This window comes from Patiria miniata, unplaced genomic scaffold (assembly GCF_015706575.1).
Source record: "Patiria miniata isolate m_02_andy unplaced genomic scaffold, ASM1570657v1 HiC_scaffold_5, whole genome shotgun sequence".
In the NCBI taxonomy this organism is placed as follows: Eukaryota; Metazoa; Echinodermata; class Asteroidea; order Valvatida; family Asterinidae; genus Patiria; species Patiria miniata.
In genome coordinates this window covers 39,866,653-39,938,741 of record NW_024037072.1, presented here as the reverse complement: position 1 = coordinate 39,938,741, position 72,089 = coordinate 39,866,653, and the positions used below count along the sequence as shown (strand labels likewise).

The 72,089-nt window shown below is 41.4% G+C and overlaps 4 protein-coding genes across 5 annotated transcripts; 2 read left to right on the top strand and 2 right to left on the bottom strand.

Annotated features, from left to right (window-relative positions):
- Positions 1-15,367: 15,367 nt before the first annotated feature.
- On the top strand, positions 15,368-17,918 carry LOC119742135. 2 transcript variants are annotated; one of them, XM_038218166.1, is made up of 3 exons: positions 15,368-15,619; positions 15,851-15,937; positions 16,375-17,918. In XM_038218166.1, exons 1-3 carry the CDS (start codon positions 15,404-15,406, stop codon positions 16,519-16,521), a joined length of 450 nt encoding a protein of 149 aa, XP_038074094.1. In that variant the 5' UTR covers positions 15,368-15,403; the 3' UTR covers positions 16,522-17,918. The 2 variants fall into 2 exon arrangements, with proteins under 2 accessions (XP_038074094.1, XP_038074095.1); XM_038218167.1 differs by having other exon boundaries at positions 15,368-15,726.
- Positions 17,919-26,890: 8,972 nt separating this feature from the next.
- On the bottom strand, positions 26,891-27,831 carry LOC119741866 (C-C chemokine receptor type 5-like). The gene has a single exon (XM_038217788.1). It carries the CDS (start codon positions 27,788-27,790, stop codon positions 26,906-26,908), a length of 885 nt encoding a protein of 294 aa, XP_038073716.1. The 5' UTR covers positions 27,791-27,831; the 3' UTR covers positions 26,891-26,905.
- A 14,799-nt stretch (positions 27,832-42,630) lies between these two features.
- Positions 42,631-43,953, top strand: LOC119740262 (G-protein coupled receptor 12-like). Its single transcript, XM_038215518.1, has one exon. It carries the CDS (start codon positions 42,646-42,648, stop codon positions 43,540-43,542), a length of 897 nt encoding a protein of 298 aa, XP_038071446.1. The 5' UTR covers positions 42,631-42,645; the 3' UTR covers positions 43,543-43,953.
- A 5,780-nt stretch (positions 43,954-49,733) lies between these two features.
- LOC119741742 (beta-1 adrenergic receptor-like) lies at positions 49,734-50,695 on the bottom strand. The gene has a single exon (XM_038217624.1). It carries the CDS (start codon positions 50,673-50,675, stop codon positions 49,791-49,793), a length of 885 nt encoding a protein of 294 aa, XP_038073552.1. The 5' UTR covers positions 50,676-50,695; the 3' UTR covers positions 49,734-49,790.
- Between the last annotated feature and the right edge of the window lie 21,394 nt (positions 50,696-72,089).

Genomic DNA, 72,089 nt, shown 5'->3' with positions numbered 1-72,089 from the left:
ACTTTTAGGATGACGTCATGTGACACGTGATGACGTCATGATGACGTCATGATTCGGCATACATCTTCAGATGGTTGTGTAAGTGTGTGCCAGGTTTGAAGTCGATCGGACCGTATTTTATATAATTTTTGCAAAATTTGAAGAAAATATTACAATTTGAAAAATTCATAAAAAATCAGATGATGACGTCATGATGACGTCACTTTAGATTTGGAATGCTGTTATCCATACCTACCTACCCACCAAGTTTCATAACGATCGGACATACCCTTATATGTGAATCAAAAAATCACGTTTTTGATGACGTCATGATGACGTCACACATTTTATGAAATTTTGTGCATCTCTCTATGACCTAACAAACCTGTTACAAAAGGAATTTCGAATTTACCACATTCCGTTCATAAGATATGAGTAACAGGTCCAAAAATTGAATAATTTATATAAAATCACAAAATGACGTCATCATGACGTCACTGCAATTTTCGTCTATAACACGTCCCGGAATACTTGCATACCAAGTTTGAACCAAATCGGACTTCCGGTTCTGTAGATATAGGGGCTTAAAGTATGCTCTTTTAGGATGACGTCACGTGACACGTGATGACGTCATGATGACGTCATGATTCGGCATACATCTTCAGATGGTGGTCTAAGTGTGTGCCAGGTTTGAAGTCGATCGGATTTGAAAAAAGTCCAAAAGTGCCTTGTAGAACGAAAACACGTGTTATCCTATGGGAAAAAAAGTGGAAGAAAAAAAAAAGAGAAAAAAAAAATAACAAAAACAAGAGCTGTTTCGGTGTGTACACCGAAACAGCTAAAAAAAAAATAACTAGAAATGTGTTTGTGGACAAACACTGAGCTGTTTCGACCGTTTTATTAATGACTGCCGTAAAGGAGTTTCATCCAGGTCGAATGAACATGTACATGCGTATTCTATACAAAAAGTGTCTATCCTACGTCCATGACTATGCATGAACATAAAATCTGTCAAAGTTAGCCGGAAATCGGCTAAAACGGTCACTGTGGACAGGATAGACCTCAGCAACACGTGCGCTGCGCGCGGGCTGACTGACATACGATATGTACAACGTACGTGCATGTACATGTACATTGTGGACTGTGCATGTTTTAAAGCAGAGTTATTGTCAACCTGAAGTTTTAAGCGTGCGCAGGGCATGTCCGAGTTTGCTTATTGCCTTGAAGCTTTGAAATATTTTAGACCTACCTTTAAATAGACAATTAAAGTAAAAACTAATATAAAAACTGCCATGGTTGATTTTTCAGGAATTTTTTAAGGAAAAAGGGTCTTTTCATTATAACTTCCGGTCTGTTGACGTCATACACCTTAAACTTTGCACACGTCTTAAGTGGGTCAAGGTCATCATATACACCAATATTTAGGCGATTCCGACAAACTTCGCCACAGACATCTATTCAAAATACATTTTTGAAAATATTCAACCTGTCGCTAGAGGGCGCTCGAAGATTGCATGACGTCATCGGTAGATGATTTGAAGAATACTATCAGCCAAGAGACTAACACCGTTGAAAGCAAGATCATATCTATTACCACTTTTAAATAATAAGCCACTTCCGGTTTGGGCCTTTTTCGACCGGAAGAAAGGGTCACGTGATTTTACGCACACTAAATGAAATAAAGACCTCAACCTACTCTACCACTTGCCGGCAACAGAATGCTGCGGACGCGTACGGTTGATTTCTTATGCATTTTTAAATATTAAAAGTGTCACAATTTAATTGCCCATAAATAAACAACGGATGACGTCATCATGACGTCATCGTTACACAATGTTGTTTGAATTAGGGTCATTACTTGCACAAAGATTGGTGTAAATGAATTACTGGCAAAGTGTCGAAAATGCCCTCTGAAAATTGACATTTTTTTTTAAATTTCTGTGTACAAAGTCTATGGGAACAATTAAATATTCAAAAATCTATAATAAATCACGTGATGACGTCAGCATGACGAAAAGTTTCGGCGCACATCTTCAGATGGTGGTCTAAGTGTGTGCCAGGTTTGAAGTCGATCGGATTTGAAAAAAGTCCAAAAGTGCGTTGTAGAACGAAAACACGTGTTATCCTATGGAAAAAAAAGTGGAAGAAAAAAAAAAAGAGAAAAAAAACTAGAGGTCTATGTCTGTTTGCAACAGAACATAGGGCTTTTCCGCATTATGATTTTTTTTAATCAATAATATAACCTGAATATGCATGAACATAAAATCTGTCAAAGTTAGCCGAAAATCGGCTAAAACGGTCACTGTGGACAGGATTTGACCTCGGCAATACGATGTATGTGCGTGTGCACAAGGTCTTTGCTTGGACAAAGAGTGATCTAAATAAATTACTGGCAAAGAGTCGAAAACGCACTTTGAAAATCGACAAATATTTTTTAATTTGTTGATGACGTCATCGTGACGTCACTTCGAACTTTGCATACTAGTATGATTAACTACCTACCCACCAAGTTTCATGACAATTGGACCTTTCCTTATATGAGTTTTGCAAAATCGCATTTTGATGACGTCATGATGACGTCACACATTTTTTTTCAAGTTTTGTGCAAATAGCTATTACATAACAGACCAAATGCAAAAAAGAATTTTGCATTTTGCATGTTGCGTTCGGGAGATATGGCTAAAAGGTCCAAACAAATAAATATTCATATAAAATCTCAGGATGACGTCATCATGACGTCACCTCATTTTTAATCTATAACACATCCTGATATAGCCACATACCAAGTTTCAACCCAATCGGACTTACATTTCTGTAGATATAAGACTTCACAATATGTACGTAAATTTTCAAAAATCAATAAAGAATTAGGTGATGACGTCATCGTGAGTCATAGTCTTGGCATAATTTTTGTATGAGGGTCTTTCTTGGCTGTAACTTTGATGATGATTCCAGATCGCCAAAATACGAAAATGGTGGCTTGAAAACGTGTACAAAGTCAATAGGTTAAAAATCCCACAGCAGAAAAACTGCACCTTTAAATGCGTGATTTTCCTTTAAACTGAAACATTTTTATAAAATATTACTTGCTATTCTAACTCTTGGGAATATTTTCAATCAAATGAAAGGCGTAAAAAAATACGATTTCTTTTTCCTTCTCATAGTAATTCTCAGCCGAAGTTCAGAACTACTCAGTAAGATATATCAGTGTTGTATAGGGAAAGACTTGTGGAGAAAGCTGTGTACAAAGTCTATGAGAAAAATTAATTATTCATAAATCCATAATAAATCACTTGATGACGTCACCATGACGTCACTCTTCGGGACACGTCTTGGCTATAGGGACTATGCTTATGGCAACTTTCAATGATATCTGAAAAAGATTAATGCCAAGAGTGCTATAATACGTCCCTGTCTTTGCGCATGCATGAACATAAAATCTGTCAAAGTTAGCCGAAAATCGGCTAAAACGGTCACTGTGGACAGGATTTGACCTCAGCAACACGTGCGCTGCAGGCTGACTGACATACGATGTACGTGCCTATGTACAACGTACGTGCATGTACATGTACATGTACATTGTGGACGTCCTGTCCTGTGCATGTTTTCAAGCAGAGGTATTGTCAACGTGAAGTTTTAAGCGTGCGCAGGGTACGTTCGAGTTTGCTTATCGCCTCGAAACTTTGAAATGTTTTAGACCTACCCTTCAATCGACAATTAAAGTAAAAACAAATATAAAAACTGCCATGGTTGATTTTTCAGGAATTTTCAAATAAAAAAGGGTATTTTTATTGTAACTTCCGGTCTGATGACGTCATTTGCCTAAAACTTCGCACACGTCTTAAGTGGGTCAAGGTCATCATATACACCAATATTTAGGCGATTACGACAAACTTCGCCACAGACATCTATTCAAAATACATTTTTGCTAATTTTCAACCTGTCGCTAGAGGGCGCTCGAAGATTGCATGACGTCATCGGTAGATGATTTGAAGAATACTATTGGCCAAGAGACTAACACCGTTAAAAGCAAGTTTATATCTATTACCACTTTCAAATGATAAGCCACTTCCGGTTTGGGCCTTTTTCGACCGGAAGCAAGGGTCACGTGATTTCACGCACACTGAATGAAATAAAGACCTCAACCTATTCTACCACTTGCCGGCAACAAAATGCTGCGGACGTGTACGGTTGATTTCTTATGCATTTTTGAATATTAAAAGTGTCACAATTTAATTGCCTATCAATACACACCTGATGACGTCATCATGACGTCATCATTTCACAATGTTGTTTAAATTAGGGTCTTTGCTTAGACAAAGATTGGTGTAAATGAATTACTGGCAAAGAGTCAAAAATGCCCTTTGCAAATCGACAATTTTTTTTTTATTTCTGTGTACAAAGTCTATGGGAAAAATTAAATATTCAAAAATCTATAATAAATTAGTCGATGACGTCAGCATGACGTCAATCTTCGGGACACATCTTTGCTATAGGGACTATGCTTATGCTAACTTTGAATGATGTATGACAAAGATTAATGCCAAAAGTGGCGTTGAGAAAAAACGTGCACAAAGTCTATGGGATTTAGGCGACAAAAAGAAGAAGCCAAAAAAAAAAAAAAAATGAGAACAAAAACAAAGGCTTTTCCGCAACTTTGCGGAAAAGCCAAAAATAACAAAAACAAGAGCTGTTTCGGTGTGTACACCGAAACAGCTAACAAAAACAAGAGCTGTTTCGGTGTGTACACCGAAACAGCTAAAAAGAAAAAAGAAAAAAAAAAATCTTAACGAAAACAAGAGCTGTTTCGGTGTGTCACCGAAACAGCTAAAAAGAAAAAACTAGAAATGTGTTTGTGGACAAACACTGAGCTGTTTCGACAGTTTTATTAATGACTGCCGTAAAGGAGTTTCATCCAGGTCGAATGAACATGTACATGCGTTTTCTGTACAAAAAGTATCTATCCTACGCCCTGACTATGCATGAACATAAAATCTGTCAAAGTTAGCCGGAAATCAGCTAAAACGGTCACTGTGGACAGGATTTGACCTCAGCAACACTCGCCCTGCGCGCGGGCTGACTGACATACGATATGTACAACGTACGTGCATGTACATGTACATTGTGGACTGTGCATGTTTTAAAGCAGAGTTATTGTCAACCTGAAGTTTTAAGCGTGCGCAGGGCATGTCCGAGTTTGTTTATTGCCTCGAAGCTTTGAAATATTTTAGACCTACCCTTAAATAGACAATTAAAGTAAAAACTAATATAAAAACTGCCATGGTTGATTTTTCAGGAATTTTTTAAGGAAAAAAGGGTCTTTTCATTATAACTTCCAATCTGATGACGTCATACACCTTAAACTTCGCACACGTCTTAAGTGGGTCAAGGTCATCATATACACCAATATTTAGGCGATTCCGACAAACTTCGCCACAGACATCTATTCAAAATACATTTTTGAAAATTTTCAACCTGTCGCTAGAGGGCGCTCGAAGATTGCATGACGTCATCGGTAAATGATTTGAAGAATACTATCAGCCAAGAGACTAACACAGTTAAAAGCAAGTTCATATCTATTACCACTTTTAAATAATAAGCCACTTCCGGTTTTGGCCTTTTTCGACCGGAAGCAAGGGTCACATGATTTTACGCACACTAGATGAAATAAAGATCTCAACCTACTCTACCACTTGCCGGCAACAGAATGCTGCAGACGCGTACGGTTGATTTCTTGTGCATTTATAAATATTAAAATTGTCACAATTTAATTGCCTATAAATAAACACCGGATGACGTCATCATGACGTCATCATTACACAATGTTGTTTGAATTAGAGTCTTTGCTTGGACAAAGATTGGTGTAAATGAATTACTGGCAAAGTGTCGAAAATGCCCTCTGAAAATTGACTTTTTTTTTTAAATTTCTGTGTACAAAGTCTATGGGAAAAATTAAATATTCAAAATTCTATAATAAATCACGTGATGACGTCAGCATGACGAAAAGTTTCGGCACACATCTTCAGATGGTGGTCTAAGTGTGTGCCAGGTTTGAAGTCGATCGGATTTGAAAAAAAGCCAAAGGTGACTTGTAGAACGAAAACACGTGTTATCCTATGAGAAAAAAGTCTGAAAAATAAAAGAGAAAAAAAAAAATAGAAACAAGAGCTGTTTCGGTGTGTACACCGAAACAGCTAAAAAAAAAAAAAAAAAAAAAACTAGAAATGTGTTTGTGGACAAACACTGAGCTGTTTCGACCGTTTTATTAATGACTGCCGTAAAGGAGTTTCATCCAGGTCGAATGAACATGTACATGCGTATTCTATACAAAAAGTGTCTATCCTACGTCCCTGACTATGCATGAACATGAAATCTGTCAAAGTTAGCCGGAAATCGGCTAAAACGGTCACTGGGACAGGATAGACCTCAGCAACACGTGCGCTGCGCGCGGGCTGACTGACATACGATATGTACAACGTACGTGCATGTACATGTACATGTACATTGTGGACTGTGCATGTTTTAAAGCAGAGTTATTGTCAACCTGAAGTTTTAAGCGTGCGCAGGGCATGTCCGAGTTTGCTTATTGCCTTGAAGCTTTGAAATATTTTAGACCTACCCATAAATAGACAATTAAAGTAAAAACTAATGTAAAAACTGCCATGGTTGATTTTTCAGGAATTTTTTAAGGAAAAAGGGTCTTTTCATTATAACTTCCGGTCTGATGACGTCATACACCTTAAACTTTGCACACGTCTTAAGTGGGTCAAGGTCATCATATACACCAATATTTAGGCGATTCCGACAAACTTCGCCACAGACATCTATTCAAAATACATTTTTGAAAATATTCAACCTGTCGCTAGAGGGCGCTCGAAGATTGCATGACGTCATCGGTAGATGATTTGAAGAATACTATCAGCAAAGAGACTAACACCGTTAAAAGCAAGATCATATCTATTACCACTTTTAAATAATAAGCCACTTCCGGTTTGGGCCTTTTTCGACCGGAAGCAAGGGTCACGTGATTTTACGCACACTGAATGAAATAAAGACCTCAACCTACTCTACCACTTGCCGGCAACAGAATGCTGCGGACGCGTACGGTTGATTTCTTATGCATTTTTAAATATTAAAAGTGTCACAATTTAATTGCCCATAAATAAACACCGGATGACGTCATCATGACGTCATCGTTACACAATGTTGTTTGAATTAGGGTCATTGCTTGCACAAAGATTGGTGTAGATGAATTACTGGCAAAGTGTCGAAAATGCCCTCTGAAAATTGACATTTTTTTCTAAATTTCTGTGTACAAAGTCTATGGGAACAATTAAATATTCAAAAATCTATAATAAATCACGTGATGACGTCAGCATGACGAAAAGTTTCAGTGCACATCTTCAGATGGTGGTCTAAGTGTGTGCCGGGTTTGAAGTCGATCGGATTTGAAAAAAGTCCAAAAGTGCGTTGTAGAACGAAAACACGTGTTATCCTATGGGAAAAAAAGTGGAAGAAAAAAAAACTAGAAATGTGTTTGTGGACAAACACTGAGCTGTTTCGACCGTTTTATTAATGACTGCCGTAAAGGAGTTTCATCCAGGTCGAATGAACATGTACATGCGTATTCTATACAAAAAGTGTCTATCCTACGTCCCTGACTATGCATGAACATGAAATCTGTCAAAGTTAGCCGGAAATCGGCTAAAACGGTCACTGGGACAGGATAGACCTCAGCAACACGTGCGCTGCGCGCGGGCTGACTGACATACGATATGTACAACGTACGTGCATGTACATGTACATGTACATTGTGGACTGTGCATGTTTTAAAGCAGAGTTATTGTCAACCTGAAGTTTTAAGCGTGCGCAGGGCATGTCCGAGTTTGCTTATTGCCTTGAAGCTTTGAAATATTTTAGACCTACCCATAAATAGACAATTAAAGTAAAAACTAATGTAAAAACTGCCATGGTTGATTTTTCAGGAATTTTTTAAGGAAAAGGGTCTTTTCATTATAACTTCCGGTCTGATGACGTCATACACCTTAAACTTTGCACACGTCTTAAGTGGGTCAAGGTCATCATATACACCAATATTTAGGCGATTCCGACAAACTTCGCCACAGACATCTATTCAAAATACATTTTTGAAAATATTCAACCTGTCGCTAGAGGGCGCTCGAAGATTGCATGACGTCATCGGTAGATGATTTGAAGAATACTATCAGCAAAGAGACTAACACCGTTAAAAGCAAGATCATATCTATTACCACTTTTAAATAATAAGCCACTTCCGGTTTGGGCCTTTTTCGACCGGAAGCAAGGGTCACGTGATTTTACGCACACTGAATGAAATAAAGACCTCAACCTACTCTACCACTTGCCGGCAACAGAATGCTGCGGACGCGTACGGTTGATTTCTTATGCATTTTTAAATATTAAAAGTGTCACAATTTAATTGCCCATAAATAAACACCGGATGACGTCATCATGACGTCATCGTTACACAATGTTGTTTGAATTAGGGTCATTGCTTGCACAAAGATTGGTGTAGATGAATTACTGGCAAAGTGTCGAAAATGCCCTCTGAAAATTGACATTTTTTTCTAAATTTCTGTGTACAAAGTCTATGGGAACAATTAAATATTCAAAAATCTATAATAAATCACGTGATGACGTCAGCATGACGAAAAGTTTCAGTGCACATCTTCAGATGGTGGTCTAAGTGTGTGCCGGGTTTGAAGTCGATCGGATTTGAAAAAAGTCCAAAAGTGCGTTGTAGAACGAAAACACGTGTTATCCTATGGGAAAAAAAGTGGAAGAAAAAAAAACTAGAAATGTGTTTGTGGACAAACACTGAGCTGTTTCGACCGTTTTATTAATGACTGCCGTAAAGGAGTTTCATCCAGGTCGAATGAACATGTACATGCGTATTCTATACAAAAAGTGTCTATCCTACGTCCCTGACTATGCATGAACATGAAATCTGTCAAAGTTAGCCGGAAATCGGCTAAAACGGTCACTGGGACAGGATAGACCTCAGCAACACGTGCGCTGCGCGCGGGCTGACTGACATACGATATGTACAACGTACGTGCATGTACATGTACATGTACATTGTGGACTGTGCATGTTTTAAAGCAGAGTTATTGTCAACCTGAAGTTTTAAGCGTGCGCAGGGCATGTCCGAGTTTGCTTATTGCCTTGAAGCTTTGAAATATTTTAGACCTACCCATAAATAGACAATTAAAGTAAAAACTAATGTAAAAACTGCCATGGTTGATTTTTCAGGAATTTTTTAAGGAAAAAGGGTCTTTTCATTATAACTTCCGGTCTGATGACGTCATACACCTTAAACTTTGCACACGTCTTAAGTGGGTCAAGGTCATCATATACACCAATATTTAGGCGATTCCGACAAACTTCGCCACAGACATCTATTCAAAATACATTTTTGAAAATATTCAACCTGTCGCTAGAGGGCGCTCGAAGATTGCATGACGTCATCGGTAGATGATTTGAAGAATACTATCAGCAAAGAGACTAACACCGTTAAAAGCAAGATCATATCTATTACCACTTTTAAATAATAAGCCACTTCCGGTTTGGGCCTTTTTCGACCGGAAGCAAGGGTCACGTGATTTTACGCACACTGAATGAAATAAAGACCTCAACCTACTCTACCACTTGCCGGCAACAGAATGCTGCGGACGCGTACGGTTGATTTCTTATGCATTTTTAAATATTAAAAGTGTCACAATTTAATTGCCCATAAATAAACACCGGATGACGTCATCATGACGTCATCGTTACACAATGTTGTTTGAATTAGGGTCATTGCTTGCACAAAGATTGGTGTAGATGAATTACTGGCAAAGTGTCGAAAATGCCCTCTGAAAATTGACATTTTTTTCTAAATTTCTGTGTACAAAGTCTATGGGAAAAATTAAATATTCAAAAATCTATAATAAATCACGTGATGACGTCAGCATGACGAAAAGTTTCAGTGCACATCTTCAGATGGTGGTCTAAGTGTGTGCCGGGTTTGAAGTCGATCGGATTTGAAAAAAGTCCAAAAGTGCGTTGTAGAACGAAAACACGTGTTATCCTATGGGAAAAAAAGTGGAAGAAAAAAAAAAAAAGAAAAAAAAAAATAACAAAAACAAGAGCTGTTTCGGTGTGTACACCGAAACAGCTAAAAAAAGAAAAAAAAAAACTAGAAATGTGTTTGTGGACAAACACTGAGCTGTTTCGACCGTTTTATTAATGACTGCCGTAAAGGAGTTTCATCCAGGTCGAATGAACATGTACATGCGTATTCTATACAAAAAGTGTCTATCCTACGTCCATGACTATGCATGAACATAAAATCTGTCAAAGTTAGCCGGAAATCGGCTAAAACGGTCACTGGGACAGGATAGACCTCAGCAACACGTGCGCTGCGCGCGGGCTGACTGACATACGATATGTACAACGTACGTGCATGTACATGTACATTGTGGACTGTGCATGTTTTAAAGCAGAGTTATTGTCAACCTGAAGTTTTAAGCGTGCGCAGGGCATGTCCGAGTTTGCTTATTGCCTTGAAGCTTTGAAATATTTTAGACCTACCTTTAAATAGACAATTAAAGTAAAAACTAATATAAAAACTGCCATGGTTGATTTTTCAGGAATTTTTTAAGGAAAAAGGGTCTTTTCATTATAACTTCCGGTCTGTTGACGTCATACACCTTAAACTTTGCACACGTCTTAAGTGGGTCAAGGTCATCATATACACCAATATTTAGGCGATTCCGACAAACTTCGCCACAGACATCTATTCAAAATACATTTTTGAAAATATTCAACCTGTCGCTAGAGGGCGCTCGAAGATTGCATGACGTCATCGGTAGATGATTTGAAGAATACTATCAGCCAAGAGACTAACACCGTTGAAAGCAAGATCATATCTATTACCACTTTTAAATAATAAGCCACTTCCGGTTTGGGCCTTTTTCGACCGGAAGAAAGGGTCACGTGATTTTACGCACACTAAATGAAATAAAGACCTCAACCTACTCTACCACTTGCCGGCAACAGAATGCTGCGGACGCGTACGGTTGATTTCTTATGCATTTTTAAATATTAAAAGTGTCACAATTTAATTGCCCATAAATAAACAACGGATGACGTCATCATGACGTCATCGTTACACAATGTTGTTTGAATTAGGGTCATTACTTGCACAAAGATTGGTGTAAATGAATTACTGGCAAAGTGTCGAAAATGCCCTCTGAAAATTGACATTTTTTTTTAAATTTCTGTGTACAAAGTCTATGGGAACAATTAAATATTCAAAAATCTATAATAAATCACGTGATGACGTCAGCATGACGAAAAGTTTCGGCGCACATCTTCAGATGGTGGTCTAAGTGTGTGCCAGGTTTGAAGTCGATCGGATTTGAAAAAAGTCCAAAAGTGCGTTGTAGAACGAAAACACGTGTTATCCTATGGAAAAAAAAGTGGAAGAAAAAAAAAAAGAGAAACTAGAAATTGTGGTTGTGAACAACCACAGAGCTGTTCCCAATATTGATTATCTGTTGGACCCATAGACATATAAAATAAGTAGAGATCTATGTCTGTTTGCAACAGAAGATAGGGCTTTTCCGCATTATGATTTGTTTTTATCAATAATACGTCCCAGACTATGCATGAACATAAAATCTGTCAAACTAAGCCGGAAATCGGCTAAAACGGTCACTGTGGACAGGATTTGACCTCAGCAACACGTGCGCTGTGCGCGGGCTGACTGACATACGATATGTATAACGTACGTGCATGTACATGTACATGTACTGTACATTGTGGACGTCCTGTGCATGTTTCAAAGCAGAGGTATTGTCAACCTGATGTTTTAAGCGTGCGCAGGGCATGTCCGAGTTTGCTTATTGCCTCAGAGCTTTCAAATGTTTTAGACCTACCCTTCAATAGACAATTAAAGTAAAAACTAATATAAAAACTGGCATGGTTGATTTTTCAGGAATTTTCTAAGGAAAAGGGGTCTTTTCATTATAACTTCCGGTCTGATGACGTCATACACCTTAAACTTCGCACACGTCTTAAGTGGGTCAAGGTCATCATGTACACCAATATTTAGGCGATTCCGACATACTTCGCCACAGACATCTATTCAAAATACATTTTTGAAAATTTTCAACCTGTCGCTAGAGGGCGCTCGAAGATTGCATGACGTCATCGGTAGATGATTTGAAGAATACTATCAGCCAAGAGACTAACACCGTTGAAAGCAAGTTCATATCTATTACCACTTTCAAATAATAAGCCACTTCCGGTTTGGGCCTTTTTCGACCGGAAGCAAGGGTCACGTGATTTCACGCACACTGAATGAAATAAAGACCTCAACCTACTCTACCACTTGCCGGCAACAGAATGCTGCGGACGCGTACGGTTGATTTCTTATGCATTTTTAAATATTAAAAGTGTCACAATTTAATGGCCTATAAATAAACACCGGATGACGTCATCATGACGTCATCATTACACAATGTTGTTTGAATGAGGGTCTTTGCTTGGACAAAGATTGGTGTAAATGAATTACTGGCAAAGAGTCGAAAATGCCCTCTGAAAATTGACATTTAAAAAAAAAATTCTGTGTACAAAGTCTATGGAAAAATTTAATATTCAAAATTCTATAATAAATTACGTGATGACGTCAGCATGACGAAATGTTTCGGCACACATCGTCAGATGATGGTTAATAACTATGCTGAGTTTAAAGTTGATCGGATTTAAAATAATTGCCAAAGTGACTTGTAGAATAAAAACGTGTACAAAACCTATTGGGAAAAGTGGAAAAAGAACTAGAGGTCTATGTCTGTTTGCAACAGAACATAGGGCTTTTCCGCATTATGATTTTTTTTAATCAATAATATCCCTGAATATGCATGAACATAAAATCTGTCAAAGTTAGCCGAAAATCGGCTAAAATGGTCACTGTGGACAGGATTTGACCTCGGCAATATGATGTATGTGCGTGTGTACAAGGTCTTTGCTTGGACAAAGAGTGGTGTATATAAATTACTGGCAAAAGAGTCCAAAACGCACTTTGAAAATCCACAAATATTTTTTAAAGTTTTTGATGACGTCATCCTGACGTCACTTCGAACTTTGCATACCAGTATGATTAACTACCTACCCACCAAGTTTCATGACAATTGGACCTTTCCTTATATGAGTTTTGAAAAATCGCATTTTGATGACGTCATGATGACGTCACACATTTTTCCAGTTTTGTGCGAAAAGCTATTACATAACAGACCAAATGCAAAAAGAATTTTGCATTTTGCATGTTGCGTTCGGGAGATATGGCTAAAAGGTCCAAACAAATAAATATTCATATAAAATCTCAGGATGACGTCATCATGACGTCACCTCATTTTTAATCTATAACACATCCTGGTATAACCACATACCAAGTTTCAACCCAATCAGACTTACATTTCTGTAGATATGACTTCACAATATGTACGTAAATTTTCAAAAATCAATAAAAACATTAGGTGATGACGTCATCGTGACGTCATAGTCTTGGCATAATTTTTGTATGAGGGTCTTCTTTGGCTGTAACTTTGATGACGATTTTAGATCGCCAAGTTATGAAAATGGTGGCTTGAAAACGTGTACAAAGTCAATAGGTTAAAAATCCCACAGCAGAAAAACTGCACCTTCAAATGCGTGATTTTCCTTTAAACTGAAAATTTTTTATAAAATATTACTTGCTATTCTAACTCTTGGGATTATTTTCAATCAAATGACAGGCGTAAAGAAATACGATTTCTTTTTCCTTCTCATAGTAATTCTCAGCCGAAGTTCAGAACTACTCAGTAAGATATATCAGTGTAATTGTATAGGGAAAGACTTGTGGAGAAAGCTGTGTACAAAGTCTATGAGAAAAATTAATTATTCATAAATCCATAATAAATCACTTGATGACGTCACCATGACGTCACTCTTCGGGACATATCTTGGCTATAGGGACTATGCTTATGCCAACTTTCAATGATATCTGACAAAAATTAATGCCAAAAGTGCTATAATACGTCCCTGTCTATGCGCATGCATGAACATAAAATCTGTCAAAGTTAAAACGGTCAATGTGGACAGGATTTGACCTCAGCAACACGTGCGCTGTAGGCTGACTGACATACGATTATGTGCCTATGTACAACGTACGTGCAATGCATGTACATGTACATTGTGGACGTCCTGTCCTGTGCATGTTTTGAAGCAGAGGTATTGTCAACGTGAAGTTTTAAGCGTGCGCAGGGTATGTTCGAGTTCGCTTATCGCCTCGAAACTTTGAAATGTTTTAGACCTACCCTTCAATCGACAATTAAAGTAAAAACAAATATAAAAACTGCCATGGTTGATTTTTCAGGAATTTTCAAATGAAAAAGGGTCTTTTTATTATAACTTCCGGTCTGATGACGTCATTCGCCTAAAACTTCGCACACGTCTTAAGTGGGTCAAGGTCATCATATACACCAATATTTAGGCGATTTCGACAAACTTCGCCACAGACATCTATTCAAAATACATTTGTGCTAATTTTCAACCTGTCGCTAGAGGGCGCTCGAAGATTGCATGACGTCATCGGTAGATAATTTGAAGAATACTATCGGCCAAGAGACTAACACCGTTAAAAGCAAGTTCATATCTATTACCATTTTTAAATAATAAGCCACTTCCGGTTTTGGCCTTTTTCGACCGGAAGCAAGGGTCACGTGATTTCACGCACACTGAATGAAATAAAGACCTCAACCTATTCTACCACTTGCCGGCAACAAAATGCTGCGGACGCGTACGGTTGATTTCTTATGCATTTTTAATATTAAAAGTGTCACAATTTAATTGCCTATAAACACACACCTGATGACGTCATCATGACGTCATCATTACACAATGTTGTTTAAATTAGGGTCTTTGCTTAGACAAAGACTGGTGTAAATGAATTACTGGCAAAGAGTCAAAAATGCCCTTTGCAAATAGACAATTTTTTTTTAATTTCTGTGTACAAAGTCTATGGGAAAAATTAAATATTCAAAAATCTATAATAAATTAGTCGATGACGTCACCATGACGTCAATCTTCGGGACACATCTTTGCTATAGGGACTATGCTTATGCTAACTTTGAATGATGTATGACAAAGATTAATGCCAAAAGTGGCGATGAGAAAAAACGTGCACAAAGTCTATGGGATTTAGGCGACAAAAAGAAGAAGCCAAAAAAAAAAAAAAAAAAATGAGAACAAAAACAAAGGCTTTTCCGCAACTTTGCGGAAAAGCCAAAAAGAAGAAAACTAGATCAGTTACTATTACTCCTGTACATCTGTGTGTCTTATCACATAGTTAGGACCCAGCTCTATGGTCTCCTCACCAGCGGGATGCATTTCATCACCAAGTTGTGATGAACATACACTTCAGTTACTTGTGAACCGCAACATGCCCTGCAACACTCCCACAACACTTGAGGGTGGGTGTTGTCATCTGCAGGCTGTCAGCAATTCATTGTGGCCTAAGACTTTGGACAAGATGGAGTGTGAACCAGAACACTCCCTGCCAGGCCTCCAACACTCGAGGGTGGGTGTTGTCATCTGCGGGCTGTCAGCAATTCATTGTGGCCTGTGACTTTGGACAAGATGGAGTGTGAACCGCAACTCTCCCTGCCAGGCCTCCAACACTCGAGGGTGGGTGTTGTCATCTATTTTTAATCCTATATTTTGTCCTATTTTTAATTTGTACAGCGCATTGGGACTCCATGTGTAATGCGCTTAATAAGAATGGTTTTATTATCATTATTATTATCTGCAGGCTGTCAGCAATTCATTGTGGCCTGTGACTTTGGACCAGATGGAGTGTGAACCGCAACACTCCCTGCCAGACCTCCAACACTTGAGGGTGGGTGTTGTCATCTGCGGGCTGTCAGCAATTCATTGTGGCCTGTGACTTATCATTGTTCATCCCTGACTTTTAACTTGGCTTGTGACAACATTTGTAACCATACATAATTGGATTTTTGTCCTCACTAATATAGTTTCATAAACACTTTTAGATGTATTTATAAAAATATGTCGGTGAACGGCTAAACCCAATTTTGAATTTACATCACTTCGATGCAAGTTCAATGTGATGAATAGACTGCAGTTACCAAACACTTTTCAGTGAACTTGTGAAGGGATTTGTGATGGACTGGACTACAACATATTGCTCTGAATATTGGTTTACCAACACAAGTTTGTAAGGTCGATTAATTACACTGTCGTCCAACTTCCGCACCAAATAAAATGCACAACATTTCTTTTTCATAGCAATCTTCTCTTTCATGTTTTTTTCAGTGTAAAATCCCATTGCAGTCATTGATGTGCTCTTATGACCTGCCATCGGGTGCGATGTGGATGACCTCCAATCATCTGTCAACAACGCTAGGAGTAAACAACACCATGCCCAATGCTGTTTGTGTTCTACATTTGATGTTTGCTTGAGGAGTAATGAACAAATTCTAGTGTTCCAATAGCAATATGACCTGCCATCAAGTGTGATGTGGATGACATGTAGTCATCCACCAGCAGTGCCATGCCCAATGCTCTTTGTGTTCTACATTGGTGTTTGCTTGGAGACTAATGAAGATGTTTTAGTGTTCCAATACTGATTACTAACTAATACCAACTTGGTTTATTTTATCTAATAAACAACATTACATAGGTTAAGGAACAAATGTCACAAGTGTCAAACGAATATAGATTCCAAGTTATACTTCAAAGATTTGACCAGGATCTATCTTATAGCTCTGTCTCAAATGACATCATTTCCTACGGACCAGCCACATGCATCGGCACTTTTCCGTCATGACCATGGGTTATGTCGTATTTTGCACACATTTTGAGCAACAAGTGGGCGTGCTGTGTTTGAAACATTTTCTACAATGTACAAAGCATGCTTGGGTACATAGAATACGCAGATGCAGTTCTCCAACAGAGATGGCCATTTTTGAGAGAGACCTATTATGCTTATTCAAAAGCAGAATTTTGGTTGTACAAGATCACAGATTGCACTTGCCAGCCTGCATAATAGCCCTGCATTAGTAAGCAGAAATGTGTCAGTTTGAGTGTCAAACAAGCAATGTTTTCTTTCCCGACAAGATTTGGAAGAGAATCAAGCATACAGTACTTGGAAGTTATTTTATTCAAATTAGAATCACATATACTCATTTTAATTTGTGTTGATGCTTAGCCATAAACCATTGTTATAAACACTGGTGAAGTCAACCTTCTGTCTTGGCATTGCAGAAAATGAAATTACAATGTGAAGTCATGTAAATAGTTTGTGGATTTATTTCTACAATCGTATTGAATACTCGGCTTTTCACTTTATGCATGATACACAGTGACTTACAAAAATGGTAGGCAGTACAAAATAATTACTTTGTTAAAGAGGAAACATTGACTTGAATGTTTATTTTTATTTTTCACAAAGATTTGTTTTTAAATAACACAAAAACATATCAAGTACAATTTTCTATTGTAGTCTCTGCCAATTAATTATGTACATGTAATATGCAACTTTTACATATGCATGAATTGAAACGTGAGGACTTCAGCTTTACTGCAGCACAATGCATGCACCCTACACAAATACATTGTACATGCATATGAGTATCTCAAAGTTGAAACTATGTCTGGGCTTGTTTCTATCTGTAATAAAAATGATTGTAATTTACATGACAAATATGCTGATTTTAAGATGCTTTTCTAATTGTGTAACTACAATTTCTATGGCTTATATCATAACTTAGTCATTTATCATTTAGCAAAACACAATTGATTGTATTTCTGGACTCGACTATGAAAAATAAATACCAATACTTCAACTGGAATCACAATCTGTGTACACGTGGATAATTTTGTTTTGAGATGCAGCTGCGAACAATCGATAAATAAGTATCATTTATTCATTATGTTATACATGTAGTCACTTAATCTTGGCAATGTTCAGCAAAATAAGAATAGGTGTGGGAGAACAAAAGGAACCTTGTTTAAACACCTGTGATAACATTTGCAAATACACGATAACATAGTGGAGGGAGTTCCTAGTCTATCAGTGCTTTTGCGTGTAGTTTTTCAATTTAAAAGAAATATTCCTGTAAATTGTAATACACGTGGTAGAGAGCAGTAATCAATGACAGCGGTAGCGTGTCTACATTATGTTAGTTATACTTTTGGGCACTATATAGAGGGCAGTAGATCCCCATTATGGACCGTACACAACAAAAATTGTCAACAGTATCACAAAAAAATTGTCAACAGTAGAGGGCAGTACATCACTTACACAGTGTCAACGCATACGGGGCGCACGCAAAGACATCAGTGCACGCAGTAGAGGAAACACGTGTATGTACATGTACATCGTGGACGTCCTGTGCATGTTTTAGAGCAGAGCTATTGTCAACCTTAAGCTTTAAGCGTGCGAAGGCCATGTCCGAGTTTGCTTATTGCCTCGAAGCTTTGAAATGTTTTAGACCTACCCTTAAATCGACAATTAAAGTAAAAACTAATATAAAAACTGCCATGGAAGACATCTATTCAAAATACATTTTTGATAATTTTCAACCTGTCGCTAGAGGGCGCTTGAAGATTGCATGACGTCATCGGTAGATGATTTGAAGAATACTATCAGCCAAGAGACTAACACCGTTAAAAGCAAGTTCATATCTATTACCACTTTCAAATAATAAGCCACTTCCGGTTTTGGCCTTTTTCGACCGGAAGCAAGAGTCACATGATTTCACGCACACAGAATAAAATAAAGACCTCAACCTACTCTACCACTTGCCGGCAACAGAATGCTGCGGACGCGTACGGTTGATTTCTTATGCATTTTTGAATATTAAAATTGTCACAATTTAATTGCCTATAAATAAACACCGGATGACGTCATTATGACGTCATCATTACACAATGTAGTTTGAATTAGGGTCTTTGCTTGGACAAAGATTGGTGTAAATGAATTACTGGCAAAGAGTCGAAAATGCCCTCTGTAAATTGACATTTAAAAAAAAAATTCTGTGTACAAAGTCTATGGGAAAAATTAAATATTCAAAATTCTATAATAAATCACGTGATGACGTCAGCATGACGAAAAGTTTCGGGATACATGCTCAGATGATGGTTAATAACTATGCTGAGTTTAAAGTTGATCGGATTTATAATTATTGCCAAAGTGGCTTGTAGAATCAAAACGTGTACAAAACCTATGGGGAAAAGTGGAAAAAGAAAAAGAAGAAAAAAAAAAAGGAAAAAAAAAAACTTTAACGAAAACAAGAGCTGTTCCCAATTGAAATTGGGAACAGCTAAAAAAAAGGAAAAAAAAAAACTTTAACGAAAACAATAGCTGTTCCCAATTGAAATTGGGAACAGCTAAAAAAAAATAACAAAAACAAGAGCTGTTTCGGTGTGTACACCGAAACAGCTAATAACAAAAACAAGAGCTGTTTCGGTGTGTACACCGAAACAGCTAAAAAAAAAAATCTTAACGAAAACAAGAGCTGTTTCGGTGTGTAACCGAAACAGCTAACTAGAGGTATGCGTTTGTGGACAAACGCAAGCTGTTTCGGCTGTGACGTGTGTTGGTGACATGACGACATCACCTCAAATTTCATAGATATTTGATACGTACATTAGTTACATGCGAATGGAATCTCTAGTTATACAAATACCATACAATATAGGCCCTGACAATTATTCCTTTAATGACGGCACATGACGTGATAACGTTTGAAGCAAATCCAAGTTCGAAGCCAATGGAACTAGCACTTTCAGAGATAAATGGTGTGAAATATAATAAATACTATAACTTGAATGTTTGGTCACATGGTATGCGATGACGTCATGAAGGCGTCATCATGGTGTGATCATGACGTATAATGTGGTTTTGTACTCATAACACATCCTGGAATACTTGCGTACCAGCTTTGAACCCAATCGGACTGGTACGTCCTACAGATAGAGAATCTTGAGAACTATAGCCGTCAGGTGATACTGTACAATGGTACGTACGTCATTGTGGCGAAAATTGTTTTTGAGCCATCAGTGTGTGGTGTTGTTAAATCTATTGCGATCAGCTTTAGCAAACTGCCAAAATATAATTATTAGCTGAAGAAAACATGTAATCCTGTTTGTATCCAGCCCCCTAAAAGCCATGGCTAACCTCCAACACGGAGTGGCCTGTCATGAAATTTGGCCTGCGTGTCATTTTGCTTGTGTCGATCTGTGATTTTGGCCTTACATGTATTGTCCTGGCTATGGCCATGAGTGCCGGACCAATGCAGTTGCACGTCACGAACATTTTTGGGCATTTCGTCAAAGGAAACACTAGAGGGCAGCAAACAACTTTAACAGTAACATGATTCATGTTGGGAGTGAAAATACCAATAGTACTGAGCAGACGAGAAAGGAATTAAATTTAATGACGTCTTGGAAAGAATTCCATATACGGACTCCAGTTATTTTCCAAGATATGACTTGAAAAGTACCAAAAGTTGTAAATCTGACGAAGAAACGGAAATTTAGGAGTGAAAAAAATCAAGATTTTCTTTAAAAATACTTTTCCTGTCATGGCCCATAGAGGTGGAGGCTTATATGGAATTCTTTCCAGTGTTCCTAATGTGGCGCACTTGAACAAATCCCCAAAAATCCCACATTAACATTTAAGAAATTCTTTAAAGTTGTTAATCTCTGATAAATCATGATTATCCCAACTCACATACCCAACTACAAGTTTGTCACATTTACGTAAGCCGCATAAATCTGTGGCATCATGACTGTACCGCGTAGAGTGCGCGGGGACCTGGCCAGCTGTAGGGCGGCAAGGCATGCACGCGCACGCTGTCAAAATGTCAAGTTGGATAACGGTCGAGTTGTCCGACCCCATGGGTACAAAGCCTATGGAGAAAACAACGTGCACAATGCCTATGGAGAAAAGAACGTGTACAAACCCTAAGGAGAAAAGAACGTGTACAAACTCTATGGAGAAAAGAATGTGTACAAACTCTATGGAGAAAAGAACGTGTACAAAACCTATGGAGAAAAGAACGTGTACAAACCCTATGGAGAAAAGAACGTGTACAAACCCTATGGACAAAAAATGCACCTTTAATGTTACGTAACTTGACACTTGATGACGTCATGATTACGAATTTCTTCTAGGACCATCTGTGGATGGTGGTCTAAGTGGGTGCCAAGTCTGAGGTTGATGCAATTTAAGAAAGTGCCAAAGTGCCCTTGCTGAAGAAAAAACGTGTACAAACCCTATGGAGAAGAGTCTGAAAGGGAAAAGAAAAAAAAACTAGAAATGTGTTTGTGGACAAACACAAGCTGTTTCGGATATTCGAAATACTCTGTGCACGTGATGAACAATCAGTGACGTCACTAAAACTGTCATCTATAACAGCACATTATACGTACATGTCAAGTTATAACCAAATCAAACGTATAGGTCTGTAAATATAGGCCTATAAAGAACAAAATGCCCCTTTAAGGGACGTCACATGACATTTGATGATGACATCACATGAATTTTCATCTATAACCCATCTCGGCATTGGTACGATCACGAATTTCTTCTAGGATTATCTGTGGGTGGTAGTCTAAGTGTGTACCAGGTCTAACGTCGATCGCATAATTTACAAAAGTGCCAAAGTAGAGCGTTATAAAACGTGTACAAACCCTATGGGGAAAAATGCATCTTTAATGTGATGTAACCAAACACCTGATGACGTCACGATCACGAATTTCTTCTAGGACCATCTGTGGGTGGTGGTCTAAGTATGTATCAAGAATGAGGTCAATCGGATTAACGAAGGTGCCAAAGTGGAGTGTTTTAAAACGTGTACAAAACATATGGGGAAAAACGCATCTTAAATGTGACGTAATCCAACACCTGATGACGCCACGATCACAAATTTCTTCTTGGAACATCTGTGGGTGGTGGTCTAAGTGTGTACCAAGTATGAAGTCGATCAAATTTACGAAAGTGCCAAAAAGTGGAGCGTTTTAAAACGTGTACAAAACCTATGGGGAAAATGTGCATCTTTAATGTGAAGTAACGTGACACCTGATGACGTCACAATCACGAATTTCCTCTTGGACCATCTGTGGGTGATGGTCTAAGTGTGTACCAAGTGTAACGTCGATCAGATTTACGAAAGTGCCAAAAAGTGGAGCGTTTTAAAACATGTACAAACCCTATGGGGAAAAATGCATCTTTAATGTGACGTAACCTGACTCTTGATGACGTCACGATCACGAATTTCTTCTAGGACCATCTGTGGGTGGTGGTCTAATTATGAATTAAGTTTAAAGTCGATCGGATTTACGAAGATGCCAAACTGGAGTGTTTTAAAACGTGTACAAAACATATGGGGAAAAATGCATCTTTAATGTAACGTAACCTGACACCTGATGACGTCACGATCACAAATTTCTTCTAGGACCATCTGTGGGTGGTGGTCTAAGTATGTACCAAGTCTGAAATCAATCGGATTTATAAAAGTGGCAAAGTGGACTGCCAGAAGAAACGTGTGTTAAACCTATGGAGAAAAAGTCTGAAAAAGGAGAAGAAAAAAAAAAAAAAACTAGAGATGTGTTTGTGGACAAACACAAGCTGTTTCGGATATTCGAAATACTCTGTGCATGTGATGAACAATCAGTGACGTCACTAAAAATGTCATCTATAACAGCACATTATACGTACATGTCAAGTTATAACCAAATCGAACATAAAGGTCTGTAAATATAGGCCAATGAAGAACAAAATGCCCCTTTAAGGGACGTCACATGACATTTGATGATGACATCACATGAATATTCATCTATCGTGGCATTGGTACGATCACGAATTTCTTCTAGGACCATCTGTGGGTGGTAGTCTAAGTGTGTACCAGGTCTAACGTCGATCGCATAATTTACCAAAGTGCCAAAGTAGAGTGTTTTAAAACGTGTACAAACCCTATGGGGAAAAATGCATCTTTAATGTGATGTAACCCAACACATGATGACGTCACGATCACGAATTTCTTCTAGGACCATCTGTGGGTGGTGGTCTAAGTATGTATTAAGTCTGAGGTCGATCGCATTTATGAAGGTGCCAAGGTGGAGTGTTTTAAAACGTGTACAAAGCATATACGGAAAATGTGCATCTTTAATGTGAGATAGCGTGACAATTGATGACGTCACGATCACGAATTTCTTCTTGGACCATCTGTGGATGGTGGTCTAAGTATGTATTAAGTCTGAGGTCGATCGCATTTATGAAGGTGCCAAGGTGGAGTGTTTTAAAACGTGTACAAAGCATATAGGGAAAATGTGCATCTTTAATGTGAAGTAGCGTGACAACTGATGACGTCAGGATCACGAATTTCTTCAAGGACCATCTGTGAATGATGGTCTCAGTGTGTACCAAGTGTAACGTCAATCGTATTTACGAAAGTGCCGAAATGGAGCGTTTTAATACATGTACAAACCCTATGGGGAAAATACATCTTTAATGTGACGTAACCTGACACTTGATGACGTCACAATCACGAATTTCGTCTAGAACCATTTATAGGTGGTGGTCTAAGTATGAATTAAGTTTAGAGTCGATCGGATTTACGAAGATGCCAAACTGGAGTGTTTTAAAACGTGTACAAAACATATGGGGAAAATGCATCTTTAATGTGACGTAACCAGACACTTGATGACGTCACGATCACGAATTTCGTCTAGAACCATCTGTGGGTGGTGGTCTAAGTATGAATTAAGTTTAAAGTTGATCGGATTTACGAAGATGCCAAACTGGAGTGTTTTAAAACGTGTACAAAACATATGGGGGAAAATGCATCTTTAATGTGACGTAACCGGACACTTGATGACGTCACGATCACGAATTTCGTCTAGAACCATCTTTGGGTGGTGGTCTAAGTATGAATTAAGTTTAAAGTTGATCGGATTTACGAAGATGCCAAACTGGAGTGTTTTAAAACGTGTACAAAACATATTGGGAAAAATGAATCTTTAATTTGATGTAACCTGACACCTGATGACGTCATGATCACAAATTTCTTCTAGGACCATCTGTGGGTGGTGGTCTAAGTAGGTACCAAGTCTGAAATCAATCGGATTTAAAAAAGTGGCAAAGTGGACTGGTAGAAGAAACGTGTGTTAAACCTATGGAGAAAAAGTCTGAAAAAGGAGAAAAAAAAGAAAAAAAAAAGAAAGAAAAAGAAACTAGAAATGTGTTTGTGGACAAACACAAGCTGTTTCGGATATTTGAAATACTCTGTGCACGTGATGAACACTTGATGAAGTCACTTAGAATGTCATCTGCCAAGTGAAAAGTCAATCAGACATACAGTGCCAAAGTACATGGTTTGAAGAAAAACGTGTACAAAACCTATGGGGAAAATGGATCTTTAATGTGAAGTAACCTTACACCTGATGATGTCAAGATCACGAATTTCTTCTAGGACCATCTGTGGGTGGTAGTCTAAGTGTGTACCAAGTCTAACGTCGATCGGATTTATGAAAGTGCCAAAGTAGAATGTTTTAAAACGTGTACAAACCCTACGGGGAAAAAATGCATCTTTAATGTGACGTTACCCAACACCTGATGACGTCACGATCACATATTTCTTCTACATGTAGGACCATCTGTGGGTGATGGTCTAAGTGTGTGCCAAGTCTAAAGTCCATCGAATTTACGGAAGTGCCAAAGTAGAGTGTTTTAAAACGTGTACAAACCCTATGGGGAAAATACATCTTTAATGTGACGTAACCTGACACCTGAGGATGTCACAGTCACAAATTTCTTCAAGGGCCATCTGTGGGTGATGGTTTAAGTATGTATCAAGTCTGAGGTCGATCGGATTTACGAAGAGGCCAAAGTGGAGTGTTTTAAAACGTGTACAAAACATATGGGGAAAAATGCATCTTTAATGTGACGTAACCCGACACCTGATGATGTCACGATCACGAATTTCTTCTAGGACCATCTGTAGGTGGTGGTCTAAGGGTGTATCAAGTCTGAGGCCGATCGGATTTACGAAGAGGCCAAAGTGGAGTGTTTTAAAACGTGTACAAAACATATGGGGAAAAATGCATCTTTAATGTGACGTAACCCGACACCTGATGACGTCACAGTCACGAATTTCTTCTAGGACCATCTGTGGGTGGTGGTCTAAGTATGTACCAAGTCTGAAATCAATCGGATTTTAAAAAGTGGCAAAGTGGATTGGTAGAAGAAACGTGTGTTAAACCTATGGAGAAAAAGTCTGAAAAAGGAGAAGAAAAAAAAAAAAAGAAGAAAAAAGAAAAAAAAAAATCTTAACGAAAACAAGAGCTGTTTCGGTGTGTCACCGAAACAGCTAAAAAAAAATCTTAACGAAAACAAGAGCTGTTTCGGTGTGTTACCGAAACAGCTAAAAAAAAGAAAAAAAAAATCTTAACGAAAACAAGAGCTGTTTCGGTGTGTCACCGAAACAGCTAAAAAAAGAAAAAAAAAAAAAAGAAAAAGAAAAACTTTAACGAAAACAAGAGCTGTTTCGGTTGTAACCGAAACAGCTAAAAAAAGAAAAAAAAAAAAAAAAAAAAAAAAAAACTTTAACGAAAACAAGAGCTGTTTCGGTTGTAACCGAAACAGCTAAAAAAAAGAAAAAAAAAATCTTAACGAAAACAAGAGCTGTTTCGGTGTGTACACCGAAACAGCTAAAAAGAAAAAAAAAATCTTAACGAAAACAAGAGCTGTTTCGGTGTGTCACCGAAACAGCTAAAAGAAAGATAGATCTTTTAACTTGCCTGAACTACGCGCAAGCGTTCCGATATCGCGATGCGTGTTTCTTTTCCAACTTCGTCCCCTGTATGTACTGTATATGTACGTCATTTACGTGTACATGTGTATAGACCCACTGTGGCATGAGAGGGAGGTGGTTTTTCAGTAGACTTGGACACCGGGCGTTTGTAGCGGTTATAGGCCGTGCAGAGGCAGCAGGGTATCAGGTGTACTAGATCGGCTCTATAACACGCCGCGGGCGTCGATTGCCAATAGCTATAAAAACTGGACTATTCAACCACTGGACTCCAAGACTACGAGGACCGCAGCCTGTGATGTGATGTCTGCCCAAACCTGATGTTTTTCTTTGGGGGGGGGGGGGGTACGAGCGAATGTTTTTCTCAGTCCAAATAAAACGACAAAACCACGGTCATCTTTGTGGCTTCCAAAACTGCAACCTGTCTTTCCCAACAGCATATCAGCTGGCAAAACACAAGAAAACTGAAGGTCACCAGTGCAAAAGAGGAAGACCGATAACTTCACGCCGTCACTAAACTAGACACACATGTAGGGCCTACAGGGGTATACATGTTCATGTTCAAGTATATGTACATGCAAGTGCATGAACATGTACATGTTCAGTTTTTTTTATTAATCGAAATTAGGGGTGGGTGGGTGGGTCAAAATAATTTGGAAAAAAAGTCGAAATTTTAAAACATTGAAAATTCTGAATGGCCCCTTACCCGCCTTAACGTTACATCAAAAAGGCGCATTTATTAAAAAGCTTTCGTACTTTTTTCTCCGCTTTTCAGTGCTTTTGAATACTTTCTTTTCCTTACCACGGAAAAGTGGTGGTGGTGGTGGTGGAGGAGGGGGGCCGGGGGGGGGGGATCCAATAACACATCTCCCCGGTCAAAAGTGGAGGGAGTATACCCCCCCATCGGATTTACGCACCTGCTTTACACTACCGTGCAAAACTTTCAAATATTACAACAGTGTAAACGTTTGAATCAAAGTATATCAGAAACTCTTTTGTCAACTACGTAGCCTATTCCACACGTTCTTTTACAGGCCAGTTTCTGAGACAGTCTCATAGACAGCAGGAACCTCACGATTAAAACGCCTCCAGAACATTTGGCGCGATCCCTCTTTGAAACCAGGCACCAGCATCCAGTAGATCCAAGGGTTGATCATCGGGGCCAGACAGTAGACCATTCCAGTAATCCAGAAGACCGCATCCTCATACTCAAAATCTCTGTGATGGTAGTTCACCATCTGCATCACGCTAAACGGCATCCAGCAGATGAATGACGTGATTAGAATAAGAGTGAAAGTGACCAGCAAGCGGCGGGTCTGACGCACTCGGGTGCGGACCTGATCCTCGATGCATGATGTCTGCAATGGCGGGCTGGATGCGAGAGGAGCAGTGTAACCCTTGATCTTACGGAAAACGACGATATAAAGACCAGCGGTTATCAACCAAAAGACGAACACAGTCAGGGGCTTGATCACTCCTTCAAAGAGGGCTTCACCTGGGGAATGGGGCACGAATTCCGGAACGATCTGGATCGTGAGTGAGACGATCCAAATGAGGACGCAGACTACCACCAAGCGGTTCCTGGTGACCAACACGTCGTAGCGAGCCGTGTCCACACAGGACACTGCCAGATAGCGGTTGATGCCTTCGGCAAGGATCGTCCAAACGCCGACGAAGTAGCCCGAGAAGAAGATAGAGAAGAGAATTTCGGATCCTCCCCAAGTGAATGCGATGGCCATGACGGCGTAGAACAAGTCAGCCAGCGTCAGGTTGATGAGGAAGCCGTAATACTTCATTCTGAGACGGCTGGTACAAGCAAACACCACTAACACCAAGAGATTCTCCACCGTGGCCACCGCGGCACACCCCGTCAGTGCGTACCTGGCTCCAGTGATGATGTCGATGGCGCTCATGGTTTCAACGTACGTCGTACCCTTACCTGAAGAATTTTTATCTGGAATAACAAACACATAGACGCCCACTTTCAAATTACGGTGTTTATTTGTTTGATTAAAACACCAAGGACAAATTAATCTGGAATTGTAATCGTCAATTGTAAAAGTCAACTAACGGGACAGACTTTAAAACCTTGGGACCGTTTAGGTGGCATGTTTGGCTGACCAAGGCTCGGTCTCATTAAAAATATTTAGAATAGTGCAATTTTAGAAGTTGAAAGCTTTTTGTAATGAAACCTATTAGTCATAGCGCCCCCGACCACCCAGTCTATCACTTTCTGTAGCGCCCAAAACCGCCAACAAGCACTCTATGGTTTTCTTCAGTGAATAAACACAATGTAGTACAATATAGTACAGTTGCTATTGTCTTAAGAAGTAATATTTTTTACATGCAATCAACTATGATGTGACCGCTCAAAGAAGCATTTATATTTGTCGGTTTTTTTTCTGGAAGATGTATTGTTGCACTTTACTACAGCGCGTCCCAAAATACCGGCAACATATTTTTTCGAGGCTTTAGCGTCGCCGCAGAAACACGTGCCGCCATTATTTTATATCAATTTAAAGCTGGGAATCTTGACTTTATCCCTGGTAAAGTATTAGTTTGATTTTCAAAAGGGTTTTGAAATTATTGAAAGCATGTCAAAAACAAACTCAACCGATTTCAAGGAAAATCAATCGCGCATTTTTTCTAATGTGGAAATACTTCATAATGTTCACGATGTGACGATCTTGTTGCCTTTTACTTTCTGTGTTTCCTTTTCTTTTTGATCCAGGTAGACTACACCTTAAATAAAATAACAATATTGTTCTTCGTTTCAAGTTCAATGTGTTTTTAATATAAATCAACTGTTTTCTTTTAATAATCTGCATGTTTAGACATATCAGACGTTATACAGGAGACTTGGCTCCGTGGATAACGGGTGATACTCAAACTAATACTCACCAGGGATAAAGTTAAAATTCCAAGCTTTAACATGGTATACAAAATTAATAATGGCGGTACGCGTTTCCGCGCCGACGGTAGAGCCCCGCAAAAAAAGTTGCGGGTATTTTGGGACGCGCTGTAAAATAAAGATTGGATATTATGCTAATTTTGTTTTCTTCATAATTCATGTCAGGATTATATAATACATGCATAATGGTCTGCATAATACATGTATCCCTTTAGCCTTGTACTTCTTACTTGGTAAACGAAAGAATGAATGTTTAAATGCAAAAATATAAATGCATTACGTATAAGTAAATAATGCATGAGCTAGCGTATGCAATATGGTACACCTAAATTATTTGGATTGATGGTTCAAGTTGTAGTTAAGTGCGGCATACTGTATTAAGGTATGGATACTTTAGGTATCAATAATATGAGACAGGGTACTTCATACTGCAACGATTTCGAGTCACATTCTTTGTGTTTTCTTTGCAATACAGGGTGAAATAAAAAAATAAAAAAACGAACCCAAGTGGCAGGACCAATTTTCGAATGAAGTTTTGCCAGTAGCACTTTTAAAATCGAGGATGATAAAACCAATCAATAAGTTTCCTTGTAGTACAAGAATCATTCAAATCACTCTCAGCAAAACGAAATCGATACACACACATCCCTATGTGAATTGTTTTCGTCTTGCTGAAAGAACACTTACCTTTTTTTTGTGATCCGTGGACAGAACATTAAAACGGTGTTTGTGTTCAAAATTCCCTAACTTGAAAAGTACTTGAGTTATTTGAATGATTCTTGTACTAAAGCAAAGCTTATTTATTGGGAGTTCATATTGAAAGTGCTACAGGTAAAACTTCATTCAGGAAAATGGTCCTGCTATACATGTTTACGTTACATACCTAGTGTTGACATTCCTATGTTTTCGTGTACACACAGTTAAGAAAACCTCTGGGAAAAACTCATTTTACTCACACTGTGAAAACACTTTCAACCCAATTTTGTTTGTATGATTCCCTTTAGTGTTTCTCTTCATTTTGCCACGGATAAACCTAACCCAAAAATGCCTCTTAACCTGTTTTCCAGAGAGGGGGAAACATTGTGTGGACGTGGGCAAGTCCATAAAACGTCGCTGCTACCCGGTTTACGTGGTCATCTTTTGTTCGGAAGTCCACACAGTGAATGTAATGCTTACATTTGGGTTTCGTGGTGTTTTTTGACTCACCCTGTATATTTACGGAGAGTATAGTCCTCAGAAAATAGTACAGCTGAAATGTAAATTATACCTATTCGTTTGAATTAAAACACGAAAGAATAGAATGACTAAAAATTTGCATAATTATCATTTAAAACATAATTTAATACACGGAACACTTTAGTCAAAAGTTGTACCAAAAAAAAAATAACCAACTGCAGTCCTCAGCTACATTATTAAAAATGTCTTTATTATATGAACGACTGCTAACGAACGTAAACAACTGTGCCCACCCCCGGACAGACTTCCTTAAGTCACCTTCAATGACTGGTGTTTTTTTTTTATCTGGAATGATACCACTAATAGACGGAATAATTTCACACGGCCCTACTTTGTACCAGTCCTATCTTCACTTTGAGTAAGGATTTTCTCGTCAAATCGGTATGGTACGTTTCCGGGTGATTGCAAATGTTCCTACGTACCTTTAAACCATAATTTCAGTGAAACATTACTAAGCTTGTCACCTGGAATCATAACTGAGCACCCCCTCAAAGAAATAAAACAAAATATTTTCGTTTTGGTATAACTTACCTTCCAATTCAGTCGTTCCTCAACCGATCTAATTGCACGAAGTCCACAGTTTGATGTGCTTTTCCAAATCGACGTCGGTGGATGAATGATTGCAGCGCCGACACGTGACTTTTGACGTCACTATCCCTTGCGACCGGCAGATTCATATATGAAATGCCCACGTGAAGAAGCCTATCCCCAGCTTGATCAAGGTTGGCAGCTTCAATCTCCCCGTCCGTCATGGCGGCCAAGAGAAAACCTGCAGGGTGTGCAGAAAGCCTATACTATTGACATATGTTAGAATCAGCGGCGGCGGAACGGTTTTCAAACTGGGGGGCATCACCAAAAAGGAGCACTTGCTTCATCCGGGCTGAAATGTCGACTGGATTTCGCAGACAGTCCCAGCAGCAGAGCTTACCGAATAAACTAAGGTACTTTAGCACGGGAAACCAAATCTCTTATAGTCAATGCGTGAACGAGTAAGATAAAAAAAAAAGACACCAGCGGTATTCGAAACCGGGACCGGCTAGTGTGGAGGACGAATCGAAACCACTCGGCAATTTCGTTACCTTAGTTCTCTTTATAAAAAAAGTTGTCTTTATAGGCGAGGAAACGCGCCGGGATGAGTCGATATTTTTTTTAGTAATAATCGTCACCGTTTTCACGAAGAGCCACATAAAATATATTATAAATACCCGTCTTGGTAAATGCGAGCCGGCAGCCAAGTCGGCAGAGTGTCGTTCTCGGATAATCAATCTTGGGGTTGGTGGTTCGAGCCCAAGGTTGTCAACAACGACATTTATTATTATTTTTAGTCAGAGCGGAGGGGGTGGGGGACTGACGACGACACGTGACTTTTGACGTCACCACCCTTTGCAACAGGAGATTTATATATATTATAAATTACCGGCATAGTAAGTGCGAGCCGGTAGTCAAGTCGGTCTCTACCTACTGCCATTTTCAGATCAACATTCGGGGGGGGGGGGGGGGGGGTGGTGGTTCAATCCCGAGGTTGTCAACAACGACATATTCTTTTTCGTAAGAGCGGAGGGGGTGAGAGACTGACGACGACACGTGACTCTTGACGTCACCACCCTTTGCAACCTGAGGTCATTAATATTATAAATTCAAAACATTTCAAGTGCGAGCCGGTAGCCTAGTCGGTAGAGTGCCGTTCTCAGATCTTCAATCGCGGGGTTGGTGGTTCGTGCCCGAGGTTGTCATCTACAATATTTATTCATTTGTTTCGTCAAAGCGGAGAGGGGCGGGGTGAGAGATTGATGACGACACGTGCCTTTTGACGTCAACCACCCATGGACACCGGGGAAGATATATATTATAAATTGAAAACGTTTCAAGTGCGAGCCGGTAGCCTAGTCGGTAGAGTGCCGTTCTCAGATTTTCAATCGCGGGGTTGGTGGTTCGAGCCCTAGGTTGTCATCTACAATATTTTTTTTTCGTCAGAGCGAAGGGGGCGGTATGAGGGATTCATGACAACTCGTGACTTTTGACGTCACCACCCTTTGCAACCGGTGGTTTATGAATATTATAAATTCAAAACATTTCAAGTGCGAGCCGGTAGACTAGTCGGTAGAGTGCCGTTCTCAGATCTTCAATCGCGGGGTTTGTGGTTCAAGCCCCAGGTTGTCATCTACAATATTTCTTTTTTTGCGTCAGAGCGGAGGGGGCGGTATGAGGGATTCATGACAACTCGTGACTTTTGACGTCACCCCTCTTTGTAACCGGAGGTTCATATATATTAAAAATTCCCCGCATTTCAAGTGCGAGCCGGTAGCCTAGTCGGTAGAGTGTCGTTCTCAGATCTTCAATCGCGGGGTTGGTGGTTCGAGCCCCAGGTTGTCATCTACGATATTTTTTTTGGGGTCAGAGCGGAGTTGGCGTTGTGAGGGATTGATGTCGACACGTGACTTTTGACGTCACCACCCTTTGCAACCTGAGGTTTATGAATATTAAAAAAATTCAAAACATTTCAAGTGCGAGCCGGTAGACTAGTCGGTAGAGTGCCGTTCTCAGATCTTCAATCGCGGGGTTTGTGGTTCGAGCCCCAGGTTGTCATCTACAATATTTATTTTTTTGCGTCAGAGCGGAGGGGGCGGTATGAGGGATTCATGACAACTCGTGACTTTTGACGTCACCACTCTTTGTAACCGGAGGTTCATATATATTAAAAATTCCCCGCATTTCAAGTGCGAGCCGGTAGCCTAGTCGGTAGAGTGTCGTTCTCAGATCTTCAATCGCGGTGTTGGTGGTTCGAGCCCCAGGTTGTCATCTACTATATTTATTCATCTACTATATTCATTAATTTTTTCGTCAGAGCAGAGTGGGCGGTGTCAGGGATTGATGTCGACACGTGACTTTTGACGTCACCAACCTTTGCAACCTGAGGTTCATATATATTATAAATTCAAAACATTTCAAGTGTGAGACGGTAGCCAAGTTGGTACAGTGTCGATCTTCAATCGCGGGGTTGGTGGTTCGAGCCCCAAGTTGTCATCTACAATATTTATTTTTTTGCGTCAGAGCGGAGGGGGCGGTATGAGGGATTCATGACAACTCGTGACTTTTGACGTCACCACCCTTTGCAACCGGAGGTTCATATATATTAAAAATTCCAAACATTTCAAGTGCGAGCAGGTAGCCTATTCGGTAGAGTGTCGTTCTCAGATCTTCAATTGCGGGGTAGGTGGTTCGAGCCCCAGGTTGTTATCTACAATATTTTTTTTTCGTCAGAGCGGAGGGGGCGGTATGAGGGATTCATAACAACTCGTGACTTTTGACGTCACCACCCTTTGCAACCGGAGGTTCATATATATTAACAATTCCTAACAATTAAAGTGCGAGCAGGTAGCCTAGTCGGTAGAGTGTCGTTCTCAGATCTTCAATCGCGGGGTTCGTGGTTCGAGCCCGAGGTTGTCATCAACGATATTTGTTTTTCTCGTCAGAGCGGAGTGGGTGGTGTGAGGGATTGATGTCGACACGTGAATTTTGACGTCACAACCCTTTGCAACCTGAAGTTCATATATATTATAAATTCCAAACATTTCAAGTGCGAGCAGGTAGCCTAGTCGGTAGAGTGTCGTTCTCAGATCTTCAATCGCGGGGTTCGTGGTTCGAGCGCGAGGTTGTCATCTACTATATTTATTCATCTACTATATTCATTTATTTTTTCGTCAAAGCGGAGGGGGCGGTGTGAGGGATTGATGTCGACACGTGACTTTTGACGTCACCACCCTTTGCAACCTGATGTTCATATATATTAAAAATTCGAAACATTTCAAGTGCAAGCGGGTAGCCTAGTCGGTAGAGTGCCCTTCTCAGATCTTCAATCGCGTGGTTGCTGGTTCGAGCCCCAGGTTGTCATCTACTACATTTATTCATCTACTATATTCATTTATTTTTTTCGTTAGAGAAGAGGGTGAGGTGTGAGGGATTAATGACGACACGTGACTTTTGACGTCACCAACCTTTGCAACCTAAGGTTCATATATATTATAAAATCAAAACATTTCAAGTGCGAGCCGGTAGCCTAGTCGGAAGAGTGCCGTTGTCAGATTTTTAATCGCGGGGTTGGTGGTTCGAGCCCCAGGTTGTCATCTACAATATCTATTTTTTGCGTCAGAACGGAGGGGGCGGTATAAGGGATTCATGACAACTCGTGACTTTTGACGTCACCACCCTTTGTAACCGGAGGTTCATATATATTAAAAATTCCCCGCATTTCAAGTGCGAGCCGGTAGCCTAGTCGGTAGAGTGTCGTTCTCAGATCTTCAATCGCGGTGTTGGTGGTTCGAGCCCCAGGTTGTCATCTACTATATTTATTCATCTACTATATTCATTAATTTTTTTCGTCAGAGAAGAGGGGGCGGTGTAAGGGATTGATGTCGACACGTGACTTTTGACGTCACCAACCTTTGCAACCTAAGGTTCATATATATTATAAATTCAAACATTTCAAGTGTTGTCATATTTCAGGGATTTGAAGGGATTTGATACACGAGGGATTTGATAGTACACCAGAGTTTTTATACACCAAAGATTTTATACATGAAGGATTTTAATAAACCAAGACCTGAATTAATTTCTTGTGTTGGGATTCCTCTTGCCGTGAGGGCACACGCCTTCCAATCCGAAGGATCGTCAGCTCTTCAATCCCAGGGACGCTGCCGCCGGGCGTCGCCTACCCTCACAGTATAAATGACATTGTTAGCCTAAGCAGGGTTGTTAATAAAGATATTGTGTACAACAGGTGGTGACAGTTGTTAAAACAAGTATTCTGTGTCATTTTCTTTGTTGTTCCAAACAGCTAGAACACACAATCACTTGCTTTTTGTTTTGACGGAACAGGTTTTTGGGTCATTGCGTTTTCAATGGTAAATGGTAATTTTGTCATCTAAAAGTAGTTTATTAAATTGGCTTTCCAGTCATTATTATTTTTGGTGCTACATTTTTTTTTTAAATATGAAATATATTGTTTGGGGTTTGGGGTTTCGCCTTTTTGACTCGCCCTGTACATGTACAACGAGAATTATTATAGGCCTACTATGTTTACATGAAATGGCATTTCCAATTTTTGGGCCGGTGTGCAAACATAAAGTAATTTTAAATTGTTCAAGATTGAGGAGGGTATTACTACTAGTACCGCTTGTCAGGTACTGACGGCTTCATTTCCTTTTTAAAACTTAGCAATATTTCGCCAAAGGGGAAGTTCCCCCCCCCCCGAAAAACGCCATACCTTTGTTTGAACTGTGACACTTCAATCAGATAGCGTTTTCAAAAATCCCGCGCGGAGGAGTACCCCCACCCCAACCTCGTCCCTAGTGCTTACTTTTTTTCCAACCTCGTTTTCGATAGTAAGCCCTAGATAGGAAACTTTCTTCCTGTATACTGATTCGATACCGTAATTTTCTTTAAATGGATTTATATCGTGTAGTTGGTGTTATTTCCAACGTGCATTACGTTTTTTTCGCGATCATTGTAATTATAACGTCTACACCTTCTCAATAATACTCCTTTTCTTTCCAGTTTGCTCATATTAATATGAAATGTGATACTGCATATTGGCGGGCCAGATTGTAGCATTTTAACTTAAAAAATCGTGTTTTCATAACTCACGGTGCGACGAATTGATGTTGTTTTTACCCCAGACACCGCATACAAAAACAAACGCCAATGTAACGCACATGCAGGCACCAGACTATTCCACATTTGCATACGTGTTCAAATTCTTGCACATGCAATTTGATCCAATACCAGGGTGAGAGAGCAGGTAGTGGTGGGCGCGTACTGCTCAACACCCTGGGGACGAGGTTGGCCCCAACCCAATCCTACCCGCTCCAGGCTTAACCTTCCCCCCCCCTTTTGTACACCCATACACAGGCAGAATTTGTGTAATGTGTAAAATTGTGTTCCCCCTCCAGAAAATAAGCTCCCCCCCCCGCCGAAAATTGGACACAAAATACCCCCAACCTTCATAAGCACACACTCGTTTGAGTAAAAGTACTTTCACTTTCAACTTTGGTGAACGGCTTTGTTTGAAATTTCAACCATAAGCTAACTGTCAGGATCATTTATGGATTTTTTTTACAACATCAAAACCACTCGATGCCATGTTTTCTTACCTTTTATGGGCGGGGCCATGACCAAGTGGGGGGCTTCGCCCGCCAAAAAGATCGCGAAAATTTAGCTTTTCTTTTTTCGCATTTGGACAGCTCACCCATGAGCTAGGCCTACATCATGAGAATAAAACAATTCCAGGATTTTGCCTCTGTTGGGGGTGGGGCCACATTAAAAAAAAAAAGTGGCGTCAAAAGGCTAAACAATCTAGCTGTAACGGGCAAGCTTGGTGCGTGTTTTTTTTTTTTTTTTTTCATTCCAGTGTAGTGAACGGGTGGGAAATGTTTGTTTCCCTTTGGGGCGTATCACATTTTGTCACTTAAAAGGGGGCATACTATGGAAGTGTAGATAGGACATGGTTAAAAATAAATCTAATTCGTACGTACGAATTACTAAACCGTACGTACGAATTACTAATTCGTACGTACGAATTACTAATTCGTACGTACGAATTACTAAACCGTACGTACGAATTACTAAACCGTACGTACGAATTACTAAATCGTACGTACGAATTACTAAACCGTACGTACGAATTACTAAATCGTACGTACGAATTACTAAATCGTACGTACGAAATAATTAGTAATTCGTACGTACGGTTTAGTAATTCGTACGTACGATTTAGTAATTCGTACGTACGGTTTAGTAATTCCGGTGGCGTAGCCAGGAACTTTCCAGTGTGTGTGTGTGTGTGGGGGGGGGGGGGGGGGGGGGCCCGCCGGGGGGGGGGGCCTGGAACATTTCAGGTGGGAGGACGGCATGTAGATCAATGATAATTTTTTTTAGAAACTAAAAATCTCAGTGGAGGGGGCGACTTGGGGGTGGGGCGACAAGGTTTCGGGGGGGTGGGGGGCGTGGGGGTGACAGCCCCCCCCCCCATGAAACCTTGTCGCCCACCAGTCGCCCCCACTGAGATTTTGAGTTTCAAAAAGAATTATCATTGATCTACATGACACCCACCCCTAAAATGTTCCAGCCCCCCAGCGCCGCCCCCCCCCCCCCACTGAAAAATTCCTGGCTACGCCACTGCCTCCACGCTCAGCCCCCCCCCTCCCGTGGCTACGCCACTGTACGTATGAATTAGTAATTCGTACGTACGAATTAGTAATTCGTACGTACGAATTAGTAATTCGTACGTACGAATTAGTATTTCGTACGTACGAATTAGTATTTCGTACGTACGGTTTAGTAATTCGTACGTACGAATTAGTTTTATTTTTAACCATGTCCTATCTACACTTCCATAGCATACCTTGAACAATATGAACAAAAAACAACAATCTAACCCAACTGTTTACTTTTTAAGACAATAAATAGGCAAACCTATAAGGTTCGTTAATGTTTCGTTTAAATTTTAGCTGGTATGTCTTCGTTTTTTGGCGCAAAACTACATGTCCAAAAGCGGTAGGAAAAGTCAGAGCGATTTTACAAGAAAGGCCAATTTTGTCGGTTTTTTTGGTCTGAAATCAGCGAAATAAATGCTTTTTCCACTATACATCTCTAAACGTGTCTTAAAATTGCTATTTGTTCATTTGACTGAAAATAAAATTGACACACAATTTGATTGTTAACTCAAATTTACTAATGTTCTGTTCCTCCCCCTTCCTTATAATTATGTTTTAAAAATACTTTGTAATCCATCCGAACTTTAATTTGCCGGATTTGTTTCCCCCCCCCAAAAAAAAAGACGTTCTAGCTCTATTTTCTAATTTTAGTTAAACAAAATATTGTATGTCCCCTTTAAGAACAAAATTGTACTGTTATTTTTAATCATTGTCCGTTAAAAAAAATAATGCACTGCATCTGGCATAAATCTACTGCAAAAAGTCTTGATAAATGACCCTCCTTTGGGGCTCATTTCGCCAGATTTGTTCCAAACGGACGCCCAGCCCACAAACAAGACATTGTTAAATGGATATTTATTTTTTTGCACATTCTTCATTTTGGCTCAACTTGAAAACAACGCCGGAAACAATCTCCTAGGGCAGAAAAAATGGCATCAAGTGGATTAGGGCTATATATTATTTCACTAATAATCGATGCAATTTTCAATAATAATGGACCCGAAATTTTGACCATAAGCCAACGGACTTATAACAGGTCAGAAAGCTGTACGTACGGCTATGACGTACAAAAGGAAGGCCTATTGAGGGCGGGAAACAGTCTAAACGGCGGGGTTGGTTCAACCTCGTCCCCGCAGTGTCGAGCAGTGCGCGTCCACCACTTACTATTGAAAACGAGATTGGAAATAAAGTCCGCACTGGGGACGACGTTGGGGTCGGTTGGAATCATCAAGCACAAGAAGGAGGGCGCTGTTAACAAATATGATCCTTTCTAAGGAGCGTGAGTGTTTAGCTCTCATTCGATGATTTTTACGTGCGCACTAATGCATTAATGACCGATTTTCAGAAGTGAAAGAACATTTCAGGAAATCGGCCGGGAAAACCGATATATGCTAAACAGGGGAAAGGAAGCCCTTTAACACCACCATGCATTAATCGGATCCCTGCGATGAACTGCGCTGCGCATGCCCGGAGTTGCAAGACGAAGCCAAAGAAGCAGTCAGTCGGCCCACGAGCCAAATCGTTTTCCGTTCCGGCGGGCCTCCAAACAGTGCTAACACTCAGCAGCTAGTTAACAGCGATCGTTATTTGTGTCTACTTTTTGAAAAGACGGGCCTTCAAAAGGACTGTGTTGCATATTGTTAACGTTTAAACTAAGATTTCATCGCTGGTGATGTTTGAAGACATTGTGACGACGATTGTTAAAATTGCATTTTTGGACGAGACAGGTTTTAGGGTCATTGTGTTTTGGCAATTTCAGTACTTTTTTTCATCTAAAAGTAGCTTATGAAATTGGCTTTCCAGTTATTATTATTTTTGGTGCTACATATGTTTTTAAATATGAAATATACTATATGGGGTTTGGGATCCGCTTTTTTTGACTCACCCTGTAACAATAAAGGTTGAACCGTGGTGTGGGTTGGGGATGGTAAACACCCTTAGGCCGCAAAAACGATTAATCAAAAAAATAACTAAACCCCCCCCTCTCTTGAGCCAAACCTTGATCCGCCCACGCACACTGGATTCTACAACAGACTGACAAACTTGCTTCGGGTTTTTAATCCCGTTGGATATTGTTACGTCCCCCAACTAAACACCCAGTCCCAACTTAAGCTGGGACCGTCCCAACGTACGTGTTCCAGTTGGAACGCTTCAGTTGGGACGGAAACAGCTGAAGTTGGGCCGTCCTAATTAGTTGGGACCGAGGGTCTAGTGGCTCGCGCGCGCCAGATATCTCGCGACGGGCATCGCTCCGTCTGAGCTGTATTGTGCAGACAACCATGACATCAGTTGTTTGTGTGCCAGCGTTATAACGAATTCAGACAAACATACAAACGTTTCTTTATTATTAATATATTATATATTTTCTTTAAAGATACTTTTTAACATGTATGCCTTTAAGACAGCGCAGCTTTATCAGATCACACTTATTTATATGATGGCAACTAAATAATCATGTTGACAAGTACTGTTTGCAGCAATGAACTTTGGAATCTTTTGATAACAAAAAACAAAGTTTTGATAAATATCTTGCATTAAGCATTTGTCGATTCTCAAATGTTCCACAATCTGTGGCTGCGATCAATTGGACATTGTCCTTTGCAAGTTGAGACCACACAGTGTTGGACTAAATCTCGCAGTTACAAGAGCTCAGCTGTTACGGTCAGAATATATCCTAAAAAGGTGAGTAGTATAGGTTTTCCCGGACAATTTCGGAAAATGTGCGTTTGAATTTGTAAAACATAAATTCAATTTGGCGGTGATTTTGAGAACGACGTACATCCTGGTTTCATTTCGCAATAACTAGCATTCGATTTCATTTTGCATCAATCAAATGAATGAATGTGCATAACGTTTCATTTAAGGGATTACAAATACGTGATTAGGTTTTCGGTTTGACAGATGCGTTGCCGATTATTACGAATGTGCAATCCAATTCGCAGAAATTCGATTGTCTATTGTGACACAGGCTAAATTGAACATTCTTTTTCATTTGTTACAATTTAAATTCGCATTTTCTGCATTCAATTTAAATAAATTATGCAGGCCTATACAAATCATGATACAACTTTGATTAATTAATTAATGATTCATTAATTAATCAATGTATGCCTTATTGATCATTAATGTCTTTGTTCTTATATACACAAAGGCCTATGTGAAATGTAGGCAAATGAATTGTGAAAATGATATTAATATGACCAATATGAAATCAATCAAAATAATCTTGTAGCCATATTATTGAGACGGTAAAGGGACACATCACGTGTCATGTTACATGGGATCTGCATGGAGACTTTTTGAATATTCAAAAATTCAATCATTCAATCAACCATTCCTCAAATGTTACTTTAACAAATAAATGAATTCCAATGCTTGACCAGGCATACGTTAAATAACACTGCGAGGGAAATCGGCTGCACATTTAGCGAAAAAGATTGATGATAAATTAAAAGGAAAACAGGATTGCGGATGAGCCTTCGATTTCGCGCTAAAATGAAATGTCAATACACTAAATGCAGTGCACATTCGGGAAATCGTACGCTGATTTTTTTACGACTGAATGCACTTTCATGGAAAAAGAATTAACATTTGTTAAATAGAAACAGAGATATGGAACGTTCATTCTATTTCGCACGAAAACGAATGCTTCTTTTACAAATTCGTGTACACATTTTCCGAAATTGTCCGGGAAAACCTATATTAACCAACATCGACGAAAACGCTTTGTTTCAAACTACGGTATATCACTCAGTGCAACCTTGACAAACAAGCTCAGAGATCACATGTCAGTTATATGATGAAAATATATTCATCATGCCAATTCAATTCTTCAAAAATCCGATGTATAAGGCACGTTTGTCCATATCCATTGGAATAGCAATTACAATGTACACCTTTTGGACATTTCTGTATACTAGTGCAGTGCCCGTCTAAAACGTGCATGTTCGGGAAGCGCAAATTGTTTTGCCGCTGGTATTGGTTGCATGCGTGCTGAGTTTTTGAGAAATGCTCTGCAAACAACGCACGCGATTCAACGGTTTTCACAGGTTGAACGTACACTCGCGTCAAAGTTTGTGCCAAGTTTGAAGTTGTTTGGGCGAGTGGTTCCCGAAAAAGCTGCAAAAAATAGCGCAGATATTCACCCCTACTGGACAATGGTATCACCCTGCAGTAAGGTTGCTCAGTCGACCGATTACAATGGTGGTTCAGTCGACTGCAAAAATAATGTGCCCGTGCAGTCATCACGTACGTGTACATACGGAAACATGGTATGCAGTGCTATTCAACCGTACTGGACAATGGTATCGCCCTACTCCTAAAACGTTTGACCCAACTTCGAATTCAATTGAGTTCGGTACCAGCCTGGACTCCAGGGGCGCGTGCGCGTTCCTTACACTAACCCCTGGTCGTGATGATGACGTAAATGACGCTGATTGGCTATTCACATCGTACTGCGCGCGCATTTCGAAGATTGCACGCATTTCGAAGATTAAAATTGCCGAAGAAACTCACAGACGAGAAACCAACGAACCGGTTATGACCGCCAAAAAGATCGCGCAAGGCATGATGGGAGACAACATGGCGCAGCAAGATCGTACCCATGGGGAACGAGGTTGGTTCGGTACGGCAATGGCACGGCATTTACAACAATGCCATGCCACTGCCTTGCATTTAGAATGACAATCCGCTCCGTGCACAAGTACCCCATCAACGGCCAGAAAAGGAGAGTTGGGGACGATCTAGACTGGTTCCCGATCCATCCACCCTGCGTATTTCGAATGTCCCCAAAGTTATTGGAGGCAGAGATTAGTCTCAGAGACCATTGCAAGTTGAATTCGAATGTATTCGCGCGCCGACGACGCCTGGACGCTCACGCGAAGACGCGGTTGCTATAGCTTTTGCACACTCAGGAAGTCGTGCGTACTTTGCGCACGAACCACTACAGTGCAGTACGCGCACGCTGTGTCCCCTGTCCACGGAGCTCAAAACGCGCCCCCTTTTGGTCGCGCACGGAGCTCATACGGCGGCCGCGCCGGCAGCCCTGTCGCCCTGTATAAGGTGTTCGAGCGTACTCCTCGTGTTAACACGAGCATACTCTTGAGCGCACGAACGGCAGGAATACGATCCGCGGGTACGGTTAGCAAGTCATATCAGGAGTTTATTCCTGCACCGAGAGTAATGCGCACGCGCGAACGCACCCTAATTTCGCTGAGCCTAATGGTTCTAACCGCCGTTCTACACACTATTATGCTTTGGTTCTGTGTGTAAGTTCTGCATTTTATTTTCGGTTACTTCTAGGGAGTTCCAGCCATACCAAAGTTGAACTTATTATTTTTCTTCCAAGTTCTGTGTCTCGTATAAATTATAATGTTTCTTGTGCATTTCAGTGTGCGTCGACACTCTCACTATGAACGCTACCGACATCGCCACCGGAGCCAGGTACGCACTGACGGGGTGTGCCGCGGTGGCCACGGTGGAGAATCTCTTGGTGTTAGTGGTGTTTGCTTGTACCAGCCGTCTCAGAATGAAGTATTACGGCTTCCTCATCAACCTGACGCTGGCTGACTTGTTCTACGCCGTCATGGCCATCGCATACACTTGGGGAGGACCCGATTATTCCGATATTCTGTTCTATATCTTCTTCTCGGGTTACTTCGTCGGCATTTGGACGATCCTTGCCGAAGGCATCAACCGCTACCTGGCTGTGTCCTTTGTGGACACGGCTCGCTACGACGTGTTGGTCACCAGGAACCGCTTGGTGGTAGTCTGCGTTCTCATTTGGATCGTCGCACTCACGATCCAGATCGTTCCGGAATTCGTGCCGCACTCCGCTGGAGAATCCCTCTTTGAAGGAGTGATCAAGCCCACGATTGTGTACTTATTTTGGTTGATAACCGCCGGTCTTTACGTCGCTGTGTTCTGGAAGATCAAGAATTTCACACAGCGTGTCACCAACCCGGCGCTGCAGCCCAGCCAGCCTGATGAGGATGAATTCATCGACCGAGCGCGTCAGACCCGCCGCTTGCTCGTCACTTTCACTGTCATTCTAGTCACGTCGTTCATCTGCTGGATGCCGTTCAGCGTGATGCAGATGGTAACATACGTTCACAGAGACTTGAAGTACCAGGACGAAGTCTACTGGATGACTGGCGTGTTCTACTGTCTGGCCCCGGTGATCAACCCTTGGATCTACTGGATACGACTGGATAGCTTCAGAGAGGGTTGCCGCAAAGTTCTCTGCGGCTGCTTCATACGGGACTCCACTGCACTCCTCGAGTCCGTCGAAGACCCAGACGTCTTGTAGAAGAATCTTTGCCGTGGTCTTTATAGTCCTTGGGCGGATGAGTAGCGGCGTCGCCAGGACTTGTCATGTTTGTAGAGGATGACAAAGGGTGAAAACTGTAAAGCGTGGAGGGAAGGTGGGGGTGGACATCGCTTGACGCTAAATTGCCTTGTGGGTGCTCAAAATTGAATACATACATTATACAGTCATGGGAATGATATCAGAGGAATGAGTGTCCACCTGGACTGGATATTCTATCCCTCTTCAGGATTTTTGTCCCCGTGTTTTATGTAAAAACAGGCCATGCCCGACTTTTGCTGGTGGGGGGGGGGGGCAATAATCCTGGCAAAACCATGAAAATCAGTCAGGGGGATGGAATATTCTGGGGGATTTTCTTCCACACCGGCAGCTTCTATTGGTAACAATACGAAACAAAAATATAACAGTGATAAAAAAACACTACTAACGAAATCGTGTTTTGTGATCTTGATCAAAGGTTGCGCATGGGTTTTCATTAATCTTTTCTTTAAAAGTGTTCTCGAAATCAGAATCAACTTAATTTCTAAAGGATTTCTATATGGCAGTTACGCTATAAAAGGAGTTCTATATGGCAGTCAGTAACGCTATGTTGCCAATGATGATAGATGACAATGTTTCTCAGAACTTAACCAATTTGTACCTCTCAAGCTTTACAATATGTTTCACGATAGATGACCATTTGATTCATTTTCTCTGTAAACCAGAAGTAAAGAGGTTTAGGGTTCTCTCAAAACGTTTTAAATTAATTCAACTTAAGTTAATGGGGGATGACATATCCTGACCTTAAAACGATGGTGTGGGATTAATTTCAAGATTACAACTTTATTTTAACCCTTGGCTATAGGCTACGGGTACGGGTTGTTGAGGAGTCCACAACTTTTCCCAAAATAACAACGGAACGCAAACCTTAGCAGAACCACATGAACAGGTGATCATACTTCAAAAGAGCAAGGTTCACAAAATAGTCGGGAAAAATCTGCTGAAGTAGACTTTGGAACTAGATGAGTTAAACTGACAGAAGTAAAGTGTGAATGACATTTAGTTGCGGGGTCAGCCATATTCCCAGACTTTTCCGTGAGTTTGTTCTGGGGAAGGGAATCGAAGCAGTGTTGTAGTACTCGAACTCGTACTCGAATGTCAAAGTACTCGTACTCGAAATGACGGTACTCGTACTCGGGCAGCAAAGTACTCGTACTCGACATGTCGAAATTGTACTCGATCATTAAAGTACTTGTACTCGAATAGCAGTACTCGGGGGAAGGGGGGGGGGTGTTATAGCTTCACTTACCATGGCCTTATTTGATCGATTCTTTCAGTTGGAAATTGTTGATTGGCTTGTTGAGAAATCGAGATTTCCTGATTTTCCTCAAGTGCAAATCCAGACAAACACATCTAACAGCTAGCCGTGATGGGTCTGTTTATCGGTCTGACTGGGCCTGGGCCAATTACGCACAATAACCATTTGCCGTATGGCCGTATTCGGAAATGCGAGTACTCGTATACTCGTACTAGTACGTACAAGTACTCGTACTCCTACTCGGAAGTACAAATACTCGTACTCGGAGATCTGATCTTGTACTCGGAGGCACAAATACTCGTACTCGTACTCGGCAACCTAAGTACTCGGCAGTACTCGGTTCTCGAAAACACGTAGTCGACTACAACACTGCCAATCGAAGTCAACTATACACGTTTAGGCACCTGTGAAATAATGAATGGAAGGACGCAACTATTTTCATCAGTTCATAAAGACATTTAATTCATTGAACTAAGTTATCACAGACACTGACACCGAGATCCAGACTAAAACCCTGCACATTTTACAATGTAAAATCATTATAGTAAAATAAGTAAAATCGAAGACCCATAAACATTAATTCATAAAATAATACCTGAGACAGTTTACGCATTCCTATTGGTCGAGAGCCCGTCACGTGACCGGTCTTAAACGGATGATAAAGACATGGCTAGCTGGGCCCAATTTCATAGAGCTGCTTAAGCAGAAAATTTGCTTAAGCACGAAAAAACATTGCTTAGTAAAATTAGGTTACCGGCCGAAACTCCATGTGATGTACATTGCTTGTGACTGGTATTTAGCTGTTCTTTACTAGCATAACAATCGCATGGAGTTTTGGCCGGTAACCTGATTTTATTAAGCAAGACGTTTTTGTGCTTAAGCAAATTTGTGCTTAAGCAGCTCTATGAAATTGGCCCCTGGTCTTAAACACTTTTCCAGTGTCACAATAAAATGTGGACTCCTAAAAATCCAGTGCCTCTTATCGTTTCATTGGTTGAACGTTCACAATCCTCACGTAGGCATGCGCAACACTACCAGGGAGTCAGAATTTTATAGTTCTAAATTCAAAACGCAACGCGCCAGGTGCGTTCTGCGCGACATCGCGCAGAACATGATACGCGCGCGTCAATCTCCATAAAAGAGTTGTTTACATCTTACTCGCCAGCTGAACACTCCATTATTTTGCAAGAGGGATGTTTCAAAAAGCATAAAGTGAATTTGTTGAACAAAATCGGGATTTTTTGAACGAATTATATGAATTTTTTTACCGAAAAGGTATTTATGAATGGGAATAAAATATGTGCTCCGTCGGTATTTATCACTCTGTTTAAGACCACTAAGAGTCTGGGTGCTGATAATTACCCTCGCCTCCGGCTCGGGTAATTATCAGCACCCAGACTCTAAGTGGTCTTAAACAGAGTGATAAAAACCTCCGGAGCACACATTTATTCCCTTAGTGAATAGCAATAATTACTATACTTTTCTGCTATTGTTTACTCTTGAAATTAAACTAATTCACGTAATCTAATACTAATGCCCCATGGTTGAATATTTTTAATATTATTGTATAGCAAAAACCGTGATAAAATTATAGTACGTATAAAGGATCATTATTTTCCTTTGTGAGCATTTTTTTCATGTGACACTGGAAACGATGTCAAGACCAGCCAGCCATGTCTTTATCATCCGTTTAAGACCGGCCACGTGACGGGCTCTCGACCAATAGGAATGGGTTAACTGTCATAGGGAGTTTATGACTAAAGTTTATTCATCCCAAGATCGGAAAAAAATATTTTGAAGTTTTGCCGTAAACAAATTGTTAGAACTATCAAGTAAAAATACCAACTCTTTAAAGCTAAGTTAATAAACGACCATTGCAATGGCCCCGGGCGTCGGTTAGTTCAGAATGTATAGTCTGAAAACTTCGATCAGCTTAGTACAAACTCTCCGTAAATGTATGTGTAAAGGTGTTGCCAACTCTCATTACAAATTTTCCCGCCATTAAGTTAGCCCGAGACTAAGTCCTCGAAAGTCGAAACATATACAAGCTTTAAACAAATTCCGTTAAATAGTTAAGAAAAAAAATATGTTTCCCGAATTTAAAACAAACAAATTTTAAATGAATCATAACCAGTGTATACTGAAGCAAGTTTGCAAGATTTGAGTCGTAAGCCACCGAAATAAGACGTCTCAACATGCACTTGACAGCGAATCCCTGCAGGATTCCATGATATTCCTGTAAACCTTTAAACCACTATGAGCAAATTCTTCAAATATTACAACTGACAATAACAACTTTGTAAACGTTTGCATCAAAGTATCCGGTTCGTTAGTAAAAACCTCATACACGCGCACGCACCATGAATTACTAACGCTCATTGGATAAACACTACAGTTGCGTTCGCTAGTCCGGTTCCAACTTTGGCCAGGGGGCGTTTATGGCCAGGGAACTGACCTCACACTAACGAATCGGATAATATTAGATGATTACTACACCTCATAAACATCAGGATCAAATTGGAGCACGTCATTGGCCGATTCCGCCGCGCGTCTGGGAAGTAGAAATGAGACGCTCGCAGCTGACGTCATCCAGGTTTTTTTTCTGGTAGCACCAACAATTCCCTCTGGAACCCGCCTCGTAGACATGAAGTCTATTGCATGTAATCCTTACGGAACCAGTCTGTTTTGTAGTCTTTGTACTGCAGTAAAGACACATTAAAGAGTGTTGGTGTGGCAGAGCCAAGTTTGACTTGTAGTTTTTCATTGTATTTTTTGTGTGTTTTAGTATAGGAGTATCTCCCCTGAATTAATCGAGCTTTTTTTATTAGCATTTCCCATCCTTTCATAGTAGTGTATCCCCCTGATAAACTTTTCCCTCTTCCCCAGTAACATGACCCCTTAGAACAATAACCCCTTAGATAAGACCATGTGCTCTGCCACCCTATAAGTCCACAGACCCTTCACTTAGCAGACGAGCGGCATAGAAGAGAGTTGTATTATATTCGTGAGCTTCCTCTCTTTCCCCTTTTCTTGGGAGCACCTGCCCTGTGTTGTGTTTGATCTGCTTACAGTCAACTGGTGAGATTCTTGTTTATTTTATATTGTATAATCATGTTTTGAGTTTTAGTGCAGTTTTTGGAAGGTTTTTACTTAGATATGGTTTAAAGTGTGTTTTTGTCTTTGGAAAGTTTTTGTGAAAGTTTAAGTTTAAAGCATTGAGATTTTCCTTTCACATGATGGTCAGTGATTTGGATTCTGCACAATTATGATTTCTTTCTTACCATTTTGATATTTTTGGATTAGGGAATGAGTACTGTTTTTATAGGAATTCGGTTTTCTTTGATTAGTTTTACAGGTTGGATGAATGTTTTTCATGAGTTTAATATGTTGATCAAGTTTTGTTTTATAAGTAATGGTTTCTCTTTGAAAGATGACATGATTTGCTCGGAGGAATTTCTGTCGAGAAAGATTCATATTTTACCCCTAGAACATGTAGATTGAATGACTTTTTTTTAGTGTATCTCTACCATTGTTTAAGCTAGGAGGTTTGACTTTCCCACAGATCTAGAGACCCAAGTGTATAAATTCCTTTCTTAGAAGATCAGAACAATGTGTATTCATGAAATTAGACTTGTCTTAGTCCCATTTCCTTCACTGCATTTTCCTTTATGTTAATCTCCATTTTTACCACCTGTTTGAAACCTTGAGGCTCAGTTTGATTGTCTTAGACTTGGTGAAGTCTAATTAGAAGTTATGTGGAACTGAGGATGCAACAGTGCAAATAAATTCCCATAGACACAAGTGCTAAATGCCAATACTTCAAAATTCTTTTAAAAATACTCAGAACTCTCACAGGTATTCAAGCTGCACAGAAAAATGATGATCAACATGTCGTCTTTTGTTTTCTTTTCATTTTTTGGTGGGTTGACCACTGACTTTTCGAGATATTCTCACCCAAAGAAGACCACCCCTATTTTCCCCAAAGCGGAAAAGTAGCCATCTTGAAAAACGATCCCTCCACAACATGGCAAAATAGCGCCACTTTCGAGCCTAATAGCATCCAAAATGCTCAGAATTGGAAGCCCCAAGTCCGGACCAGAGGTTCATTACCATATCTCTTCAATTTCCCAATTTTACGGCGCTCAGAACTCTCTAATATAGAATATTTTGACGGTATAACTTTTATTCATGAGCTTGGCGGATGGATTTACCGGTGTGCACCCATAAGGAACATGGATTAGTACTCATTAGATATTCAACCAGAAACTTGTGTTGCCATTGTGTATATGTTGGGTATTAGTGACCTTGTGTATAAACATGCTGTACATAATCGAGTTAGACTGTACTATATAACCAATTTAACTTTCTTTTGATAAATTTCTTAATTGTATTCTTTTCTTTTCTTAATTGCCTTTTCTTTATTCTTAGGTTTCAGTCAGAGTGCATTTATGGTCCATTATATTGATGCTCTGTGTTGGTTATAGTTTATGCTATAGGTTTTAGGTTTTGCTCTTTTCGTTTCAGTTTTTGGTCATCAGCTTTTCATGGTTAGTTTGGTCTCAATTTTGTTTCATTTTAAAATCCTTTTCTTAATAAATAGTTCGCGACTTGTTCTTAGATCCTGGTCTTGTATTAAATTCTTTGTGTCGAGTTGAATCCCCAAGTGTGTCATTTTTCCAGGTTACATTAGTACCAGATTATTTCATTGACTGACGACAAACTTGAATATCTTGTGCTGAATAAAGATGCAAAATCTACGAAATACATCAGCTTGGTATATTTCTTGAAGATAGTTGGAATTACTGTGTAGGTCAGCTGGATTACCTCCCGACGCGAAGCTGACCTACACCTCGGAACCAGTAATTCCCACTTTTCCCCATCAAACCATGCTGTATTTGCATGCTCTACGTAGGCCTATTCCACAAATGTTTCTCTACAGGCCAGTTTCTGAGACAGTTTCATCCACTGGAAGAAACTCCCGATTGAAACACCCACAGAAAATGTGGCGGGAGCCCTCTCTGAAACCATCCAGTCGCATCCAGTAGATCCAAGGGTTGATCATCGGGGCCAGGCAGTAGACCGTTCCAGTGATCCAGAAGACCGCATTTTGATACTCCAAATCTCTGTGAAGGTGGGCCACCACCTGCATCACGCTAAACGGCACCCAGCAGATGAATGACGTGATTAGAATCAGAGTGAAAGTGACCAGCAAGCGGCGGGTCTGACGCACTCGGGTGCGGACCTGATCCTCGATGCATGATGCTTGCAATGGCGGGCTGGATGCGAGAGGGGTAGTATAACCCTTGATCTTACGGAAAACGACGATGTAAAGACCAGCGGTTATCAGCCAAAAGACAAACACAGTCACTGGCTTGATCACTCCGTCAAAGAGGGATTCAAAGTCAGAGTCCGGCAGGACAGCCAGCAGGATGTGGACCGCGACTGAGACGACCCAAATGAGAACGCAAACGGCCACCAAGCGGTTCCTGGTGACCAACAGGTCGTAGCGAGCAGTGTCCACAAAGGACACAGCCAGGTAGCGGTTGATGCCTTCGGCAAGGATCGTCCAAACGCCGACGAAGTAGCCTGAGATGAAGATAGCGAAGAGTATTTCAGATCCTCCCCAAGTGAATGCGATGGCCATGACGGCGTAGAACAAGTCAGCCAGCGTCAGGTTGATGAGGAAGCCGTAGTACTTCATTCTGAGACGGCTTGTACAAGCAAACACCACTAACACCAAGAGATTCTCCACCGTGGCCACCGCGGCACACCCCGTCAACGCGTACTTGGCCCCAGTGATGATGTCGATGGCGCTCATGGTTTCAACGTACGTCGTACCCTTACCAGAAGAATTTTTATCTGGAATAACAAACACATAGACGCCCACTTTCAAATTACGGTGTTTGTTTGATTGATTCAAACACCAAGGGACAGACTTTAAAACCTTGGGACCGTTCAGGTTCGTGGCATGTTTGGCTGACCGAGGCTCGGTCTCATTAAAAATATTTAGAATCGTGCAATTTTAGAAGTTGAAAGCTTTTTGTAATTAAACCCATTTGTCATAGCCTCCCAGACCGCCCAGTCTATCACTCTCTGTAGCGCCCAAAACCACCAAGCACTCTATGGTTTTCTTCAGTGAATAAACACAATGTAGTACAATATAGTACAGTTGCTATTGTCTTAAGAAGTAATATTTTTTCATGCAATCTACTATGATGTGACCGCTCAAAGAAGCATTTATATTTGTCGGGTTTTTTTCTGGAAGATGTATTGTTGCACTTTACTACAGCGCGTCCCAAAATACCGGCAGCATATTTTTTCGAGGCTCTAGCGTCGCCGCGGAAACACGTGCCGCCATTATTTTTATATCAATTAAAAGTTGGGAATCTTGACTTTATCCCTGGTAAAGTGTTGGTTTGATTTTCAAAAGGGTTTTGAAATTATTGAAAGCATGTCAAAAACAAACTCAACCGATTTCAAGGAAAATCAATCGCGCATTTTTATCTAATGCGGAAATACTTTATAATGTTCACGATGTGACGATCTTGTTGCCTTTTACTTTCTGTGTTTCCTTTTCTTTTTGATCCAGGTAGACTACACCAGCCTTAAATAAAATAACAATATTGTTCTTCGTTTGAAGTTCAATGTGTTTTTAATATAAATCAACTGTTTTCTTTTAATAATCTGCATGTTTAGACATATCAGACTTTATACAGGAGACTTGGCTCCGTGGATAACGGGTGATACTCAAACTAATACTCACCAGGGATAAAGTTAAAATTCCAAGCTTTAACATGGTATACAAAATTAATAATGGCGGTACGCGTTTCCGCGCCGACGGTAGAGCCCCGCCAAAAAAGTTGCGGGTATTTTGGTACGCGCTGTAAAATAAAGAATATGATATTAGGCTAATTTTGTTTTCATTATAATTCATGTCAGGATTATGTTCATCAGTGCATGTCAACTTTATGGCAGGCTTTTCTTGAGGTCTGCATAATACATGTATCCCTTTAGCCTTGTACTTTTTACTTGGTAAACGAAAGAATGAATAAAGTTGGTACCGAACACGCTAGATTCGAACGCGGCACCGAGGGGGGGGGGGGGGGGGCGTATCAGTAAATAATGCATGAGCTAGCGTATACAATATGGTAAACCTGATTTATTTGGATTGATGGTTGGAGTTGTAGTTCAGTGCTGCATAATGTATCACGGTATGAATACCTAAGGTATCAATAATATGAGACAGGGTACTTCATACTGCAACGACTTCGAGTCACATTATTGGTGTTTTCTTTACCCTACAGGGTGAGATAAAAAAATGAAGAAAGAAACCCAAATGGCAGGACCAATTTTCGAATGAAGTTTTGCCAGTAGCACTTTTAAAATCGAGGATGATAAAACCAATCAATAAGTATTTTTTTAGTACAAGAATCATTCAAATCACTCATGTTCTTTTCATGTTAGGGAATTTTGAACACAAACACCGTTTTAAAGTTATTTTATATCTTCGGACAATAATTAAAAATCTATTAAAAAGAAAAAGTAAAATTGTCCTGGTCTCGACAAAGGTTTGTAAAAACCAAGACAATTTTACTTTTTGTCCACGGATCACAAAAAAGTAAATGGTCTTTCAGCAAAACGAAATCGATTCACACACATCCCTATATATGTGAATTGTTTTCGTCTTGCTGAAAGAACACTTACCTTTTTTTGTGATCCGTGGACAGAACATTAAAGCGGTGTTTGTGTTCAAAATTCCCTAACTTGAAAAGTACATGAGTGATTTGAATGATTCTTGTACTAAAGCAAAGCTTATTCATTGGGATTTCATATATACAGGCAAAACTTCATTCAGGAAATTGGTCCTGCCATACATGTTTACGTTACATAACTAGTGTGGACATTCCTTTGTTTTCGTGTATACACATGCAGTTAAGAAAAACCTCTGGGGAAAACTCATTTTACTCTCACTGTAGAAAACACTTTCAACCCAATTTTGTTTCTATGATTCCCTTTAGTGTTTCTCTTCATTTTGCCACGGATAAACCTAACCCAAAAATGCCTCTTAACCGTACTTGGCCCCAGTGATGATGTCGATGGCGCTCATGGTTTCAACGTACGTCGTACCCTTACCAGAATAATTTTTATCTGGAATAACAAACACATAGACGCCCACTTTCAAATTACGGTGTTTGTTTGTTTGTTTGATTAAAACACCAAGGACAAATTAATCTGGAATTGTAATCAGTAAAGTGCACTAACGGGCAGGCGCGGTTCTACGGGGGGGGGGGGGGGGGGGGGGGCTAGGGTGGGGGGGGGGGCTTTAGCCCCCACCCCAATTTTGTCTAGCCCCCAAAAATAAATTCCGTAAAAAAAAAATGCGTTAGCAAAAGAAGGATTGTAATGTACATGCGAACGGTCTCCCCATAAAGAAATAGTCGTGACAAGGGTGCATTTGTAGTTAATATAGTGTGAATGATTTTAGGATTTTATTGGCGCTCCCCATTGAAAATATGGCATGAGGCCCCCCCCACCTATTGATTTTCGGAGGCCTAAATGTCTGGAAAAAATAATCGGTCTACATTTCAGCACGCTTCCCTGAAAAAAAATTCTGGATCCACCCTGCTAGCCCCCCCCCCCCCCAAAAAATATTGGTTCTAGTACCGCGCCTGCTAACGGGACAGACTTTAAAACCTTGGTACCGTTCAGGTTCGTGGTATGTTTGGCTGACCGAGGCTCGGTCTCATTAAAAATATTTAGAATCGTGCAATTTTAGAAGTTGAAAGCTTTTTGTAATTAAACCCATTAGTCATAGCGCCCCAGACCACCCAGTCTATCACTCTCTGTAGCGCCCAAAACCGCCAAGCACTCTATGGTTTTCTTCAGTGAATAAACACAATGTAGTACAATATAGTACAGTTGCTATTGTCTTAAGAAGTAATATTTTTTACATGCAATCAACTATGATGTGATCGCTCAAAGAAGCATTTATATTTGTCGGGTTTTTTTTCTGGAAGATGTATTGTTGCACTTTACTACAGCGCGTCCCAAAATACCGGCAGCATATTTTTTCGAGGCTCTAGCGTCGCCGCGGAAACACGTGCCGCCATTATTTTTATATCAATTAAAAGTTGGGAATCTTGACTTTATCCCTGGTAAAGTGTTGGTTTGATTTTCAAAAGGGTTTTGAAATTATTGAAAGCATGTCAAAAACAAACTCAACCGATTTCAAGGAAAATCAATCGCGCATTTTTTCTAATGCGGAAATACTTTATAATGTTCACGATGTGACGATCTTGTTGCCTTTTACTTTCTGTGTTTCCTTTTCTTTTTGATCCAGGTAGACTACACCAGCCTTAAATAAAATAACAATATTGTTCTTCGTTTGAAGTTCAATGTGTTTTTAATATAAATCAACTGTTTTCTTTTAATAATCTGCATGTTTAGACATATCAGACTTTATACAGGAGACTTGGCTCCGTGGATAACGGGTGATACTCAAACTAATACTCACCAGGGATAAAGTTAAAATTCCAAGCTTTAACATGGTATACAAAATTAATAATGGCGGTACGCGTTTCCGCGCCGACGGTAGAGCCCCGCCAAAAAAGTTGCGGGTATTTTGGTACGCGCTGTAAAATAAAGAATATGATATTAGGCTAATTTTGTTTTCATTATAATTCATGTCAGGATTATGTTCATCAGTGCATGTCAACTTTATGGCAGGCTTTTCTTGAGGTCTGCATAATACATGTATCCCTTTAGCCTTGTACTTTTTACTTGGTAAACGAAAGAATGAATAAAGTTGGTACCGAACACGCTAGATTCGAACGCGGCACCGAGGGGGGGGGGGGCGTATCAGTAAATAATGCATGAGCTAGCGTATACAATATGGTACACCTGATTTATTTGGATTGATGGTTGGAGTTGTAGTTCAGTGCTGCATAATGTATCACGGTATGAATACCTAAGGTAAAAAAAAATTGCGTTAGCAAAAGAAGGATTGTAATGTACATGCGAACGGTCTCCCCCTAAAGAAATAGTCGTGACAAGGGTGCATTTGTAGTTAATATAGTGTGAATGATTTTAGGATTTTATTGGCGCTCCCCATTGAAAATATGGCATGAGGCCCCCCCCACCTATTGATTTTCGGAGGCCTAAATGTCTGGAAAAAATAATCGGTCTACATTTCAGCACGCTTCCCTGAAAAAAAATTCTGGATCCACCCTGCTAGCCCCCCCCCCCCCAAAAAATATTGGTTCTAGTACCGCGACTGCTAACGGGACAGACTTTAAAACCTTGGTACCGTTCAGGTTCGTGGCATGTTTGGCTGACCGAGGCTCGGTCTCATTAAAAATATTTAGAATCGTGCAATTTTAGAAGTTGAAAGCTTTTTGTAATTAAACCCATTAGTCATAGCGCCCCAGACCACCCAGTCTATCACTCTCTGTAGCGCCCAAAACCGCCAAGCACTCTATGGTTTTCTTCAGTGAATAAACACAATGTAGTACAATATAGTACAGTTGCTATTGTCTTAAGAAGTAATATTTTTTACATGCAATCAACTATGATGTGATCGCTCAAAGAAGCATTTATATTTGTCGGTTTTTTTCTGGAAGATGTATTGTTGCACTTTACTACAGCGCGTCCCAAAATACCGGCAACATATTTATTTCGAGGCTGTAGCGTCGCCGCGGAAACACGTACCAGCCATTATTTTTTATAGCATTTTAAAGCTGGGAATCTTGACTTTATCCCTGGTAAAGAGTTGGTCTGATTTTCAAAAGGGTGGGGGGGGGGGGCTGTACCCCCGTAATGTTTACTTTAGTTGCTTTTTTTCTAGATAAATGAACAAGCGTTCTTTAAAGTGCGATTTTAAGCATTCGTTATTACTTGGTTTAAATGCAAAAATATAAATGCATAACGTATAAGTAAATAATGCATGAGCTAGCGTATACAATATGGTACACGTAAATTATTTAAATTAATGGTTGGAGATTTAGTTCAGTGCTGCATAATCAGTGCACGGTATGAATACCTAAGGTATCAATAATATGAGACAGGGTATTTGTCTTTACCATACAGGGTGAGATAAAAAAAAAAAAACGAAACCTAAATGGCAGGACCAATTTTCGAATGAAGTTTTGCCAGTAGCACTTTTAAAATCGAGGATGATAAAACCAATCAATAGGTTTTCTTTTAGTACAAGAATCATTCAAATCACTCATGTACTTTTCATTTTAGGGAATTTTGAACACAAACCCGTTGTGAAGTTATTTTATATCTTCGGACAATAATTAAAAATCTATTAAAAAGAAAAAGTAAAATTGTCCTGGTCTATATATGTGAATTGTTTTCGTCTTAAAGAACACTTACCTTTTTTTGTAATCCGTGGACAGAACATTAAAACGGTGTTTGTGTTCAAAATTCCCTAACTTGAAAAGTACATGAGTGATTTGAATGATTCTTGTACTAAAGCAAAGCTTATTCATTGGGATTTCATATATACAGGCAAAACTTCATTCAGGAAATTGTTCCTGCCATATATGTTTACAATACATACCTAGTGTGGACATTCCTTTGTTTTCGTGTATACACAGTTAAGAAAAACCTCTGGGGAAACTCATTTTACTCTCACTGTAGAAAACACTTTCAACCCAATTTTGTTTCTATGATTCCCTTTAGTGTTTCTCTTCATTTTGCCACGGATAAACCTAACCCAAAAATGCCTCTTAACCCGTTTTCCAGAGAGGAAGAAACATTGTGTGGACGTGGGCAAGTCCATAAAACGTCGCTGCTACCCGGTTTACGTGGTCATCTTTTGTTCGGAAGTCCACACAGTGAATGTAATGCTTACATTTGGGTTTCGTGTTTTTTTTTTTACTCACCCTGTATATTTACGGAGAGTTTAGTCCTCAGAAAATAGTGCAGCTGAAATGTAAATTATACCTATTCGTTTGAATTAAAACACGAAAGAATAGAATTACTGCAAATTTGCATAATTATCATTTTAAACATAATTTAATACACGGAACACTTTAGTCAAAAGTTGTACCAAAAAAAATAACCAACTGCAGTCCTCAGCTACATTATTAAAAATGTCTTTATTATATGAACGACTGCTAACGAACGTAAACAACTGTGCCCACCCCGACAGACCTCCTTAAGCCACCTTCAATGACTGGTGTTTTTTTTTTATCTGGAATGATACCACTAATAGACGGAATAATTTCACAGGGCCCTACTTTGTACCAGTCCTATCTTCACTTTGAGTAAGGATTTTGGTATGGTACGTTTCCGGGTGATTGCAAATGTTCCTACGTACCTTTAAACCATAACTTCCGTGAAACATCACTGAGATTGTCACCTGGAATCATAACTGATCACCCCCTCAAAGAATTAAAACAAATTATTTTCGTTTTGGTAACTTACCTTCCAATTCAGTCGTTCCTCAACCGATCTAATTGCACGAAGTCCACAGTTTGATGTACTTTTCCAAATCGACGTCGGTGGATGAATGATTGCAGCGCCGACACGTGACTTTAGACGTCACCATCCCTTGCGACCGGCAGATTCATATATGAAATGCCCACGTGAAGAAGCCTATCCCCAGCTTTATCAAGGTTGGCAGCTTCAATCTCCCCGTCCGCCATCGCGGCCAAGAGAAAACCTGCAGGATGTGCAGAAAGCCTATACTATTGACATACGTTAGAATCAGCGGCGGCGGAACAGTTTTCAAACTGGGGGGCCTCACCAAAAAGGAGCACTTGCTTCATCCGGGCTGAAATGTCGACACGTTTTTTTCAACGGACACTTGTCTTGGCCTCCGGGTGTGTGTGTGTGTGTGGGGGGTGTGGGGGGTTATTATCTTCCAAAATAGGGGGTGCTCTTCAAAACCGGCCATTATGCAAACTTCGCATTAGTTTTCTTTTGGGGCTTGGTTTTCATATTCCTCGTTCATAATATAACTCTCTATACCATTTTGGAAATGGTTACTAAAAACAAATTATCAAAAATTTTAAGGCCAGTTTTGTTTTCGTCGCGAGGGGCACATCTATGCTCGGGGGGGGGGGGGGGGGGGGGGCGGAGGTCACATTTATGTCAGCAAGTGGGGCACTTGGGTAAATCTGGGGGGGGGGGGAGTGCCCCCAGCTCCCCCCCCCCCCGGTTTCGCCGCCCCTGTTACTGGGGATACTGATCGGCGAAATGCCGAAGCCAGACGGCGACGCCACGAAAGGCAACAACGGCGCAACTGATGTACTACCGAACTCTTCGATGACGGAGATCTGTCCAGTCATACCTGCATGGGTCCGGGCATGCAGCGCACGTCTGGGCTTAGGACTCTCACCATCAGGACACCTTTAAGAAATTATTAATGATCATTCTTCAGTGGGGAACATTTGCCAGTTCATGTCACATGCAGTAAAAGGCAAGTATATGCTGGATCTCCTAAAGGTCCGTGTAATGTAATGTTTTTAATTAATCCATGAAGTGCATTATTGTGTCCCATTTGACTTTGTTTTCAAAATTTTGTATTTCTTAATTGCGCCATGAATAATGGTAGTCATATCAACTTAATTGATAGTTTGAACTAAACTTTGTTTCGATATGGTCACATTAATAAGTATATGCATTTGTATTGAACTTAATTCCAGAAGTGGACTTCTGTTTCGTTTTAATATCGTTTTATTATAGGTTTTCTCGGCTATTTTAAAACTTTTATTATTCGAATTCACTGTTTATTCAAATTCGCCCATTAATATCGATTAAGTGCTCTTAATTTGTTTAATTTAGTCTTTTGTCAGACAATTTCAAATTCAGTTAAAGCAAATTCAAACACTGAGCACACGACACGTTTTCGTCCCGGAGAATTCCATTTCGTCTCGTCTATGCCAAACCTTGTTGTTCAGAAATCAAATTCGTCTAATTGATTGATATCAGACGAATTCGATCTTTGTATGCTGCCATTCGGCAACAGCTTGGACCAATTCGATCTGTTATGACTAACATTCTCAACCCGGTGACTTAAAAGAGGATGACCAAGCTTTGAAATTGAATGGTAAATAACTAAATAACTAAAGTAGTTTTCTTAAAAGCGTGTGAAATATGTCGAGGACGACATTGAATGATAGAGTTGTTGAATTTGAATGAAATATCTGTTACAATAGCCGGGAAAACCTAAACCATAGCCTTGCCGAGCAGATGTGAATTTCAAACTAAACCAAGGTAAAAAAAAAATAGAGGCTAAAAAAACACATAAAAAGATATGTGCTGACCAAGCATTCAGGGGTCGGATGAGCCATCACAATGAGCCCATGCCAACCCCTTATAGGACTCTTCTGGGATCTCGGCGGTCCCGGCCTACACACTTCCTTTCATGTCCATCCATAATTATAATCCCGGAGGGCCAGGCACCATGTAAAAGCAAAGAGCTAGGGAGGAACAAGGCGGCACCCTAAGCCCTGATCCTCCGAGTGGACCACATGCCTTGAACCTGTACGAAGATGCACAACCTGGATTTCGCAGACAGTCCCAGCAGCAGAGCTTACCGAATAAGCTAAGGTACTTTAGCACGAGAAACTAAATCTCTTATAGTCAATGCGTGAACGAGTACGATAAAAAAAGAAAAAAGACACCAGCGGGATTCGAAACCAGGGCCCGCTAGTGTGTACGACAAATCGTAAACACTCGGCAAGTTCGTTACCTTAGTTCTCTTTAAAAAAAAGTTGTCTTTATAGGCGAGGAAACGCGCCGGGATGAGTCGACATTTTTTTAAGGAATAATCGTCGAAGAGCCAAATAAAATATATTATAAATACCCGTCTTGGTAAGTGCGAGCCGGCAGCCAAGTCGGTAGAGTGTCGTTCTCGGATCATCAATCTAGGGGTTGGTGGTTCGAGCCCGAGGTTGTCAACAACGACATTTTTTTTTTTTTTTAGTCAGAGCGGAGGGGTTTGGGGACTGACGACGACACGTGACTTTTGAAGTCACCACCATTTGCAACTGGAGGTTTATATATATTATAAATTACTGGCATAGTAAGTGCGAGCCGGTAGCCAAGTCGGTAGAGTGCCATTTTCAGATCATCATTTTGGGGGTTGGTGGTTCAATCCTGAGGTTGTCAACAACGACATATTTTTTTTTCGTCAGAGCGGAGGGGGGAGGGGGAGTGACGACGACACGTGACTTAATAAATAAGTGCGAGCCGGTAGCCTAGTCGGTAGAGTGCCGTTGTCAGATCTTCAATTGCGGGGTTGGTGATTCGAGCCCCAGGTTGTCATCTACGACATTCATTATTTTTTCGTCGGAGGGGACGGTGTGAGGGATTGATGAAGACACGTGACTTTTGACGTCACCACCCTTTGCAACCGGAAGTTCATATATATTATGAATTCCAAACATTTCAAATGCGAGCCGGTAGCCTAGTCGGTAGAGTGCCGTTCTCAGATCTTCAATCGTGGGGTTGGTGGTTCGAGCCCAAGGTTGTCATTTACGATATTTTAATTTTTTTTCGTCAGAGCGGAGTGGGCGGTGTGAGGGATAAATGTCGACACGTGACTTTTGACGTCACCACCTTTTGCAACCTGAGTTAGCCTAGTCTGTAGAGTAACGTTTTCATGTCTTCAATCGTGGGGTTGGTGGTTCGTGACAACCCAGGTTGTCATCTACAAAATTTGTTTTTTTTCGTCAGAGTGGAAAGGACTGTGTGAGGGATTGATGAAGACACGTGACTTTTGACGTCACCACCCTTTGCAACCTGAGTTTCATATATTTTATAAATTCCGAACATTTCAAGTGCGAGCCAGTAGCCTAGTCAGTAGAGTGCCGTTCTCAGATATTCAATCGCGGGGATGGTGGTTCGAGCCCCAGGTTGTCATCTGCGACATTTACTTTTTTTCGACAGAGCGGAGGGGGCGGGCTGAGGGATTGATGACGACACGTGACTTTTGACGTCACCACCCTTTGCAACCTGAAGTTCATATTTATTATTTTTCAACACATTTCAAGTGCGAGCCTGTTGCTCAGTCGGTAGAGTGCCATTCTTAGATATTCAATCGCGGGGTTGGTGGTTCAAGCCCAAGGTTGTCATCTGCGACATTTTTTTTTCTCGAAACGTGAGCGGAGGGAGCGGGGTGAGGGATTGCTGGCGACAGGTGACTTTTGACGTCACCACCCTTTGCAACCTGAGGTTCATATATATTATATTTCAATACGTTTCAAGTGCGAGCCGGTTGCTCAGTCGGTAGAGTGCCGTTCTCAGATATTCAATCGCGGGGTTGGTGGTTCGAGCCCCAGGTTGTCATCTGCGACAATTATTATTTTTTTCGACAGGTGAGCGGAAGGAGCGGGGTGAGGGATTGATGACGACACGGGACTTTTGACGTCACCACCCTTTGCAACCTGAGGTTCGTATATATTATATTTCAACACATTTCAAGTGCGAGCCGGTTGCTCAGTCGGTAGAGTGCCGTTCTCAGATATTCTATCGCGGGGTTGGTGGTTCGAGCCCCAGGTTGTCATCTGCGACATTGATTATTTTTTTCGACAGGTGAGCGGAAGGAGCGGGGTGAGGGATTGATGACAACACGGGACTTTCGACGTCACCACCCTTTGCAACCTGAGGTTCATATATATTATATTTCAATACTTTTCAAGTGCTAGCCGGTTGCTCAGTCGGTAGAGTGCCATTCTCAGATATTCAATCGCGGGGTTGGTGGTTTGAGCCCCAGGTTGTCATCTGCGACATTTATTATTTTTTTCGACACGTGAGCGGAGGGAGCGGGGTGAGGGATTGATGACGACACGTGACTTTTGACGTCACCACCCTTTGCAACCTGAGGTTCATATATATTATATTTCAATACATTTCATGTGCGAGACGGTAGCTCAGTCGGTAGAGTCCCATTCTCAGATATTCAATCGCGGTGTTGGTAGTTCGAGGCCCCAGGTTGTCATTTGCGACATTTATTATTTGTTTCGACAGGTGAGCGGACGGAGCGGGGTGAGGGATTGATGACGACACGTGACTTTTGACGTCACCACCCTTTGCAACCTGAGGTTCATATATATTATATTTCAACACATTTCAAGTGCGAGCCGGTTGCTCAGTCGGTAGAGTGCCGTTCTCAGATATTCAATCGCAGGGTTGGTGGTTCGAGCCCCAGGTTGTCATCTGCGACAATTATTATTTTTTTCGACACGTGAGCGGAGGGAGCGGGGTGAGGGATTGATGACGACACGGGACTTTTGACGTCACCACCCTTTGCAACCTGAGGTTCATATATTTTATATTTCAATACATTTCAAGTGCGAGTCTGTAGCTCAGTCGGTAGAGTGCCGTTCTCAGATATTCAATCGCGGGGTTGGTGGTTGGAGGCCCAGGTTGTCATTTGCGACATTTATTTGTTTTCTCGACAGAACGGAGGGGGCGGGGTGAGGGATTGATGACGACACGTGACTTTTGACGTCACCACCCTTTGCAACCTGAGGTTCATATATATTATATTTCAATACATTTCATGTGCGAGCCGGTAGCTCAGTCGGTAGAGTCCCATTTTCAGATATTCAATCGCGGTGTTGGTGGTTCGAGGCCCAAGGTTGTCATTTGCGACATTTTTTTTTTCGACAGGGGAGCGGGGTGAGGGATTGATGACGACACGTGACTTTTGACGTCACCACCCTTTGCAACCTGAGGTTCATATATATTATATTTCAACACATTTCAAGTGCGAGCCGGTTGCTCAGTCGGTAGAGTGCCGTTCTCAGATATTCAATCGCGGGGTTGGTGGTTCGAGCCCCAGGTTGTCATCTGCGACAATTATTATTTTTTTCGACACGTGAGCGGAGGGAGCGGGGTGAGGGATTGATGACGACACGGGACTTTTGACGTCACCACCCTTTGCAACCTGAGGTTCATATATTTTATATTTCAATACATTTCAAGTGCGAGCCGGTAGCTCAGTCGGTAGAGTGCCATTCTCAGATATTCAATCGCGGGGTTTGTGGTTGGAGGCCCAGGTTGTCATCTGCGACATTCTTTTTTTCGACACGTGAGCGGAGGGAGCGTAGTGAAAGATTGATGACGACACGTGACTCTTGACGTCACTACCCATTGCAACCTGAGGTTCATATATATTATATTTCAACACATTTCAAGTGCGAGCCGGTTGCTCAGTCGGTAGAGTGCCGTTCTCAGATATTCAATCGCGGGGTTGGTGGTTCGAGCCCCAGGTTGTCATCTGCGACTTTTTTTTTTGGTCAGAACGGAGGGGGCGGGGTGAGGGATTGATGACGACAGGTGACTTTTGACGTCACCAGCCTTTGCAACCTGAGGTTCATATATATTATATTTCAAAATTATTCAAGTGCGAGCCGGTAGCTCAGTCGGTAGAGTGCCTTTCTTAGATATTCAATCGCGGGGTTGGTGGTTCGAGCCCCAGGTTGTCATCTGCGACATTTTTTTTTCGACAGGTGAGCGGAGGGAGCGTAGTGAAAGATTGATGACGACACGTGACTCTTGACGTCACTACCCATTGCAACCTGAGGTTCATATATATTATATTTCAACACATTTCAAGTGCGAGCCGGTAGCTCAGTCGGTAGCTCAGTCGGTAGAGTGCCGTTCTCAGATATTCAATCGCGGGGTTGGTGGTTCGAGCCCCAGGTTGTCATTTGCAACATTTTTTTTTTCTACACAGGAGCGGGGTGAGGGATTGATGACGACAGGTGACTTTTGACGTCACCACCCTTTGCAACCTGAGGTTCATATATATTATATTTCAATACATTTCAAGTGCGAGCCGGTAGCTCAGTCGGTAGAGTGCCATTCTCAGATATTCAATCGCGGTGTTGGTGGTTCGAGCCCCAGGTTGTCATCTGCGACATTTTTTTCTTTGGACAGAACGGAGGGGGCGGGGTGAGGGATTGATGACGACAGGTGACTTTTGACGTCACCAGCCTTTGCAACCTGAGGTACATATATATTATATTTCAACACATTTCAATTGCAGTCGGTAGAGTGCCATTCACAGATCTTCAATCGCGGGGTTGCTGTTTTGAGCCCCAAGTTGTCATTTGCGACATTTTTTTTTCGACAGAGTGGAGGGGGCGGGTTGAGGGATTGATGACGACAGGTGACTTTTGACGTCACCACCCTTTGCAACCTGAGGTTCATATTTAATATATTTTTTATATAATTCATGTGCGATCCGGTAGCTCAGTCGGTAGAGTGCCATTCTCAGATATTCAATCGCGGGGTTGGTGGTTCTTGCCGCAGGTTGTCATCTGCGACATTTATTTTTTTTTCGACTGAACGGAGTGGGCGGGGTGAGGGATTGATGACGACACGTGACTTTTGACGTCACCACCCTTTGCAACCTGAGGTTCATATATATTATATTTCAAAATATTCAAGTGCGAGCCGGTAGCTCAGTCGGTAGAGTGCCTTTCTCAGATATTCAATTGCGGGGTTGGTGGTTCGAGCCCCAGGTTGTCATCTGCGACATTCTTTTTTTCGACACGTGAGCGGAGGGAGCGTAGTGAAAGATTGATGACGACACGTGACTCTTGACGTCACTACCCATTGCAACCTGAGGTTCATATATATTATATTTCAAAACAATTCAAGGGCGAGCCGGTAGCTCAGTCGGTAAGGTGCCATTCTCAGATATTCAATCGCGGGGTTGGTGGTTCGAGCCCCAGGTTGTCATATGCGACTTTTTTTTTTACAGAACGGAGGAGGTGGGGTGAGGGATTGATGACGACACTTCACTTTTGACGTCACCACCCTTTGCAACCTGAGTTTCATATATACTTTATTTCAATACATTTTAAGTGAGCGCCGGTAGCTCAGTCGGTAGAGTGCCATTCTCAGATCTTCAATCGCGTGGTTGGTGGTTCGAGCCCCAGGTTGTCATCTACGACATTTATTATTATTTTCGACACGTGAGCGGAGGGAGCGGGGTGAGGGATTGATGACGACAGGTGACTTTTGACGTCACCACCCTTTGCAACTTGAGGTTCATATATATTATATTTCAATACGTTTCAAGTGCGAGCCGGTAGATCAGTCGGTAGAGTGCCATTCTCAGATATTCAATCGCGTGGTTGGTGGTTCGAGGCCCAAGGTTGTCATTTGCGACATTGTTTTTTCTCGAAAGAACGGAGGGGGCGGGGTGAGGGATTGATGACGACAGGTGACTTTTGACGTCACCACCCTTTGCAACCTGAGGTTCATATGTATTATATTTCACTACGTTTCAAGTGCGAGCCGGTAGCTCAGTCGGTAGAGTGCCATTCTCAGATATTCAATCGCGGGGATGGTGGTTCGAGCCCCAGGTTGTCATCTGACACATTTTTTCTTTTATTTGACAGAGCGGTGGGGCAGGGTGAGGGATTGATGACGACACGTAAGCGGAGGGGGCGGGTCGAGGGATTGATGACGACAGGTGACTTTTGACGTCACCACCCTTTGCAACCTGAGGTTCGTATATATTATATTTCAATAGGTTCAAGTGCGAGCCGGTAGCTCAGTCGGTAGAGTGCTATTCTAAGATATTCAATCGCGTGGTTGGTGGTTCGAGCCCCAGGTTGTCATCTACGACATTTATTATTATTTTCGACACGTGAGCGGAGGGAGCGGGGTGAGGGATTGATGACGACAGGTGACTTTTGACGTCACCACCCTTTGCAACTTGAGGTTCATATATATTATATTTCAATACGTTTCAAGTGCGAGCCGGTAGATCAGTCGGTAGAGTGCCATTCTCAGATATTCAATCGCGTGGTTGGTGGTTCGAGGCCCAAGGTTGTCATTTGCGACATTGTTTTTTCTCGAAAGAACGGAGGGGGCGGGTCGAGGGATTGATGACGACAGGTGACTTTTGACGTCACCACCCTTTGCAACCTGAGGTTCGTATATATTATATTTCAATAGGTTCAAGTGCGAGCCGGTAGCTCAGTCGGTAGAGTGCTATTCTAAGATATTCAATCGCGGGGATGGTGGTTCGAGCCCCAGGTTGTCATCTGCGACATTTTTTTTTTTTACACGTAAGTGGAGGGAGCGGGGTGAGGGATTGATGACGACACGTGACTTTTGACGTCACCACCCTTTGCAACCTGAGGTTCATATATATTATATTTCACTACGTTTCAAGTGCGAGCCGGTAGCTCAGTCGGTAGAGTGCCATTCTCAGATATTCAATCGCGGGGATGGTGGTTCGAGCCCCAGGTTGTCATCTGCGCCATTTATTATTTTTTTTCTACAGAACGGAGGGGGCAGGGTGAGGGATTGATGATGACACGTGACTTTTGACGTCACCACCCTTTGCGACCTGAGGTTCATATATATTATATTTCAACACGTTTCAAGTGCGAGCCGGTAGCTCAGTCGGTAGAGTGCCATTCTCAGATATTCGATAGCGGGGTTGGTGGTTCGAGCCCCAGGTTGTCATCTTAGACTTTTTTTTTTGGACACGTGAGCGGAGGGAGCGGGGTGAGGGATTGATGACGACAGGTAACTTTTGACGTCACCACCCTTTGCAACCTGAGGTTCATATATATTATATTTCAACACATTTCAATTGCGAGCCGGTTGCTCAGGCGGTAGAGTGCTATTCTCAGATCTTCAATCGCGGGGTTGCTGTTTCGAGCCCCAGGTTGTCATTTGCGCCATTTTTTTTCCGACAGAGTGGAGGTGGCGGGGTGAGGGATTGATGACGACAGGTGACTTTTGATGTCACCACCCTTTGCAACCTGAGGTTCATATATAATATATTTTTATACAATTCAAGTGCGAGCCGGTTGCGCAGTCGGTAGAGTGCCATTCTCAGATATTCAATCGCGAGGATGGTGGTTCGAGCCCCAGGTTGTCATCTGCGCCATTTATTATTTTTTTTCTACAGAACGGAGGGGGCGGGGTGAGGGATTGATGACGACACGGGACTTTTGACGTCACCACCCTTTGCAACCTGAGGTTCATATATATTATATTTCAACACGTTTCAAGTGCGAGCCGGTAGCTCAGTCGGTAGAGTGCCATTCTCAGATATTCGATAGCGGGGTTGGTGGTTCGAGCCCCAGGTTGTCATCTGAGACATTTTTTTTTTCGACACGTGAGCGGAGGGAGCGGGGTGAGGGATTGATGACGACACGAGACTTTTTACGTCACCACCCTTTGCAACCTGAGGTTCATTTATATTATATTTCAAATCTATTCAAGTGCGAGCCGGTAGCTCAATCGGTAGAGTGCCATTCTCAGATATTCAATCGCGGGGTTGGTGGTTCGAGCCCCAGGTTGTCATCTGAGACATTTTTTCTTTTATGTGACAGAGCGGTGGGGGCAGGGTGAGGGATTGATGACGACACGTAAGCGGAGGGGGCGGGTCGAGGGATTGATGACGACAGGTAACTTTTGACGTCACCACCCTTTGCAACCTAAGGTTCATATATATTATATTTCAACACATTTCAATTGCGAGCCGGTTGCGCAGTCGGTAGAGTGCCATTATCCGATCTTCAATTGCGGGGTTGGTGCTTCGAGGCCCCAGGTTGTCATCTGCGACATTTATTATTTTTTTCGACACGTGAGCGGAGGGAGCGGGGTGAGGGATTGGTGAAGACACGTGACTTTTGACGTCACCACCCTTTGCAACCTGAGGTTCATATGTATTATATTTCAATACGTTGCAAGTGCGAGCCTGTAGCTCAGTCGGTAGAGTGCCATTCTCAGATATTCAATCGCGGGGTTTTGGTTCGAGCCCCAGGTTGTCATCTGCGACATTTATTGTTTTTTTCGACAGAACGGAGGGGGCGGGGCTGAGGGATTGATGACGACACGTGACTTTTGACGTCACCACCCTTTGCAACCTGAGGTTCATATATATTATATTTCAACACATTTCAAGTGCGAGCCGGTTGCGCAGTCGGTAGAGTGCCATTCTCAGATCTTCAATCGCAGGGTTGGTGGTTCGAGGCCCCAGGTTGTCATCTGCGACATTTATTTGTTTTTTCGACAGAACGGAGGGGGCGGGGTGAGGATTGATGACGACACGTGACTTTTGACGTCACCACCCTTTGCAACCTGAGGTTCATATGTATTATATTTCAATACGTTTCAAGTGCGAGCCTGTAGCTCAGTCGGTAGAGTGCCATTCTCAGATATTCAATCGCGGGGATGGTGGTTCGAGCCCCAGGTTGTCATCTGCGACATTTATTATTTTTTTCTACAGAACGGAGGGGGCGGGGTGAGGGATTGATGACGACACGTGACTTTTGACGTCACCGCCCTTTGCAACCTGAGGTTCATATGTATTATATTTCAATACGTTTCAAGTGCGAGCCTGTAGCTCAGTCGGTAGAGTGCCATTCTCAGATCTTCAATCGCGGGGTTGGTGGTTCGAGGCCCCAGGTTGTCATCTGCGACATTTAATTGATTTTTCGACAGAACGGAGGGGGCGGGGTGAGGGATTGATGACGACACGTGAATTTTGACGTCACCACCCTTTGCAACCTGAGGTTCGTATATATTATATTTCAATAGGTTCAAGTGCGAGCCGGTAGCTCAGTCGGTAGAGTGCTATTCTAAGATATTCAATCGCGGGGATGGTGGTTCGAACCCCAGGTTGTCATCTGCGACATTTTTTTTTTTTTTTTACACGTAAGTGGAGGGAGCGGGGTGAGGGATTGATGACGACAGGTAACTTTTGACGTCACCACCCTTTGCAACCTGAGGTTCATATATATTATATTTCAACACATTTCAATTGCGAGCCGGTTGCTCAGTCGGTAGAGTGCCATTCTCAGATCTTCAATCGCGGGGTTGCTGTTTCGAGCCCCAGGTTGTCATTTGCGCCATTTTTTTTCCGACAGAGTGGAGGTGGCGGGTTGAGGGATTGATGACGACAGGTGACTTTTGATGTCACCACCCTTTGCAACCTGAGGTTCATATATAATATATTTTTATACAATTCAAGTGCGAGCCGGTTGCGCAGTCGGTAGAGTGCCATTCTCAGATATTCAATCGCAGGGATGGTGGTTCGAGCCCCAGGTTGTCATCTGCGCCATTTATTATTTTTTTTCTACAGAACGGAGGGGGCGGGGTGAGGGATTGATGACGACACGTGACTTTTGACGTCACCACCCTTTGCAACCTGAGGTTCATATATATTATATTTCAACACGTTTCAAGTGCCAGCCGGTAGCTCAGTCGGTAGAGTGCCATTCTCAGATGTTCGATAGCGGGGTTGGTGGTTCGAGCCCCAGGTTGTCATCTGAGACATTGTTTTTTTTTCGACACGTGAGCGGAGGGAGCGGGGTGAGGGATTGATGACGACACGAGACTTTTTACGTCACCACCCTTTGCAACCTGAGGTTCATTTATATTATATTTCAACACATTTCAAGTGCGAGCCGGTAGCTCAATCGGTAGAGTGCCATTCTCAGATATTCAATCGCGGGGTTGGTGGTTCGAGCCCCAGGTTGTCATCTTAGACATTTTTTCTTTTATTTGACAGAGCGGTGGGGGCAGGGTGAGGGATTGATGACGACACGTAAGCGGAGGGGGCGGGTCGAGGGATTGATGACGACAGGTAACTTTTGACGTCACCACCCTTTGCAACCTAAGGTTCATATATATTATATTTCAACACATTTCAATTGCGAGCCGGTTGCGCAGTCGGTAGAGTGCCATTCTCAGATCTTCAATTGCGGGGTTGGTGCTTCGAGGCCCCAGGTTGTCATCTGCGACATTTATTATTTTTTTCGACACGTGAGCGGAGGGAGCGGGGTGAGGGATTGGTGAAGACACGTGACTTTTGACGTCACCACCCTTTGCAACCTGAGGTTCATATGTATTATATTTCAATACGTTGCACGTGCGAGCCTGTAGCTCAGTCGGTAGAGTGCCATTCTCAGATATTCAATCGCGGGGTTGGTGGTTCGAGCCCCAGGTTGTCATCTGCGACATTTATTTATTTTTTTTTCGACAGAACGGAGGGGGCGGGGCTGAGGGATTGATGACGACACGTGACTTTTGACGTCACCACCCTTTGCAACCTGAGGTTCATATATATTATATTTCAACACATTTCAAGTGCGAGCCGGTTGCGCAGTCGGTAGAGTGCCATTCTCAGATCTTCAATCGCGGGGTTGGTGGTTCGAGGCCCCAGGTTGTCATCTGCGACATTTATTTGTTTTTTCGACAGAACGGAGGGGGCGGGGTGAGGATTGATGACGACACGTGACTTTTGACGTCACCACCCTTTGCAACCTGAGGTTCATATGTATTATATTTCAATACGTTTCAAGTGCGAGCCTGTAGCTCAGTCGGTAGAGTGCCATTCTCAGATATTCAATCGCGGGGATGGTGGTTCGAGCCCCAGGTTGTCATCTGCGACATTTATTATTTTTTTTCTACAGAACGGAGGGGGCGGGGTGAGGGATTGATGACGACACGTGACTTTTGACGTCACCGCCCTTTGCAACCTGAGGTTCATATATATTATATTTCAACACGTTTCAAGTGCGAGCCGGTTGCGCAGTCGGTAGAGTGCCATTCTCAGATCTTCAATCGCGGGGTTGGTGGTTCGAGGCCCCAGGTTGTCATCTGCGACATTTAATTGTTTTTTCGACAGAACGGAGGGGGCGGGGTGAGGGATTGATGACGACACGTGAATTTTGACGTCACCACCCTTTGCAACCTGAGGTTCGTATATATTATATTTCAATAGGTTCAAGTGCGAGCCGGTAGCTCAGTCGGTAGAGTGCTATTCTAAGATATTCAATCGCGGGGATGGTGGTTCGAGCCCCAGGTTGTCATCTGCGACATTTTTTTTTTTTTTTACACGTAAGTGGAGGGAGCGGGGTGAGGGATTGATGACGACAGGTAACTTTCGACGTCACCACCCTTTGCAACCTGAGGTTCATATATATTATATTTCAACACATTTCAATTGCGAGCCGGTTGCTCAGTCGGTAGAGTGCCATTCTCAGATCTTCAATCGCGGGGTTGCTGTTTCGAGCCCCAGGTTGTCATTTGCGCCATTTTTTTTCCGACAGAGTGGAGGTGGCGGGGTGAGGGATTGATGACGACAGGTGACTTTTGATGTCACCACCCTTTGCAACCTGAGGTTCATATATAATATATTTTTATACAATTCAAGTGCGAGCCGGTTGCGCAGTCGGTAGAGTGCCATTCTCAGATATTCAATCGCGGGGATGGTGGTTCGAGCCCCAGGTTGTCATCTGCGCCATTTATTATTTTTTTTCTACAGAATGGAGGGGGCGGGGTGAGGGATTGATGACGACACGTGACTTTTGACGTCACCACCCTTTGCAACCTGAGGTTCATATGTATTATATTTCAATACGTTTCAAGTGCGAGCCTGTAGCTCAGTCGGTAGAGTGCCATTCTCAGATATTCAATCGCGGGGATGGTGGTTCGAGCTCCAGGTTGTCATTCGCGCCATTTATTATTTTTTTCTACAGAACGGAGGGGGCGGGGTGAGGGATTGATGACGACACGTGACTTTTGACCTCACCACCCTTTGCAACCTGAGGTTCATATGTATTATATTTCAACACGTTTCAAGTGCGAGCCGGTAGCTCAGTCGGTAGAGTGCCATTCTCAGATATTCGATAGCGGGGTTGGTGGTTCGAGCCCCAGGTTGTCATCTGATACATTTTTTTTTTCGACACGTGAGCGGAGGGAGCGGGGTGAGGGATTGGTGAAAACACGTGACTTTTGACGTCACCACCCTTTGCAACCTCAGGTTCATATATATTATATTTCAACACATTTCAAGTGCGAGCCGGTTGCGCAGTCGGTAGAGTGCCATTCTCAGATCTTCAATTGCGGGGTTGGTGCTTCGAGGCCCAGGTTGTCATCTGCGACATTTATTATTTTTTTCGACACGTGAGCGGAGGGAGCGGGGTGAGGGATTGGTGAAGACACGTGACTTTTGACGTCGCCACCCTTTGCAACCTGAGGTTCATATATATTATATTTCAACACTTTTCAAGTGCGAGCCAGTAGCTCAGTCGGTAGAGTGCCATTCTCAGATATTCGGTAGCGGGGTTGGTGGTTCGAGCCCCAGGTTGTCATCTGAGACATTTTTTTTTACGACACGTGAGCGGAGGGAGCGGGGTGAGGGATTGATGACGACACGAGACTTTTGACGTCACCACCCTTTGCAACCTGAGGTTCATTTATATTATATTTCAAATCTATTCAAGTG

Bases quoted from the DNA above. Each gene is read 5' to 3' on its own strand.
- LOC119741866 (XM_038217788.1), bottom strand. From the start codon at position 27,790: ATGAGCGCCATCGACATCATCACTGGAGCCAGGTACGCACTGACGGGG.
- LOC119740262 (XM_038215518.1), top strand. From the start codon at position 42,646: ATGAACGCTACCGACATCGCCACCGGAGCCAGGTACGCACTGACGGGG.
- LOC119741742 (XM_038217624.1), bottom strand. From the start codon at position 50,675: ATGAGCGCCATCGACATCATCACTGGGGCCAAGTACGCGTTGACGGGG.
- LOC119742135 (XM_038218166.1), top strand. From the start codon at position 15,404: ATGGTCTCCTCACCAGCGGGATGCATTTCATCACCAAGTTGTGATGAA. The intron at 15,620-15,850 runs GTGGGTGTTGTC...TATTATCTGCAG, and splicing joins CAGGCCTCCAACACTCGAGG to GCTGTCAGCAATTCATTGTG. The intron at 15,938-16,374 runs GTGGGTGTTGTC...TGTTTTTTTCAG, and splicing joins CAGACCTCCAACACTTGAGG to TGTAAAATCCCATTGCAGTC.